The sequence below is a fragment of the Oncorhynchus masou genome, chromosome 29 (genome assembly GCF_036934945.1).
Source record: "Oncorhynchus masou masou isolate Uvic2021 chromosome 29, UVic_Omas_1.1, whole genome shotgun sequence".
In the NCBI taxonomy this organism is placed as follows: domain Eukaryota; kingdom Metazoa; phylum Chordata; class Actinopteri; order Salmoniformes; family Salmonidae; genus Oncorhynchus; species Oncorhynchus masou.
The window spans coordinates 75,338,275-75,410,363 of record NC_088240.1 but is presented as its reverse complement, the minus strand read 5'-3'; the positions used below and the strand labels follow the sequence as shown (position 1 = coordinate 75,410,363).

The 72,089-nt window shown below is 44.7% G+C and overlaps 1 protein-coding gene and 1 long non-coding RNA gene across 4 annotated transcripts; both read right to left on the bottom strand.

Moving 5' to 3' along the window:
• Window positions 1-34,263: 34,263 nt before the first annotated feature.
• LOC135520556 (carcinoembryonic antigen-related cell adhesion molecule 1-like) lies at window positions 34,264-43,908 on the bottom strand. Of its 3 annotated transcripts, none has more exons than XM_064946195.1 (10): window positions 43,601-43,908; window positions 42,773-43,096; window positions 38,267-38,347; window positions 37,322-37,591; window positions 36,269-36,523; window positions 35,777-35,897; window positions 35,499-35,527; window positions 35,097-35,242; window positions 34,722-34,754; window positions 34,264-34,573 (listed from the first exon to the last, which is right to left on the bottom strand). In XM_064946195.1, the coding sequence occupies exons 1-10, from the start codon at window positions 43,644-43,646 to the stop codon at window positions 34,571-34,573; spliced, it is 1,308 nt and encodes a 435-aa protein (XP_064802267.1). In that variant the 5' UTR covers window positions 43,647-43,908; the 3' UTR covers window positions 34,264-34,570. The 3 variants fall into 3 exon arrangements, with proteins under 3 accessions (XP_064802267.1, XP_064802265.1, XP_064802268.1); XM_064946193.1 differs by having other exon boundaries at window positions 34,264-34,576; window positions 43,601-43,906; XM_064946196.1 differs by lacking the exon at window positions 38,267-38,347 and having other exon boundaries at window positions 34,264-34,576; window positions 43,601-43,904.
• Window positions 43,909-53,721: 9,813 nt separating this feature from the next.
• LOC135521314 (uncharacterized) lies at window positions 53,722-58,258 on the bottom strand. Its single transcript, XR_010452525.1, has 2 exons — window positions 58,092-58,258; window positions 53,722-54,147 (listed from the first exon to the last, which is right to left on the bottom strand). It is a non-coding gene; the product is annotated as an uncharacterized LOC135521314 (long non-coding RNA).
• Window positions 58,259-72,089: the final 13,831 nt, after the last annotated feature.

Below are 72,089 nucleotides of genomic sequence, written 5' to 3'. Positions count from 1 at the left end.
TCCCTCAGGCCTACAACAGCACAGGCATACATACATAATGCAATTGAATGTCTCAATGCTAGTCACAGGACCAGGCAATGACTTCCCTCAGGCCTACAACAGCACAGGCATACATACATAATGCAATTGAATGTCTCAATGCTAGTCACAGGACCAGGTAATGACTTCCCTCAGGCCTACAACAGCACAGGCATACATACATAATGCAATTGAATGTCTCAATGCTAGTCACAGGACCAGGCAATGACTCCCCTCAGGCCTACAACAGCACAGGCATACATACATAATGCAATTGAATGTCTCAATGCTAGTCACAGGACCAGGTAATGACTCCCCTCAGGCCTACAACAGCACAGGCATACATACATAATGCAATTGAATGTCTCAATGCTAGTCACAGGACCAGGTAATGACTCCCCTCAGGCCTACAACAGCACAGGCATACATACATAATGCAATTGAATGTCTCAATGCTAGTCACAGGACCAGGCAATGACTTCCCTCAGGCCTACAACAGCACAGGCATACATACATAATGCAATTGAATGTCTCAATGCAAGTCACAGGACCAGGCAATGACTTCCCTCAGGCCTACAACAGCACAGGCATACATACATAATGCAATTGAATGTCTCAATGCTAGTCACAGGACCAGGCAATGACTTCCCTCAGGCCTACAACAGCACAGGCATACATACATAATGCAATTGAATGTCTCAATGCTAGTCACAGGACCAGGTAATGACTCCCTCAGGCCTACAACAGCACAGGCATACATACATAATGCAATTGAATGTCTCAATGCTAGTCACAGGACCAGGTAATGACTTCCCTCAGGCCTACAACAGCACAGGCATACATACATAATGCAATTGAATGTCTCAATGCTAGTCACAGGACCAGGTAATGACTCCCCTCAGGCCTACAACAGCACAGGCATACATACATAATGCAATTGAATGTCTCAATGCTAGTCACAGGACCAGGCAATGACTTCCCTCAGGCCTACAACAGCACAGGCATACATACATAATGCAATTGAATGTCTCAATGCTAGTCACAGGACCAGGCAATGACTTCCCTCAGGCCTACAACAGCACAGGCATACATACATAATGCAATTGAATGTCTCAATGCTAGTCACAGGACCAGGTAATGACTCCCCTCAGGCCTACAACAGCACAGGCATACATACATAATGCAATTGAATGTCTCAATGCTAGTCACAGGACCAGGTAATGACTCCCCTCAGGCCTACAACAGCACAGGCATACATACATAATGCAATTGAATGTCTCAATGCTAGTCACAGGACCAGGTAATGACTTCCCTCAGGCCTACAACAGCACAGGCATACATACATAATGCAATTGAATGTCTCAATGCTAGTCACAGGACCAGGTAATGACTTCCCTCAGGCCTACAACAGCACAGGCATACATACATAATGCAATTGAATGTCTCAATGCTAGTCACAGGACCAGGCAATGACTTCCCTCAGGCCTACAACAGCACAGGCATACATACATAATGCAATTGAATGTCTCAATGCTAGTCACAGGACCAGGTAATGACTTCCCTCAGGCCTACAACAGCACAGGCATACATACATAATGCAATTGAATGTCTCAATGCTAGTCACAGGACCAGGCAATGACTCCCCTCAGGCCTACAACAGCACAGGCATACATACATAATGCAATTGAATGTCTCAATGCTAGTCACAGGACCAGGTAATGACTCCCCTCAGGCCTACAACAGCACAGGCATACATACATAATGCAATTGAATGTCTCAATGCTAGTCACAGGACCAGGTAATGACTCCCCTCAGGCCTACAACAGCACAGGCATACATACATAATGCAATTGAATGTCTCAATGCTAGTCACAGGACCAGGCAATGACTTCCCTCAGGCCTACAACAGCACAGGCATACATACATAATGCAATTGAATGTCTCAATGCAAGTCACAGGACCAGGCAATGACTTCCCTCAGGCCTACAACAGCACAGGCATACATACATAATGCAATTGAATGTCTCAATGCTAGTCACAGGACCAGGCAATGACTTCCCTCAGGCCTACAACAGCACAGGCATACATACATAATGCAATTGAATGTCTCAATGCTAGTCACAGGACCAGGTAATGACTCCCCTCAGGCCTACAACAGCACAGGCATACATACATAATGCAATTGAATGTCTCAATGCTAGTCACAGGACCAGGTAATGACTTCCCTCAGGCCTACAACAGCACAGGCATACATACATAATGCAATTGAATGTCTCAATGCTAGTCACAGGACCAGGTAATGACTCCCCTCAGGCCTACAACAGCACAGGCATACATACATAATGCAATTGAATGTCTCAATGCTAGTCACAGGACCAGGCAATGACTTCCCTCAGGCCTACAACAGCACAGGCATACATACATAATGCAATTGAATGTCTCAATGCTAGTCACAGGACCAGGCAATGACTTCCCTCAGGCCTACAACAGCACAGGCATACATACATAATGCAATTGAATGTCTCAATGCTAGTCACAGGACCAGGTAATGACTCCCCTCAGGCCTACAACAGCACAGGCATACATACATAATGCAATTGAATGTCTCAATGCTAGTCACAGGACCAGGCAATGACTTCCCTCAGGCCTACAACAGCACAGGCATACATACATAATGCAATTGAATGTCTCAATGCTAGTCACAGGACCAGGTAATGACTCCCCTCAGGCCTACAACAGCACAGGCATACATACATAATGCAATTGAATGTCTCAATGCTAGTCACAGGACCAGGCAATGACTTCCCTCAGGCCTACAACAGCACAGGCATACATACATAATGCAATTGAATGTCTCAATGCTAGTCACAGGACCCGGCAATGACTTCCCTCAGGCCTACAACAGCACAGGCATACATACATAATGCAATTGAATGTCTCAATGCTAGTCACAGGACCAGGTAATGACTTCCCTCAGGCCTACAACAGCACAGGCATACATACATAATGCAATTGAATGTCTCAATGCTAGTCACAGGACCAGGCAATGACTTCCCTCAGGCCTACAACAGCACAGGCATACATACATAATGCAATTGAATGTCTCAATGCTAGTCACAGGACCAGGTAATGACTTCCCTCAGGCCTACAACAGCACAGGCATACATACATAATGCAATTGAATGTCTCAATGCTAGTCACAGGACCAGGCAATGACTTCCCTCAGGCCTACAACAGCACAGGCATACATACATAATGCAATTGAATGTCTCAATGCTAGTCACAGGACCAGGTAATGACTCCCCTCAGGCCTACAACAGCACAGGCATACATACATAATGCAATTGAATGTCTCAATGCTAGTCACAGTGTTATGTACTTGAGTGAAGACCCAAAAGCGGTTTTAACAGAAAACAGAGTTCTTTAATGAAAAACAGGAATGGCATAAATCCTCTTCCAACGTAGTCAATGGAACAAAAAGAACGTTAGTATAATGCAGGATGCACCTGCCAGGCGGACTCCGACAGGATAGGACAAGGTGGAAGCAAACGGGACGACAGCTTGCTTCTGGCATCAAAAACACAAACAAGAATCAGACACTGAAAGTAGCAGGAACAGAGAGAGAAATAGAGACCTAATCAGAGGGGAAGAGAGAACAGGTGGGAAGGAGTGAATGAGCTAGTTAGGGGAGATGTAGAACTGCTGAAGAATGAGAGACAGAGAAGGTAACCTAAAAAGACCAGCAGAGAGAGACAGAGTGAAGAGAAAGGACAGGAACAGACATAACAAGACATGACAGTACCCCCCCCCACTCACCGAGCGCCTCCTGGCGCACTCGAGGAGGAAACCTGGCGGCAACGGAGGAAATCATCGATCAGCGAACGGTCCAGCACGTCCCGAGAGGGAACCCAACTCCTCTCCTCAGGACCGTACCCCTCCCAATCCACTAGGTACTGATGACCACGACCCCGAGGGCGCATGTCCAAAATCTTACGAACCCTGTAGATGGGTGCGCCCTCGACAAGGATGGGGGTGGCACGAGCGGGGGCGCGAAGAACGGGCTTAACACAGGAGACATGGAAGACCGGGTGAACGCGACGAAGATAGCGCGGGAGAAGAAGTCGCACTGCGACAGGATTAATGACCTGAGAAATACGGAACGGACCAATGAACCGCGGGGCCAACTTGCGAGAAGCTGTCTTAAGGGGAAGGTTCTGAGTGGAGAGCCATACTCTCTGACCGCAACAATATCTAGGACTCTTGGTCCTACGCTTATTAGCGGCCCTCACAGTCTGCGCCCTATTACGGCAAAGTGCCGACCTGACCCCCTTCCAGGTGCGCTCGCAACGCTGGACAAAAGCCTGAGCGGAGGGGACGCAGGACTCGGCGAGCTGAGATGAGAACAGCGGAGGCTGGTACCCGAGGCTACTCTGAAAAGGGGATAGACCGGTAGCAGACGAGGGAAGCGAGTTGTGGGCGTACTCTGCCCAGGGGAGCTGTTCTGACCAAGACGCAGGGTTACGAAAAGAAAGACTGCGTAAAATGCGACCAACAGTCTGATTGGCCCGTTCGGCTTGACCGTTAGACTGGGGATGAAAGCCGGACGAGAGACTGACGGAAGCCCCAATCAAACGGCAAAACTCCCTCCAAAATTGAGACGTGAACTGCGGGCCTCTGTCGGAAACGACGTCAGACGGAAGGCCATGAATTCGGAAAACATTCTCGATAATGATCTGAGCCGTCTCCTTAGCAGAAGGGAGCTTATCGAGAGGAATGAAATGAGCCGCCTTAGAGAATCTATCGACAACCGTAAGAATAACTGTCTTCCCCGCTGATGAAGGCAGTCCGGTGATAAAATCTAAAGCGATGTGAGACCACGGTCGAGAGGGAATGGGAAGCGGTCTGAGACGGCCGGCAGGAGGAGAGTTCCCAGATTTAGTCTGCGCGCAGACCGAACAAGCGGCGACAAATCGACGCGCGTCACGTTCCCGAGTGGGCCACCAGAAACGCTGGCGAATGGAAGCGAGCGTACCCCGAACGCCGGGGTGGCCGGCTAACTTGGCAGAGTGGGCCCACTGAAGAACGGCCGGACGAGTAGGAACGGGAACGAACAGAAGGTTACTAGGACAAGCTCGCGGCGACGGAGTGTGAGCGAGTGCTTGCTTTACCTGCCTCTCAATTCCCCAGACAGTCAACCCGACAACACGCCCCTCAGGGAGAATCCCCTCGGGGTCGGTGGAGACCTCAGAAGAACTGAAGAGACGAGATAAAGCATCAGGCTTGGTGTTTTTGAGCCCGGACGATAAGAAATAACAAACTCGAAACGAGCGAAAAACAGAGCCCAACGAGCCTGACGCGCATTAAGTCGTTTGGCTGAACGGATGTACTCAAGGTTCCTATGGTCAGTCCAAACGACAAAAGGAACGGTCGCCCCTCCAACCACTGTCGCCATTCGCCTAGGGCTAAGCGGATGGCGAGCAGTTCGCGATTACCAACATCATAGTTACGTTCTGACGGCGATAAGCGATGAGAGAAAAACGCGCAAGGATGGACCTTGCCGTCAGAGAGAGAGCGCTGAGAAAGAATGGCTCCCACGCCCACCTCTGACGCGTCAACCTCAACAACAAACTGACTAGAGATGTCAGGTGTAACAAGAATAGGTGCGGATGTAAAACGATTCTTAAGAAGATCAAAAGCTCCCTGGGCGGAAACGGACCACTTAAAGCACGTCTTAACAGAAGTAAGGGCTGTGAGGGGAGCTGCCACCTGACCGAAATTACGGATGAAACGACGATAGAAATTAGCGAAGCCCAGAAAGCGCTGCAGCTCGACGCGTGACTTAGGAACGGGCCAATCAATGACAGCCTGGACCTTAGCGGGATCCATCTTAATGCCCTCAGCGGAAATAACGGAACCGAGAAAAGGGACAGAGGCGGCATGAAAAGTGCACTTCTCAGCCTTCACATAAAGACAGTTCTCCAAAAGGCGCTGGAGGACGCGTCGCACGTGCTGAACATGAATCGAGAGAGACGGTGAAAAAATCAGGATATCGTCCATGTAAACGAAAACAAAAATGTTCAGCATGTCTCTCAGGACGTCGTTAACTAGTGCCTGAAAGACAGCTGGAGCGTTAACGAGGCCAAAAGGAAGAACCCGGTATTCAAAGTGCCCTAACGGAGTGTTAAACGCCGTCTTCCACTCGTCCCCCTCCCTGATGCGCACGAGATGGTAGGCGTTACGAAGGTCCAATTTGGTGAAAAACCTGGCTCCCTGCAGGATCTCGAAGGCTGAAGACATAAGAGGAAGCGGATAACGATTCTTAACTGTTATGTCATTCAGCCCTCGATAATCCACGCATGGGCGCAGGGACCCGTCCTTCTTCTGAACAAAAAAAAACCCCGCTCCGGCGGGAGAGGAGGAGGAGACTATGGTACCGGCGTCGAGCGAAACCGACAAATAATCCTCGAGAGCCTTACGTTCGGGAGCCGACAGAGAGTATAATCTACCCCGGGGGAGTAGTTCCCGGAAGGAGATCAATACTACAGTCATACGACCGGTGTGGAGGGAGAGAAGTGGCCTTGGAACGACTGAACACCGTGCGCAGATCGTGATACTCCTCTGGCACCCCTGTCAAATCGCCAGGCTCCTCCTGTGAAGAAGAGACAGAGGAAACAGGAGGGATAGCAGACATTAAACAGGTCACATGACAAGAAACATTCCAGGATAGGATAGTATTACTAGACCAATTAATAGAAGGGTTATGGCGCACTAGCCAGGGATGACCCAAAACAACAGGTGTAAAAGGTGAACGAAAAATTAAAAAAGAAATGGTTTCGCTATGATTACCAGAGACAGTGAGGGTTAAAGGCAGCGTCTCACGCTGAACCTTGGGGAGAGAACTACCATCTAAAGCGAACAAGGCCGTGGGCTCCCCTAACTGTCTGAGAGGAATGTCATGTTCCCGAGCCCAGGTCTCGTCCATAAAACAGCCCTCCGCCCCAGAGTCTATCAAGGCACTGCAGGAAGCAGATGAACCGGGCCAGCGGAGATGGACCGGAAAGGTAGTGCGTGATCCAGAAGGAGAGGCCTGAGTAGTTGCGCTCACCAGTAGCCCTCCTCTTACTGATGAGCTCTGGCTTTTACTGGACATGAGGTGACAAAATGACCAGCGGAGCCGCAGTAGAGACAGAGGCGATTGGTGATTCTCCGTTCCTTCTCCTTGGCCGAGATGCGGATACCCCCAGCTGCATAGGCTCAGCATCCGAGCCGGCGGAGGAGGGTGGCAGTGATGCGGCAGGTGGCAGTGATGTGGAGAGGGGAGCAACGGAGAACGCGAGCTCCTTTCCACGAGCTCGGCGACGAAGATCAAACCGTCGCTCTATGCGAATAGCGAGAGCTATTAAGGAGTCCAGACTGGAAGGAACCTCCCGGGAGAGGATCTCATCCTTAACCTCGACGAGGAGACCCTCCAGAAAACGAGCGAGCAAAGCCGGCTCGTTCCAGTCACTAGAGGCAGCGAGAGTGCGAAACTCAATAGAATAATCCGTTATGGATCGATTCCCCTGACATAGGGAAGACAGGGCCCTGGAAGCCTCCTCCCCAAAAACAGAACGGTCAAAAACCCGTATCATCTCCTCCTTAAAGTCCTGATACTGGTTAATACACTCAGCCCTCGCCTCCCAGATTGCCGTGCCCCACTCACGCGCCCGTCCGGTAAGGAGAGAAATGACGTAGGCGATGCGGGCTGCGCTCCTGGAGTAAGTGTTGGGCTGGAGAGAGAACACCACATCACACTGAGTGAGGAATGAGCGGCACTCAGTGGGCTCCCCAGAGTAACACGGCGGGTTGTTGATCCTGGGCTCCGGAGACTCGGAAACCCTGGAAGTGGGCGGTGGATCGAGGTGGAGTTGGTGAACCTGTCTTGTGAGGTCGGAGACTTGGACGGCCAGGGTTTCAACGGCATGTCGAGCAGCAGACAATTCCTCCTCGTGTCTGCCTAGCATCGCTCCCTGGATCTCGACGGCGGAGTGAAAAGGGTCCGGAGCCGCTGGGTCCATTCCTGGTCTGATTCTTCTGTTATGTACTTGAGTGAAGACCCAAAAGCGGTTTTAACAGAAAACAGAGTTCTTTAATGAAAAACAGGAATGGCATAAATCCTCTTCCAACGTAGTCAATGGAACAAAAAGAACGTTAGTATAATGCAGGATGCACCTGCCAGGCGGACTCCGACAGGATAGGACAAGGTGGAAGCAAACGGGACGACAGCTTGCTTCTGGCATCAAAAACACAAACAAGAATCAGACACTGAAAGTAGCAGGAACAGAGAGAGAAATAGAGACCTAATCAGAGGGGGAAGAGAGAACAGGTGGGAAGGAGTGAATGAGCTAGTTAGGGGAGATGTAGAACAGCTGAAGAATGAGAGACAGAGAAGGTAACCTAAAAAGACCAGCAGAGAGAGACAGAGTGAAGAGAAAGGACAGGAACAGACATAACAAGACATGACACACAGGACCAGGTAATGACTCCCCTCAGGCCTACAACAGCACAGGCATACATACATAATGCAATTGAATGTCTCAATGCTAGTCACAGGACCAGGTAATGACTCCCCTCAGGCCTACAACAGCACAGGCATACATACATAATGCAATTGAATGTCTCAATGCTAGTCACAGGACCAGGTAATGACTCCCCTCAGGCCTACAACAGCACAGGCATACATACATAATGCAATTGAATGTCTCAATGCTAGTCACAGGACCAGGTAATGACTCCCCTCAGCACAGGCATACATTTTCTGCTTACGTTCTCTTTTTGCATGTCTAGTGATTAACTCCATGTGGACCCAGTCTGTACAATCACCTGAGCTCAGCCTTTATTCTGCTTACACATGTCTATTAATTAAACCAATGTTTTCTGTCTCAATACTTCTGGTAGAACAGTCTAGATACTGGAAAATCTCAGGCCCAGTTGCTAATATATGCATATTATTAGTAGATTTGGATAGAAACACTCCAAAGTTTCTAAAACTGTTTGAATGATGTCTGTGAGTATAACAGAACTCATATGGCAGACAAAAACCTGAGATGAAATCCAACCAGGAAGTGGGAAATCTGAGGTTTGTAGTTTTTCAAGTCATTGCCTATCGAATATACATTTTCTATGGGGTCATATTGCACTTCCTAAGGCTTCCTACTAGATGTCAACAATATTTAGAACCTTGTTTGATGCTTCTACTGTGAAGGAGGGGGGAATGGGAGCGGAATGAGTCAGAGGTCTGGCAGAGTGCCATGAGCTGATCACGCATGCTCATGTGAGAGTTAGCTTGCGTTCCATTGCATTTCTACAGACAAAGGAATTCTCCGGTTGGAACATTATTGAAGATTTATGATAAAAACATCCTAAAGATTGTTTCTATACTTCGTTTGACATGTTTCTGCGAACTGTAATATGACTTTTCGTCTGACATTTCGCCTGGACTTGCCCGCGCGTTGTGAGTTTGGATTGTATACTAAACGCACAAACAAAAAGGAGGTATGTGGACATAAATGATGGACGTTATCGAACAAATCAAACATTTATTGTGGAACTGGGCTTCCTGGGAGTGCATTCTGGTGACGATCATCAAAGGTAAGTGAATATTTATAATGCTACTTCTGGCTTTGTTGACTCCACAACATGGCAGCTATCTGTATGGCTTGTTTTGTTGTCTGAGTGCTGTACTCAGATTATTGCATGGTGTGCTTTTTCGGTAAAGATTTTTTTAAATCTGACACAGCAGTTGCATTAAAACCTCCCTGGGATATACATGGCCAAAAGCCAGAGAAAATGCAGAGCGCCAAATTAAAATAAATTCCTATAAAAATCCAACTTTCATGAAATCACACATGTAGGATACCAAATTAAAGCTACACGTCTTGTGAATCCAGCCAACATGTCAGATTTCAAAAGGGCTTTTCGGCGAAAGCAAACAACGCTATTATCTGGGTTTCGCCTGCTACATAAGTTATGTTATACTCACAGACATCATTCAAACAGTTTTAGAAACTTCAGAATATTTTCTATCCAAATCTACTAATACTATGCATATCTTATCTTCTGGGGATGAGTAGCAGGCAGTTGAAATTGTCCATGCTTTTCATCCAAAATTCCAAATGCTGCCCCCTATCCTAGAGAAGTTATTAAGAAGAAGTTTACCTTAAGTTCCATGCATAACAGTTTTATCTTTTATCAATGTTTATTATGAGTATTTTTGTAAATTGAAGTGGCTCTCTGCAAAATCACTGGATGTTTTGGAAGCAAAACATTACTGAATGTAACGCGCCAATGTAAACTGAGATTTTTGGATATAATAATGAACTTTATTCGAACAAAACATACATGTATTGTGTAACATGAAGTCCTATGAGTGTCATCTGATGAAGATCATCAAAGGTTAGTGATACATTTTTTCTCTATTTCTGCTTTTTGTGACTCCTCTCTTTGACTGGAAAAATGCTGTGTTTTTCTGTGACTAGGTGCAGACCTAACATAATTGTTTGGCATGCTTTCGTCATAAAGCCCGCCACACTGTGGTGGGATTAACAACAAGTTTATCTTTAAAAGGGTGTACAATACTTCTATGTTTGAGGAATTTTAATTATGAGATTTCTGTTGTTTTGGCGCCCTGCACTTTCACTGACTGTTGTCATATCGATCCCGTTATCGGGATCTAAGTCATAAGAAGTCTTAAGGGCTTGTAAGTAATAATTTCAAGAAAAGGTTGTATTTGTACCTGTTGTATATGTTGTATTTGGTGCATGTGACAAATAAAGTTTGATTTGATTTGTAATAATCATGCTGTTTAATCAGCTTCTTGATATGCCACAGCTGCCAGGTGGATGGATTATCTTGGCAACCGAGAAATGCTCACTAACAGGGATGTAAACAAATATGAGCAATTTTTTGGGGGAGAAATAAGCTTTTCCTGCATATGGTAAATTCCTGGGACGTTTTATTTCAGCTCATGTAACATGAGACCAACATGTTACATGTTGCATTTATAATTTTGCTCAGTGTACATGAATACTTTTTATTTATATATATATATAAAACATAGTATTTTAATAAAGCCCAGATAATATTACAGTTTGACAGGCTAAAGTACATCGCTACATATTAAAACTACAGACGGGTTTGATTGCTATTCAAACTTCCGCGACGCATAATAGGCCCTCCCCCGCTCTCCTTTCGGAAAAGCTGACCACGACTCCATTCTGTTGCTCCCTGCCTACAGACAGAAGCTAAAACAAGAAGCTCCCGCGCTGAGGTCTGTTCAACGCTGGTCCGACCAATCTGATTCCACACTCCAAGACTGCTTCCATCACGTGGACTGGGATATGTTTCGTATCGCGTCAAACAACAACATTGACGAATACGCTGATTCGGTGAGCGAGTTCATTAGAACGTGCGTTGAAGATGTTTTTCCCATAGCAACGATTAAAACATTCCCAAACCAGAAACCGTGGATTGATGGCAGCACTGAACTTTAATCAGGGCAAGGTGATCAGAGCATGCGCAGACCAGCTGGCTGGTGTGTTTACGGACATATTCAGTCAATCCCTATCCCAGTCTGCTGTTCCCACATGCTTCAAGGGGGCCACCATTGTTCCTGTTCCCAAGAAAGCTAAGGTAACTGAGCTAAAGGACTACTGCCCCGTAGCACTCACTTCCGTCATCATGAAGTGCTTTGAGAGACTAGTCAAGGACCATATCACCTCCACCCTACCTGACACTCTAGACCCACTCCAATTTGCTTACCGCCCAAATGGGCCACAGACGATGCAATCTCAACCACACTGCACACTGCCCTAACCCATCTGGACAAGAGGAATACCTATGTGAGAATGCTGTTCATCGACTACAGCTCAGCATTTAACACCATAGTACCCTCCAAACTCGTCATTAAGCTCGAGACCCTGGGTCTCGACCCCGCCCTGTGCAACTGGGTACTGGACTTCCTGACGGGCCGCCCCCAGGTGGTGAGGGTAGGTAACAACATCTCCACCCTCTGATCCTCAACACTGGGGCCCCACAAGGGTGCGTTCTGAGCCCTCTCCTGTACTCTCTGTTCACCCACGACTGCGTGGCCATGCACGCCTCCAACTCAATCATCCAGTTTGCGGACAACACAAGGCTTGATTACCAACAACGACGAGACGGCCTACAGGGAGGAGGTGAGGGCCCTCAGAGTGTGGTGTCAGGAAAATAACCTCACACTCAACGTCAACAAAACTAAGGAGATGATTGTGGACTTCAGGAAACAGCAGAGGGAACATTCCCCTATCCACATCGACGGAACAGTAGTGGAGAGGGAAGTAAGTTTTAAGTTCCTCGGCGTACACATCACAGACAAACTGAATTGGTCCACCCACACAGACAGCATCGTGAAGAAGGCGCAGCAGCGCCTCTTCAACCTCAGGAGGCTGAAGAAATTTGGCTTGTCACCAAAAGCACTCACAAACTTCTACAGATGCACAATCGAGACCATCCTGTTGTGCTGTATCACCGCCTGCTACGGCAACTGCTCCGCCCACAACCGTAAGGCTCTCCAGAGGGTTGTGAGGTCTGCACAACGCATCACCGGGGGCAAACTACCTGCCCTCCAGGACACCTACACCACCCGATGTCACAGGAAGGCCATAAAGATCATCAAGGACAACAACCACCCGAGCCACTGCCTGTTCACCCCGCTATCATCCAGAAGGCGAGGTCAGTACAGGTGCATCAAAGCTGGGACCGAGAGACTGAAAAACAGCTTCTATCTCAAGGCCATCAGACTGTTAAACAGCCACCACTAACATTGAGTGGCTGCTGCCAACACACTGACTCAACTCCAGCCACGTTAATAATGGGAATTGATGTAAAATATATCACTAGCCACTTTAAACAATGCTACTTAATATAATGTTTACATACCCTACATTATTTTTCTCATATGTATACGTATATACTGTACTCTATATCATCTACTGCATCTTTATGTAATACATGTATCACTAGCCACTTTAACTATGCCACTTTGTTTACATACTCATCTCATATGTATATACTGTACTCGATACCATCTACTGTATCTTGCCTGTGCCGCTCTGTACCATCACCCATTCATATATCTTTATGTACATATTCTTTATCCCCTTACACTTGTGTGTATAAGGTCGTAGTTTTGGAATTGTTAGTTAGATTACTCGTTGGTTATTACTGCATTGTCGGAACTAGAAGCACAAGCATTTCGCATTAACATCTGCTAACCATGTGTATGTGACAAATAAAATTTGATTTGATTCTGTACAACATCCTCAAGCCCAGAAGAGTCCATATCAAGATTGTCCTTCATCAGCAAGAAGGCTCTGGGGTTGACAAATCTACAGAAATATTTACAACGAAACATGTTTTACACAGAGTAACCAACAAAAAATCATGGCCATTATTATATCAACAACAACAAATATGTTATTATTGTAGAATTGTTTTTCATTATCAATAAATTCATGAAATAATTTTACATAATAATATCATACAATTCTGTATTCAATTGCATAAATGTAAAACTTATCTTATAATAAACAAATACATATTGAAAAATTAAAACATACTCCTCATATTTATGACAGCATACATCACATTCCTCCTCACCCTTCTTGTCCCCGTCTCTCCTTTCAGACATCTACAGTTGCAGCAGTCCCACTGCCAGGACACTGGTCACCATCAAAGCAAACAACCAAATGGGGGCAGCAGAAGAGCCTGTAGAGGGGACAGTGCAGTGATCTCAGGGATAAACCTTATCCAGAAATTCCAGTGAAATTCCAGATGAGTGTAAGGAACGAATAAACACTTTATATTTACACAAATTAGAGTGACTGAAATATCAGGTTTGTAACTTATTATCCAGGCTCAGATTATAGAATACAAAGTAAAGGTACAATGACAAGTCACAAAGTTCTAGCTGTGTTACTTTTCACAATAAATGTATTTTGTTAATTTATATGACTTATGATCTTAATCTTGGATACACTTCATTTTTTCATGAATCCTAACTGCAACATCGAGCTGTAACTAACCTCTCAGCTTGTAGACCACAGAGTCTTTCAGTCCGGTGATGTTATTGGTGGCAGTGCAGGTGTAGTTCCCAATGTGTAGCGCCTCCATCCTCTCTATGACGTACAGGGTGTTGTTAACACCTGTCTCTGTCCTGTTGAACATCCAGGTGAATGTAGCAGGAGGGATAGTCAGCCGAACAGCTCAGAGTTACCCTGTATCCTGTTGATGCAGCTGATGGTCCATATACTGAAATGTTCTGGGGTCCAACTGCAACATGGTCAAATAAAAATAATGATCAATGCTAAATCCACAAAATACTTATTCCGTGGGTCTATACACTATTGAAAAGCAAAGTCAAGACTTTGTTTCGTTTTTTTCAACGGCAACATCAGGTGACTTGGTAATTGACACAAGGTTGCCAATCACAATCACTCCTGGAATTAGGATCTAGTAAGCAGTACTCACAGTTGACGGTCAGGTTGTGGGATGCTGTCCAGTTGCTGACAGGGTTGCTGACTAAACACACATATTCTCCTTTGTCAATGTCCTGAACAGGACTGAGATAGACTGTCCTGTTGCCTGCAGAGAAGGTGATATTGTTGCTGGGAGACAGAGGGAGGCCATATTTGATCCACTGTATGGAGCTGATGTTGCCAGCAGCCTCACAAGTCGTTGGTGGAGCTTATGCCAGCTATCAGGGTGGCTGAGGGACTGGTGATGGTGGCAGCAGATAGCAACACTGTAAAGAAGTTAACAGTATGGGGAGAATAAGAAGTACAGTACATTTGAATAATCTGTCTTAATGTATACATAGCTGAAAAAAATGCCTTGGTGAGTCTAAGATACGGTGATGTGACTGCCAAGAATAGAACTGTGGCCCACCATAGACATCCAGAGTGGTAGCTCCTTGTAGCTCCAGAGCCCCGTCTGGTATGATGCTCACTCTGTATTCCCCTTGGTCCCTCGGGCCTAGGTTCCACAGCTCCAGAGAGCCAGTGGTTCTGTCCAGACTGATCCGGTCTTTGTAGTCAGCATTAGTAATGTTGACCGTAGTAGAGATGATGATGTTGACTCTGTTGAAGGTCCAGCTCATTGAGACAAAAAGGTTGGCTAGTGGACTGAGGGTTGTGGTGAACTTCACTCTCCCTCCTATGGCTCCAGTCAATGGTCCTGCTGGAAACACATTCTGACCTACACACAGACCTGGACGGGACAGAGGGAGGAGGAAGGAAATGTATACATAAGGCGTAGCAATACATGAAAAGAAAAACAATAAGTTTAAATATTTTTTTATTTTTATTTATTACTTTTTTATTTATTACTTCTATGTATTACCTTGCTTGTGAAATACAGCTATAGCTATACCTATTTGAATAACACACTTCAAAACCCATTATGTTCTGCTTGTTAATTGTAGCAATAGGCATACCTGATGTTAGAAACACAATGGCTGCTGTGAAAAGTGTATAGTCCATGGTGAAGTATGGCTCTGTCTAATGAAAGTACCTGTAGTGTTGACCAGACCATGTCCTTACTCATTTTATATTCCTATACCCCTCTGATTGTCCCCTCTGAAGACAAGGCCCGCCCCCCGCTCAGTGATACAGAACAGAAACTAGCTTCATGATATAGCTGTGTACACACATTTCCATTCTAAGAGGTTATTGGAGGTCACATTGGTGAGTGAAAAATAACAACCAATAGCTTTGTAGAGACTTCCTCTTTAGGTCTTTATCTGTACCATCTACCATTCAGACAATAGCATATGCCATTAATGATAAATTCTGCTTCCTATTGGCTATGGTGTGTCAGAGTGATCAATGGAGGCTTAAACAATTGAATTAACTCAATAAAGCCTAAAATGGAACTAGATGAAATTAACCCTTCTGTTTCTTAATCCAGTGCACTGTCTACTAACAATATATACAATGATCAAAGAGTAGAGGTGTTTAATATCAAGAAGATACTTAAAACCAGTTAAGTGTTAGGGGGCGCTATTCTAAATTTTGGATGAAAAATGTTCCCGTTTTAAACAAGATATTTTGTCACGAAAAGATGCTCGACTATGCATATAATTGATCAATTTAATGATAAATCAGACCTGTATAGGCTATTTGGGAATTAAACTTTAATTAACCTTAGAAGTTGCTTCATCTAGGTTAGTTTGGAGAAAGTTTACAATGTCTTATCTAGAAAACTCATCAATTTGGATATTATCTTCTTGCGACTAGGGTGCGATATTCTAATTTTTGGATGAAAAACGTTCCCGTTTTAAACAAGATATTGTGTCACGAAAAGATGCTCCGGGTTGGAGCGAGCGGTCGCATCTATACTTCGGTCCGCAGGTAGTATAACTTTTCATTACATTTCATTATAGTACAACGGTTTGATTTGTCTAATCTTAGCAATTTCTTCTTAGCTAGCTACATAGCCGTCTTTGTATCAAAGATAATTGCGTAATTATCGTATTTCGTCGTCCTAACGTAGTCTACACTGCTTTCTGTCCAGCAGCTAGCTAACGTCCACTAGCACAGCAGCTAGCTAACGTCCACTAGCACTGTAGAAACTATTACACTCAACGACTCGATTAGTGTAGTGTTAGCTAGCTACATAGTTGTCTTTGCTGTCTTCGTATCCAAGGTAATTGTGTAGTTTAGAGTGTGTAGACTTAGAGTGATTATCTTAATTTACCGAGGTTAGCTAGCCAACTATTTGTCATCCTTAACGTAGGAGTCACTGCTAGCTAGCTAGCCAACAGCTAGCCAACGTCTTCCGAATTGAACTTCAACAACCCGGTCAACATTCCGCCTCGCTCCACAGGTAGTATCACATTTTCATTTCACTTCATTTCAGTCCAACGGTTTGATTTGTTTGATCGTAGCTAGCTAGCTACATAGCCGTCTTTGTATCTAAGACAATTGTGTAGTCTGGAGCGATTTTCTAGGTTAGCTAGCCAGCTATTGTCGTTCTTTTAACGTAACGTTACGTAATCAACACTGCTAGCTAGCCAGCTAGCCCCCGAATAGCAGCACTGTAGAAACTATTACACTCGACGGAACGACTTGATTAGTGTAGTGTCAACAACGTAGCCACTGCCAGCTAGCCTACTCCAGCAGTACTGTATCATTTCAATCATTTTAGTCAATAAGATTCTTGCTACGTAAGCTTAACGTTCTGAACATTCGATAAGTGTAGTCCACTTGTCATTCCAATCTCCTTTGCATTAGCGTAGCCTCTTCTGTAGCCTGTCAACTATGTGTTTATCTATCCCTGTTCTCTCCTCTCTGCACAGACCATACAAACGCTCCACACCGCGTGGCCGCGGCCACCCTAATCTGGTGGTCCCAGCGCGCACGACCCACGTGGAGTTCCAGGTCTCCGGTAGCCTCTGGAACTGCCGATCTGCGGCCAACAAGGCAGAGTTCATCTCAGCCTATGCCTCCCTCCAGTCCCTCGACTTCTTGGCACTGACGGAAACATGGATCACCACAGACAACACTGCTACTCCTACTGCTCTCTCTTCGTCCGCCCACGTGTTCTCGCACACCCCGAGAGCTTCTGGTCAGCGGGGTGGTGGCACCGGGATCCTCATCTCTCCCAAGTGGTCATTCTCTCTCTCTCCCCTTACCCATCTGTCTATCGCCTCCTTTGAATTCCATGCTGTCACAGTTACCAGCCCTTTCAAGCTTAACATCCTTATCATTTATCGCCCTCCAGGTTCCCTCGGAGAGTTCATCAATGAGCTTGATGCCTTGATAAGCTCCTTTCCTGAGGACGGCTCACCTCTCACAGTCCTGGGCGACTTTAACCTCCCCACGTCTACCTTTGACTCATTCCTCTCTGCCTCCTTCTTTCCACTCCTCTCCTCTTTTGACCTCACCCTCTCACCTTCCCCCTACTCACAAGGCAGGCAATACGCTCGACCTCATCTTTACTAGATGCTGTTCTTCCACTAACCTCATTGCAACTCCCCTCCAAGTCTCCGACCACTACCTTGTATCCTTTTCCCTCTCGCTCTCATCCAACACTTCCCACACTGCCCCTACTCGGATGGTATCGCGCCGTCCCAACCTTCGCTCTCTCTCCCCCGCTACTCTCTCCTCTTCCATCCTATCATCTCTTCCCTCTGCTCATACCTTCTCCAACTTATCTCCTGATTCTGCCTCCTCAACCCTCCTCTCTTCCCTTTCTGCATCCTTTGACTCTCTATGTCCCCTATCCTCCAGGCCGGCTCGGTCCTCCCCTCCCGCTCCGTGGCTCGACGACTCATTGCGAGCTCACAGAACAGTGCTCCGGGCAGCCGAGCGGAAATGGAGGAAAACTCGCCTCCCTGCGGACCTGGCATCCTTTCACTCCCTCCTCTCTACATTTTCCTCCTCTGTCTCTGCTGCTAAAGCCACTTTCTTCCACTCTAAATTCCAAGCATCTGCCTCTAACCCTAGGAAGCTCTTTGCCACCTTCTCCTCCCTTCTGAATCCTCCTCCCCCTCCCCCCTCCTCCCTCTCTGCAGATGACTTCGTCAACCATTTTGAAAAGAAGGTCGACGACATCCGATCCTCGTTTGCTAAGTCAAACGACACCGCTGGTTCTGCTCACACTGCCCTACCCTGTGCTCTGACCTCTTTCTCCCCTCTCTCTCCAGATGAAATCTCGCTTCTTGTGACGGCCGGCCGCCCAACAACCTGCCCGCTTGACCCTATCCCCTCCTCTCTTCTCCAGACCATTTCCGGAGACCTTCTCCCTTACCTCACCTCGCTCATCAACTCATCCCTGACCGCTGGCTACGTCCCTTCCGTCTTCAAGAGAGCGAGAGTTGCACCCCTTCTGAAAAAACCTACACTCGATCCCTCCGATGTCAACAACTACAGACCAGTATCCCTTCTTTCTTTTCTCTCCAAAACTCTTGAACGTGCCGTCCTTGGCCAGCTCTCCCGCTATCTCTCTCAGAATGACCTTCTTGATCCAAATCAGTCAGGTTTCAAGACTAGTCATTCAACTGAGACTGCTCTTCTCTGTATCACGGAGGCGCTCCGCACTGCTAAAGCTAACTCTCTCTCCTCTGCTCTCATCCTTCTAGACCTATCGGCTGCCTTCGACACTGTGAACCATCAGATCCTCCTCTCCACCCTCTCCGAGTTGGGCATCTCCGGTGCGGCCCACGCTTGGATTGCGTCCTACCTGACAGGTCGCTCCTACCAGGTGGCGTGGCGAGAATCTGTCTCCTCGCCACGCGCTCTCACCACTGGTGTCCCCCAGGGCTCTGTTCTAGGCCCTCTCCTATTCTCGCTATACACCAAGTCACTTGGCTCTGTCATAACCTCACATGGTCTCTCCTATCATTGCTATGCAGACGACACACAATTAATCTTCTCCTTTCCCCCTTCTGATGACCAGGTGGCGAATCGCATCTCTGCATGTCTGGCAGACATATCAGTGTGGATGACGGATCACCACCTCAAGCTGAACCTCAGCAAGACGGAGCTGCTCTTCCTCCCGGGGAAGGACTGCCCGTTCCATGATCTCGCCATCACGGTTGACAACTCCATTGTTTCCTCCTCCCAGAGCGCTAAGAACCTTGGCGTGATCCTGGACAACACCCTGTCGTTCTCAACTAACATCAAGGCGGTGGCCCGTTCCTGTAGGTTCATGCTCTACAACATCCGCAGAGTACGCCCCTGCCTCACACAGGAAGCGGCGCAGGTCCTAATCCAGGCACTTGTCATCTCCCGTCTGGATTACTGCAACTCGCTGTTGGCTGGGCTCCCTGCCTGTGCCATTAAACCCCTACAACTCATCCAGAACGCCGCAGCCCGTCTGGTGTTCAACCTTCCCAAGTTCTCTCACGTCACCCCGCTCCTCCGCTCTCTCCACTGGCTTCCAGTTGAAGCTCGCATCCGCTACAAGACCATGGTGCTTGCCTACGGAGCTGTGAGGGGAACGGCACCGCAGTACCTCCAGGCTCTGATCAGGCCCTACACCCAAACAAGGGCACTGCGTTCATCCACCTCTGGCCTGCTCGCCTCCCTACCACTGAGGAAGTACAGTTCCCGCTCAGCCCAGTCAAAACTGTTTGCTGCTCTGGCCCCCCAATGGTGGAACAAACTCCCTCACGACGCCAGGACAGCGGAGTCAATCACCACCTTCCGGAGACACCTGAAACCCCACCTCTTCAAGGAATACCTAGGATAGGATAAAGCAATCCTTCTCACCCCCCCTTAAATGATTTAGATGCACTATTGTTAAGTGGCTGTTCCACTGATGTCAGAAGGTGAATTCACCAATTTGTAAGTCGCTCTGGATAAGAGCGTCTGCTAAATGACTTAAATGTAAATGTAAATAATTGACAGCTTTGGATAGAAAACACTCTGACGTTTCCAAAACTGCAAAGATATTGTCTGTGAGTGCAACAGAACTGATGTTGCAGGCGAAACCCAGATAAAAATCCAACCAGGAAGTGCCGCATTTTTTAAAACCGCCTCATGCCAATGATTCCTTATATGGCTGTGAATGAGCTACAAATGAGCTTACGTTTTCCACGTATTCCTCAAGGTGTCTACAGCATTGTTGTCATGTCTTGTTATGTCTGTTCCTGTCCTTTCTCTTCATTCTCTCTCTCTGCTGGTCTTTTTAGGTTACCTTCTCTGTCTCTCATTCCTCAGCTGTTCTACATTTCCCCTAACTAGCTCATTCTCTCTTTCCCCACCTGTTCTCTCTTCCCCCTCTGATTAGGTCTCTATTTCTTTCTCTGTTCCTGCTACTTTCAGTGTCTGATTCTTGTTTGTGTTTTTTGATGCCAGAAGCAAGCTGTCGTCTCGTTTGCTTCCACCTTGTCCTGTCCTGTCGGAGTCTGCCTGGCAGGAGTATCCTGCACTATACTAACGTTCTTTTTGTTGCTGACAACGTTGGAAGAGGATTTATGCCATTCCTGTATTTTCATTAAAGAACTCTGTTTTCTGTTAAAACCGCTTTTGGGTCTTCACTCAAGTTCATAACAGAAGAATCAGACCAAGAATGGACCCAGCGGCTCCGGACCCTTTTCACTCCGCCGTCGAGATCCAGGGAGCGATGCTAGGCAGACACGAGGAGGAATTGTCTGCTGCTCCACATGCCGTTGAGACCCTGGCCGTCCAAGTCTCCGACCTCACAAGACGGGTTCACCAACTCCACCTCGATCCACCGCCCACTTCCAGGGTTTCCGAGTCTCTGGAGCCCAGGATCAACAACCCGCCGTGTTACTCTGGGGAGCCCACTGAGTGCCGCTCATTCCTCACTCAGTGTGATGTGGTGTTCTCTCTCCAGCCCAACACTTACTCCAGGAGCGCAGCCCGCATCGCCTACGTCATTTCTCTCCTTACCGGACGGGCGCGTGAGTGGGGCACGGCAGTCTGGGAGGCGAGGGCTGAGTGTATTAACCAGTATCAGGACTTTAAGGAGGAGATGATACGGGTTTTTGACCGTTCTGTTTTTGGCGAGGAGGCTTCCAGGTCCCTGTCTTCCCTATGTCAGGGGAATAGATCCATAACGGATTATTCTATTGAGTTTCGCACTCTCGCTGCCTCTAGTGACTGGAACGAGCCGGCTTTGCTCGCTCGTTTTCTGGAGGGTCTCCACGTCGAGGTTAAGGATGAGATCCTCTCCCGGGAGGTTCCTTCCAGTCTGGACTCCTTAATAGCTCTCGCTATTCGCATAGAGCGACGGTTTGATCTTCGTCGCCGAGCTCGTGGTAAGGAGCTCACGTTCTCCGTTGCTCTCCTCTCCACATCACTGCCACCTGCCGCATCACTGCCACCCTCCTCCGCCGGCTCAGATGCTGAGCCTATGCAGCTGGGGGGTATTCGCATCTCGGCCAAGGAGAGGGAACGGAGAATCACCAATCGCCTCTGTCTCTACTGCGGCTCCGCTGGTCATTTTGTCACCTCATGTCCAGTAAAAGCCAGAGCTCATCAGTAAGAGGAGGGCTACTGGTGAGCGCAACTACTCAGGCCTCTCCTTCTGGATCACGCACTACCTTTCCGGTCCATCTCCGCTGGCCCGGTTCATCTGCTTCCTGCAGTGCCTTGATAGACTCTGGGGCGGAGGGCTGTTTTATGGACGAGACCTGGGCTCGGGAACATGACATTCCTCTCAGACAGTTAGGGGAGCCCAGGGCCTTGTTCGCTTTAGATGGTAGTTCTCTCCCCAAGATTCAGCGTGAGACGCTGCCTTTAACCCTCACTGTCTCTGGTAATCATAGCGAAACCATTTCTTTTTTAATTTTTCGTTCACCTTTTACACCTGTTGTTTTGGGTCATCCCTGGCTAGTGCGCCATAACCCTTCTATTAATTGGTCTAGTAATACTATCCTATCCTGGAATGTTTCTTGTCATGTAACCTGTTTAATGTCTGCTATCCCTCCTGTTTCCTCTGTCTCTTCTTCACAGGAGGAGCCTGGCGATTTGACAGGGGTGCCGGAGGAGTATCACGATCTGCGCACGGTGTTCAGTCGTTCCAAGGCCACTTCTCTCCCTCCACACCGGTCGTATGACTGTAGTATTGATCTCCTTCCGGGAACTACTCCCCCGGGGTAGATTATACTCTCTGTCGGCTCCCGAACGTAAGGCTCTCGAGGATTATTTGTCGGTTTCGCTCGACGCCGGTACCATAGTCTCCTCCTCCTCCCCCGCCGGAGCGGGGTTTTTTTTTGTTCAGAAGAAGGACGGGTCCCTGCGCCCATGCGTGGATTATCGAGGGCTGAATGACATAACAGTTAAGAATCGTTATCCGCTTCCTCTTATGTCTTCAGCCTTCGAGATCCTGCAGGGAGCCAGGTTTTTCACCAAGTTGGACCTTCGTAACGCCTACCATCTCGTGCGCATCAGGGAGGGGGACGAGTGGAAGACGGCGTTTAACACTCCGTTAGGGCACTTTGAATACCGGGTTCTTCCTTTCGGCCTCGTTAACGCTCCAGCTGTCTTTCAGGCACTAGTTAACGACATCCTGAGAGACATGCTGAACATTTTTGTTTTCGTTTACATGGACGATATCCTGATTTTTTCACCGTCTCTCTCGATTCATGTTCAGCACGTGCGACGCGTCCTCCAGCGCCTTTTGGAGAACTGTCTTTATGTGAAGGCTGAGAAGTGCACTTTTCATGCCGCCTCTGTCCCTTTTCTCGGTTCCGTTATTTCCGCTGAGGGCATTAAGATGGATCCCGCTAAGGTCCAGGCTGTCATTGATTGGCCCGTTCCTAAGTCACGCGTCGAGCTGCAGCGCTTTCTGGGCTTCGCTAATTTCTACCGTCGTTTCATCCGTAATTTCGGTCAGGTGGCAGCTCCTCTCACAGCCCTTACTTCTGTTAAGACGTGCTTTAAGTGGTCCGTTTCCGCCCAGGGAGCTTTTGATCTTCTTAAGAATCGTTTTACATCCGCACCTATTCTTGTTACACCTGACATCTCTAGACAGTTTGTTGTTGAGGTTGACGCGTCAGAGGTGGGCGTGGGAGCCATTCTTTCTCAGCGCTCTCTCTCTGACGGCAAGGTCCATCCTTGCGCGTTTTTCTCTCATCGCTTATCGCCGTCAGAACGTAACTATGATGTTGGTAATCGCGAACTGCTCGCCATCCGCTTAGCCCTAGGCGAATGGCGACAGTGGTTGGAGGGGGCGACCGTTCCTTTTGTCGTTTGGACTGACCATAGGAACCTTGAGTACATCCGTTCAGCCAAACGACTTAATGCGCGTCAGGCTCGTTGGGCTCTGTTTTTCGCTCGTTTCGAGTTTGTTATTTCTTATCGTCCGGGCTCAAAAAACACCAAACCTGATGCTTTATCTCGTCTCTTCAGTTCTTCTGAGGTCTCCACCGACCCCGATGGGATTCTCCCTGAGGGGCGTGTTGTCGGGTTGACTGTCTGGGGAATTGAGAGGCAGGTAAAGCAAGCACTCGCTCACACTCCGTCGCCGCGAGCTTGTCCTAGGAACCTTCTGTTCGTTCCCGTTCCTACTCGTCCGGCCGTTCTTCAGTGGGCCCACTCTGCCAAGTTAGCCGGCCACCCCGGCGTTCGGGGTACGCTCGCTTCCATTCGCCAGCGTTTCTGGTGGCCCACTCGGGAACGTGACGCGCGTCGATTTGTCGCCGCTTGTTCGGTCTGCGCACAGACTAAATCTGGGAACTCTCCTCCTGCCGGCCGTCTCAGACCGCTTCCCATTCCCTCTCGACCGTGGTCTCACATCGCTTTAGATTTTATCACCGGACTGCCTTCATCAGCGGGGAAGACAGTTATTCTTACGGTTGTCGATAGATTCTCTAAGGCGGCTCATTTCATTCCTCTCGATAAGCTCCCTTCTGCTAAGGAGACGGCTCAGATCATTATCGAGAATGTTTTCCGAATTCATGGCCTTCCGTCTGACGTCGTTTCCGACAGAGGTCCGCAGTTCACGTCTCAATTTTGGAGGGAGTTTTGCCGTTTGATTGGGGCTTCCGTCAGTCTCTCGTCCGGCTTTCATCCCCAGTCTAACGGTCAAGCCGAACGGGCCAATCAGACTGTTGGTCGCATTTTACGCAGTCTTTCTTTTCGTAACCCTGCGTCTTGGTCAGAACAGCTCCCCTGGGCAGAGTACGCCCACAACTCGCTTCCCTCGTCTGCTACCGGTCTATCCCCTTTTCAGTGTAGCCTCGGGTACCAGCCTCCGCTGTTCTCATCTCAGCTCGCCGAGTCCTGCGTCCCCTCCGCTCAGGCTTTTGTCCAGCGTTGCGAGCGCACCTGGAAGGGGGTCAGGTCGGCACTTTGCCGTAATAGGGCGCAGACTGTGAGGGCCGCTAATAAGCGTAGGACCAAGAGTCCTAGATATTGTTGCGGTCAGAGAGTATGGCTCTCCACTCAGAACCTTCCCCTTAAGACAGCTTCTCGCAAGTTGGCCCCGCGGTTCATTGGTCCGTTCCGTATTTCCCAGGTCATTAATCCTGTCGCAGTGCGACTTCTTCTCCCGCGCTATCTTCGTCGCGTTCACCCGGTCTTCCATGTCTCCTGTGTTAAGCCCGTTCTTCGCGCCCCGTTCGTCCCTCCCCCCCCATCCTTGTCGAGGGCGCACCCATCTACAGGGTTCGTAAGATTTTGGACATGCGCCCTCGGGGCCGTGGTCATCAGTACCTAGTGGATTGGGAGGGGTACGGTCCTGAGGAGAGGAGTTGGGTTCCCTCTCGGGACGTGCTGGACCGTTCGCTGATCGATGATTTCCTCCGTTGCCGCCAGGTTTCCTCCTCGAGTGCGCCGGGAGGCGCTCGGTGAGTGGGGGGTACTGTCATGTCTTGTTATGTCTGTTCCTGTCCTTTCTCTTCATTCTCTCTCTCTGCTGGTCTTTTTAGGTTACCTTCTCTGTCTCTCATTCCTCAGCTGTTCTACATTTCCCCTAACTAGCTCATTCTCTCTTTCCCCACCTGTTCTCTCTTCCCCCTCTGATTAGGTCTCTATTTCTTTCTCTGTTCCTGCTACTTTCAGTGTCTGATTCTTGTTTGTGTTTTTTGATGCCAGAAGCAAGCTGTCGTCTCGTTTGCTTCCACCTTGTCCTGTCCTGTCGGAGTCTGCCTGGCAGGAGTATCCTGCACTATACTAACGTTCTTTTTGTTGCTGACAACGTTGGAAGGGGATTTATGCCATTCCTGTATTTTCATTAAAGAACTCTGTTTTCTGTTAAAACCGCTTTTGGGTCTTCACTCAAGTTCATAACAATTGTGACGTCTTTTTACGCATTTCCATTGAAGAATAGCCGTAAGGGACCATATATAGCAAGTGGTCACATGGTGTCTCCCGCAGAAAATCTTGCGTAAAATACTGAGGTAGCCATTTTTCCAATCGCTTCTTATGAGAAACCAATTGCCTCGACGGATATATTATCGAATATATATGTTAAAAACACCTTGAGGATGGATCCTAAACAACGTTTGCCGTGTTTCTGTCGATATTATGGAGCTAATTTTGAAAAAGGTTCGGCGTTGTAGTGGTAGCATTTTCCGGACGATTTCTCAGCCAAGCATGATGAACAAACGGGAGCTATTTCGCCTACAAAAATAATATTTTTGGAAAAAAGGAACATTTGCTATCTAACTGGGAGTCTCCTGAGTGAAAGCATCCGAAGTTCTTCAAAGGTAAATTATTTAATTTGGTTGCTTTTCTTATTTTCGTGAAAATGTTGCCTGCTGCCAGCAGAGCCTAGCATAGCATTATGCCATGATAAACTTACACAAATGCTTGTCTAGCGTTGGCTGTAACACATATTTTGAAAATCTGAGATGACAGTGTGATTAACAAAAGGCTAAGCTTGTGTTTGAATATATTTCATTTGCGATTTTCATGAATAGGAAAAGTTTCTAGAGGTATTTATGTCCGCTGCGTTATGCTAATTCGTTTGAGGCTATGATTACGCTCCCGGATCCGGGATTGCTAGTCGCAAAATTAACAGAGTCCTAAAATGCGATATTTGGTAAATCATGGAGATAGTATACATTATTTAGATACAGGTTAAAGGTCCAATGCAGTCATTTTTATCTCAATATCAAATCATTTCTGGCTAACAATTAGGGACCTTACTCTAATGGTTTCAATTAAAATGGTCAAAAAGAAACAAAATAATTGCTTCTTAGCAAAGAGTACTGTCTCAAGCAAGAATTCTGTCAGGACTGTCTGGGAGTGGTCTTAGTGGGGAGGTGAACTGAACACTTGCTCTTATTGGCAAATATATTTGGAACTCCCCTTAGAATTGGTCTATTAACTTATTTACCGCCTAGTGATGTCACCAGGCAGGCCAAAACTCGATCCCACCAAAACAGGCTGAAATTTCAAGCGATCTTTTCAAACAGTTTTGACACTAAAAGGGCATTATCATAATTTTCACAATTTCACAGTATCAGAGGTGTGGACTCGAGTCACATGACTTGGACTCAAGTCACAAATATGATGACTTGCAACGCGACTTTGACTTTAACACTAATGACTCGTGACTTGACTTGGACTTGAGCCTTATGACTCGACCTGACTTGATACCCTCCCCAAGCCCAAATATTAAAAAACATGCCATTTTAAAAAATGTGCAGCGCATCAACTCTTCATTTAACGGATTACAGTTTGAATCGGACAGCAGCCAATCAAATTGTGCCAGCTGAGAAGAAGTTGTGCGTGCTAGTGCAGAGGAACGTCAGCGGGTGAATCCATATGGAGCCCTTGGAAAGACAATACCCAAAATTATTATTTTCAGATATAAAGACGACGCTGTATCAACAAAAAACGGATGAGCTATATATTTTATTACTTTACTGGTGTATCACGTAGGCTAACGTAACATTAAATCAATGAGTCTCCACACAGTCAGTCAGTACGGGAACATGATCATTGCACCCAAGATTGAGCTACAACTGGCTAGGCAGTTGGTAGCTTAAATCCTGCCTGATGTTACTGCTGTTCATAAAAACCATTGACATACGTTAGCCTACTATAACCACACAGAGAAAGAGTGTATGTGTGTTAAGGTTGGGCGATTGTGTACAAGCCTACATCGCCCGATTGCACCCCATAGTGATCCTTGATAGTCGATCACTATTGGGGAGGGGGTCTTTCTCATGGCTACCCATATTTCCATGGAAAAATAACGTTTATTTGGAAAGTAATAAGTATATAGATATTTTTAAAAGCATTCGTGATTTGCGTAAATGTAATATACTATTACTCTTGTTAAAAATATGAAATGGTATTACATTTGGTGAAGAGCACTTTTTTTTACCTTTATTTTAAAAGCGTTCCATGCTTGCCCATGTTGACTTCAATGCATCCCACAGTTGTGTCAAGTTGGCTGGGTGTCCTTTGGGTGATGGACCGTTCTTGAAACACACAGAAAACTGTTGAGCATGAAAAACCCAGCAGCATTGCAGTTCTTAACATCCTCTGACTGGTGAGTCTGGCACCTACTACCATACCCAGTTCAAAGGCACTGAAGTATTTTGTTTTGCCAAATCACCCTTTGAATGGCGCACACACACACAATCCATGTCTCAATTGTCTCAAGGCTTAAAAATCCTCCCCTTCATCTACCCTGATTGAAATGGATTTAGCAAGTGACATCACTAAGGTGTCATAGCTTTCACCTGGATTCACCTTGTCAGTCTATGTCATGTTTTGGACACTTTGTGTATGTAAAACACAGAAACATCACATTTTTGCCCTAGGCCTTTAAACACATTTCAGTCAAGATTTACCTACATCAGTGATTCATACAACAGAAGGGGTCAGTTTATCAGGTTTACAAGGTTTTGTTTGGGAGTTGTGTTTGAGCAGGGTCAGTCAGGTGATGCAATCCAACTCGAGGAGGATCAAAGACACTAGACTAGCGGTAATGCATGGGGTCAGAGGTCAGGTGACACAATACGGAACAAATGAAAGCCTTCATCAAACAACCAAGAAAAACTCCACTGATTTATTTAGGAGACACTTGTCTCTCTCTATTGGGCAACCATGAAAACAGGCCAGGTTTGGGCAAAATTTGTCAGTATGTCTGAAAACCAGGAAACAATGTTGATGGTAGGATCCCTTGAGAGAGTACTAAAACTGATTTTGAATTTTTTACACAATAAACAAAGCGTAGATACTGTATGACAAAGTTAACCTTCAATGCCTTAATGAAACTAGGGGGCACTATTTTCATTTTTGGAAAAATAACGTTCCCAAACTAAACAGGCTATTTTTCAGGACCAGATAATAGAATATGCATATAATTGACAGCTTAGGATAGAAAACACTCTAAAGTTTCCAAAACTGTAAAAATATTGTCTGTGAGTATAACAGAACTGATATTGCAGGCGAAAGCCTGAGAAAAATCCAATCAGGAAGTGACTCTTATTTAGAAACTTCTGCGTTCCTATGCGTCCCTATTGAGCAGTGAAGGGGATATCAACCAGATTCCTTTTTCTATGGCTTCCCTAATGTGTCTAGTGAGCGACAACATTGCGTCAGTGGTCAGCTGAGGACTCTGATGACAAATGCGGCCATTGTTTCTATCGCTCCTACTAAGAAACCAACTGACCTGGTTCAATAATTATCGAATAGATAATGAGGCAAAAAGATATTTGAAAAACACCTTGAGGATTGATTATAAAAAAACGTTTGCCATGTTTCTGTCAATATTTTGGATCTAATTTGGAATATTTTTCGGCATTGTCGTGACCGCAGTTTCCGGTGGATTTCTTAACCAAATGTGAAGAACAAATAGAGGTATTTCGGCTATAAAAATAATCTTTATGGAACAAAATGAACATTTGCTGTCTAACTGGGAGTCTCGTCAGTGAAAACATCCATTTTTACCATAAAGGCCTGATTGGTGGAGTGCTGCATAGATGGTTGTCCTTCTGGAAGATTCTCCCATCTCCACAGAGGAACTCTGGAGATCGGGTTCTTGGTCAACTCTAGGCCAGCTCCAGGAAGAGTCTTGGTGGTTCCAAACGTCTTCCATTTAAGAATGATGGAGGCCACTATCTTATTGGGGACCTTCAATACTGCAGACATTTTTTGGTTAGGGTATAAGATCTGTCTCTCGACACAATCCTGTCTTGGAGTTCTACAGACAATTCCTTCGACCTCATTGCTTGGTTTTTGCTCTGACATGCACTGTCAACTCTGGGACCTTAGACAGGTATGTTCCTTTCCAAATCATGTCCAATCAATTGAATTGACCACTGGATGATCAATGGAAACAGGATGCAACTGAGCACAATTTCAAGTTTCATAGCAAAGGGTCTGAATACTTATGTAAATGTTTTTAAAAAAATCTTTAATACATTTGCAAAATTTCTAAAAACCTGTTTCCAATTTGTCATTATGGGGTATTGTGTGTAGATTGAGGAGGACATTTTTTTTAGTTAATACATTTTAGAGAAAAGCTGTAATGCAACAAGATGTGGAAAAAGTCAAGGAAGGGGTCTGAATACTTTCCGAATGCAAACTAGGTACAAAATGTGTGATTGTATACACGAGGAATGCACAATTCCACATGGTCTAAATTGTCCAGGTAACCCATGCTAGCTGGTTCTCTAATTCCTGACATGGGTTTATGTGGGAGCTTGGCGCCACCCTGACGTCGCTAGACATACACACATCAGTGTGTACTGAAACTGGCAACTCCAAGTCAACACACACAGACAGGAGGTATAGGGCCAGAGAATCCTGTCGAATGGGATTGGCCAATAAAACCTTTCTTTAAGTACCCATACCTTAAACACACACACTGTCACGATCGTCGTATGAGTGAGACCAAGGTGCAGCGTGGTATGCGCACATTCTCTTTTAATGAATGAAACACTTTACAAAAACAACAAAAGCAACAAATGTGAAGCTATACAACTTAGTGCCGACAGGCAACTAGACATAGTCAAGATCGCACAACGCAAATGAGGAAAATGACCCCCAATCAGAGACAACGATAAACAGCTGTCTCTGATTGGGAACCATATCAGGCCAGCATAGACATACAAAACCCCCTAGACATGCAAAAAAGGTGCGGACTCCTGGCAGCAAACCTGAACCTATAGGGGAGGGTCCGGGTGGGCATCTACCCTCGGTGGTAGCTCCGGTTCTGGATTCAGCCCCCCCCTCCTTACGCTGATCCCTCCGCTTCTGTGGAACCGGACCGTGGATCATCGCCGGAGACTCTAGACTGCAGCTCGTCGCTTGAGGCCCCGGACTGGGGACCGTCGCTGGAGGCCCCGGACTGGGGACCGTCGCTGGAGGTTCCGGACTGGGGATCGTCTTTGGAGGTTCCGGACTGTGGACTGTCGCCGGAAGCTCTGGACTGGGAACTGTCGCCGGAAGCTCTGGGTTGGGAACTGTCACCAGAAGCTCTGGACTGTGGAGGCGCACTGGACGGCGATATTCCCCGGCATGCGTCCAGGGTCCTTTTTCATCCAGGATCTCCTGCCAAGTCCAGGATGTCCTCCACTCACTTTTCTCCCGGGCCCAGGATACCTGCTCCTCTGGAACACTCTGCTTGGTCCGTTGGTGGTGGGATCTTCTGTCACGATCGTCATATGAGTGAGAGCAAGGCGTAGCGTGGTATGCGTACATTCTCTTTTAATGAATGAAACACTTAACAAAAACAACAAAACCAACGAATGAACCGTGAAGCTATACAACTTAGGGCAGACAGGCAACTAAACATAGTCAAGATCCCACAACACAAATGAGGAAAATGGCTACCTAAATATGATCCCCAATCAGAGACAACGATAAACAGCTGTCTCTGAATGGGAACCATATCAGGCCAACATAGACATACAAAAACCCTAGACATACAAAAACTAGAGTACCCACCCTAGTCACACCCTGACCTAATCACAATATATAGAAAAACAGAGATATCTAAGGTCTTGACGTGACACACACACACAAACTTGCCAACTTCAGACAGAGTTCAATGTGGCTGAATCCTTTGTATGGACGTTTGTGTAAAGGCAATACTGGTGGCAGGTAGCCTAGCAGTTAAGAGCATTGGGCCAGTAACTGAAAGGTTGCTGGTTTGAATCCCCAAACAGACGAGATGAAAAGTCTGTCGATGTGCCCTTGAGCAAGTCACTTAAGCCTAATTTCTCCTGTAAGTCACTCTGTATAAGAGTGTCTGCAAAATGACTTAAATTAAATAAAAAATTAACTGTATCTGGCCAAGCTTGTGGAGCCGTGTTCCATTTACAGTCTATTCATTCTCATCATTATGATGGTTGAATTTAATATGGGGCTGTTTTTAAACCTCATTAATGGGATAACAGTGCAGATAATGGAACTGAATAAGATATAAAGCTTGAAACATCAATACAAGATTTACTAAACATCTTGGTACGTTCCACCAGGGCAGTTCCACCTCAAAATGCCTATTTCACCCCTCTCTGACCCCTGTCTTACTCCCTACTGGCCAGTGGAGGAGGCATTGTCTGCTGCCTGATTGAAGTGAATAATCTACAGGACAAGTGTATCTGGTTTACGAGGGTCAATGTCATAATGTTAGCATATCTATGCTGTTGCTTCAGTCTGTGTAGGACTGTTTTGTGTTGTGTTTTGGGTGGACCCCAGGGAGAGTAGCTGATTGGGATACGAGGTCGATACACATAGCTTATAAACCCTTTAAATAGTTTTAAAGTATGTCTGAATGTAAGATTTTAATGTCTATTTCTCTTCTTAAACCGTGAACCCAGTTAGTTACAGCCAACGGAGCCACAGACAAAGTAATGAGTGCAGAGGAGATGTGAAGCCACTAGAGGGTGATCTGCTCCTAGTCCATCATGGAGGGACCAAAGGTCCTCTATCTGTCTTCAAGTGCAGATCAGTGACGTGTGAAATACTAGACTGTTAGGAGGCCATAACACCTACATTAATGTTGAGAAAGGGGATTATATGCAGTGTCTGGGGAAAGGCTAAACACTTTGAGTTGTATACGTCTGATTACTAAAGTTTTTAAGACAGTCTGGTCATACTTCAATCTCTATGTTAGTTTTTCTATAAATTGGGATTTCTGTGTTCGGCCTAGTATGGTTCTCAATCAGAGGCAGCTGTCAATCGTTGTCCCTGATTGAGAATCATACTTAGGTAGCCTGGTTTCACTTTTGAGTTGTGGGTGTTTGTCTTCCGAGTCAGTGCTTGTTGCCACACGGGACTGTTTTTTTTTATTCACGTTTATTGTTTTGTTCCAGTGTTCTGTTGTGTTTTGATTAAACATTATGGACACTTACCATGCTGCGCATTGGTCCTCCGATCCTTCTCGCTACTCCTCCTCAGAAGAGGAGGAAGAGATCCATTACAGCCTCATGCATCTACATTGTCAGAATTGTAGGTATTCATGATTATAAAGTGTTGAGAATATATTTATGGTAATATGGAATCGTATAACTAAAGTACACTGAACAAAATAGAAATGCAACAATTTTAAAGATTTTACTGAGTTACAGTTCATATAAAGTAATCAGTCAATCAAAATACATTCATTAGGTACTAATCTAAGTATTTCACATGACTAGGAATACAGATTCATCTGTTGGTCACAGATACGATAAAAACAAAGGTAGGTGCTTGGATCAACAACAAAAAACATCAGTATCTGGTGTGATCACCATTTGCCTCATGCAGCACAACACATTTCCTTCACATAGAGTTGATCAGGCTGTTGATTGTGGCCTGTGGAATGTGGTCCCACTCAATGGCTAAGGAAAGTTTCTGGATATTGACTGGAACACGCTGTCGTACATCGATCCAGAGCATCCCAAACATGCTCAATGAGTGAAATGTCTGGTGAGTATGCAGGCCATGGAAGAACTAGGACATTTTCAGCTTCCAGAAATTGTGTACAGATCCTTGCGACATGGGGCCGTGCATTATCATGCTGAAACATGAGGTGATGATGGTGTGTGAATGGCACGAGGACGGGCCCCCAGGATCTCGTCATGCATTCAAATCGCCATTGATAAAATGTAATTGTGTTCATTGTCCGTAGCTTATGCCAGGCCATAACCATAACCCCACATCCACCACGGGGCACTCTGTTCCCAACGTTGACATCAGCAAACCGCTCGCCCACACAATGCCGTACAACCGGGATTCATCCGTGAAGAGCGCACTTCTCCAGCGTGCCAGTGGCCATTGAAGGTGAGCATTTGCCCTCTGAAGTCAGTTACGACACCTAGCTGCAGTCAGGTCAAGTCCCTGTTTAAGATGACAAGCACACTGATGAGCTTCCCTGAGACAGTATCTGACAGTTTGTGCTGAAATTCTTCTGTTGTGCAAACCCACAGTTCATCAACTGTCTGAGTGTCTGGCCTCAGATGATCCCGCAGGGGAAGAAGACAGATGTGGAGGTCCTGGAATGGTATTCTCCCCCAGCACAAGGTGCACCTGTGTAATTATCATTCTGTTTAATCAGCTTCTTGATATGCCACACCTGTCAGGTTGATTGGTTACCTTACAACAAAGAGAAATGCTCACTAAAGTAAACATATGTGCACAAAATTAGATTTTTTTTTTTGTGTGTGTGTACAGACAATTTCTGGGATCTTTTATTTAAGCTTATTAAACATTGTACCATCACTTTACATGTTGCTTTTATAGTTTTGTTCAGTATATATCTTATAAACTGGTAATCACTGGTCTGACACAAAGAACAACAGAGTAGTAGGAAAATAGCAGCCAATATTTATTAGTCATTCTGTTTTTTCATCATTTAAATATTCTTATTTATTTAACTGGCATTAATTATGCTCTAATTTATAAAATGACAGTACAGTAATGCGTTATCTACTTTCATTATTAACAAGGTTTTATTTTCAATGTTAAGAAATTACACAAAGCAGACAGACATAGCACAAATGTATTATGTACGTTACATTTCAGATCCACACTGGGTGTTATCATGCAGGTTTTCTTTGTGTTGATTGTGGAACTGGAGAATGGTGGTTGAATGGAGATCTCTTCCTGACCTCTTACTGCTAGTAGGAAAGTAAGGGAGAAATGAAAGGAACATTAACTTCCATGTATCAGCTATAATACTACATGAATAACATTTAACATATAAATCAGTTGTTGTTACAGTATTACAGTCACGTGGTGACATGTGGTCTAGAACAAACTTACCATTATCCTAGTATCATAGGTAGTCTTGAAGTCCTGCATTTCATAATTTGGGATAAAAGCAGAAGTAAACAACTGCAGTACACAGAAGGCAACAGCCACACCAACAGTTGCCATGACAAAATACATAACCTCAAGTCCTAAACAAACTTTTACAGCAATCATGTGTTAGTGCATAACATGAAAAGGCCAGAGACTGAATAGTTGTCATTAAGTCAATACTAAACTTATATAATATAATTTTCAAACAGTCTTTGCATACAGTATTTTCAACACTGTACATCCTGTTAAGCAAAGTAATCTTGTTAATTACAGTCAGACTGTAGTAGAATACAGATGTGCACAGACACATCCCAGGGGTGACCATGTTTTACTTACTGTCAGGGGTAGAGGTGGAGATTGATTTTGTTGTGTGTTATCACGCACAGGTGATGGATTCTCATACACAGGTGATGGGTTCTCATACACAGGTGATGGGTTCTCATACACAGGTGATGGGTTCTCATATACATGTTGTTGCGAGCCTTTAAGAGATACAAATAGAGGTGGTTGTATAGTTGCTGTTATCTTGTCTGCATAAGCATTTTACATTATTAAGCATCGTCATAGTGGTGCTGTATTATATCATGTAATTTGTCTGAATACATTTCCTTCTTCCATGGAAACTGTAAATCACACTGGATGAGAGCGACTGCTAAATGACGACTTTAATGTAAATGGTTAAAACAAATGTTTGAAAACATGATTCATTATAAGATTGGAGATAAAGCGTATGCTTACCTCCTCGATGCATTGGCTCAACATTGCTTCTATATGCAACAATACATAAACATTAAAAGGTATAAGAACATGATATTACAGTGCTTTTAACAGTTTACAGTGAAGTTTTAAGATAAGAACATAACATTACAATGTTTTTAAAAGTTTATTGTGCTTTTGAAATATACCCAGGCCCTTTTTCTGACCAGTTTAGATCAATGTGAAAACAGAGCCTATATTGTCTATTGCCGGCAGTGATAGAAAATACACTTGTTTGAATGAAACGTTTCCTATCTCACCCATTTTTCTTGATGAAATAGACTGCAACACTAACTGCCACTTCCACAACCAGCAACACTATAATCACAGTCCCAGTGATGACAACAACAGACAGCCCGTCTGGAGTTGGAGAGCCCTCCGCTGCAGAGACCAGAGAGAGAAACATACAGAGATGAGAGAAAGGGTACATCCAGTGAACAAGCAGTACTGCACATTACAGTGCATCTAGGTGACAATTACAACACAGCAAACACAACTAAAAGGCACTATTTTAAAACAAGTTTGGAATGCAAAACTTCATACGTATAACTTTTCTTCTACTAGCACTGACTTTTCTGATAATTACTTTGAGGAAAATAGTATTTACTATGACTGAGATATTTGGTTGTCCCACATAGCTAACTTAATGCACTAACTGTAAGGATCTCTGGATAAGAGGGTCTGCTAAATGACTAGATGTAACTGTTATCTACTTACTATGTTCATATTGTCTTTAAAACTTCTAACTTTACCTTTTACTGACAGTTTATGGACCACAGATGTTCTGTTTCCAGTGACATCATTTGTTGCTGAACAGGTATATTCCCCACTGTCAGAGTATTCACTCTTCTCTTTAGTGAACTCAGGGGAATGTCCAGGTATCTCTGTCTCATTGTGCATCCAGGTGTAACTAGCAGGGGGGTTTGAGTCAGCAGAGCAGGTCAATGTAAACTTCTGTCCTACTTCTATTTTAGTTGGACCCTTGATTTCCATACCATCAGGTCCATCTGTAACACAGAGATCACCAGTTAGTCATAGCTACAAGTTCATTAGTTTGTAAATCAGTGTGACGGTGGAGTCATAATGGCTGGTGTAAAGTGTGTGTTCAGTCATTGTTATATTCTTTTCACGTGCATGTGTTGATTGTACATTTGGTACATTTATCAAATCAAATCCAATTTTATTGGTCGCATACACATGGTTAGTGTAACAGTTTAACTTTCGTCCGTCCCCTCGCCCCTGCTCGAACCAGGGACCCTCTGCAGACATAGACAACAGTCACCCACGAAGCATTGTTACCCATCGCTCCACAAAAGCCACAGCCCTTGCAGAGCAAGGGGAACCATTACTTCAAGGTCTCAGAGCGAGTGACGTCACCGATCAAAACACTATTAGCGCACACCACCGCTAACTAGCTAGCCATTTCACATCGGTTACACTCACCCCCCTTTTGACCTCCTCCTTTTCTGCAGCAACCAGTGATCCGGGTCACGGCACCAATGTAACAGTTTAACTTTCGTCCGTCCCCTCACTGGGCTCGAACCAGGGACCCTCTGCACACATAGACAACAGTCACCCATGAAGCATCGTTACCCATCGCTCCACAAAAGCCATGGACCTTGCAGAGCAAGGGTAACCACTACTTCAAGGTCTCAGAGCGAGTGACGTCACATATCACAAATGCTATTAGCACGCACCACCGCTAACTAGCTAGCCATTTCACATCGGTTACATTAGCATGTGTATGCAACCAATAAAATTGGATTTGATTTGATTTATCCCCAGGCTTATAGGGAAGTACTTACAGATTACATGCACAGTGTCACTGGCATTTTCAGAGCTGACATGGTTGCTGACTCTACACAGGTATTCGCCACTGTCTGTTCTCTTCTTTATCGACAGCACTCTCTTATCCTCAGATAATATGATATTGTCACCAGAAGACACAGGATGACCATCCTTCATCCACTCTCTGGTGATGTTGAAGCCAGTTGCATCACAGGTTAAAGTGACAGAGCCCCCCTCGATGATTGGTGGGTTTGGGGTAATTGTGATAGTAGCACCAGATACTTCTTCTGTGAAATGAATACAAGATGAGATAATACTAATTATTGTGGTTTGTTAAAAAAGAAAAGGAGAAACAAGTTGGTTTTATGTTCATGTTACACAGTGGTAGAAAAAGTACCCAACTGTCAAACTTGAGTAAAAGTAAAATTACTCAAGTAAAAGTGAAAGTCACAGTAAAATACTACTTTAGTAAAAGTCTAAAAGTATTTGGTTTTAAATATACTTAAGTATCAAAAGTAGATGTAATTGCTGAAATATACTTAAGTATCAAAAGTAAAAGTACGTCATTTCACCGTCCTTATATTAAGCAAACCAGATGGCACAATTTTGTTGTCAATTTAATTTATGGATAGCCAGGGACACACTCCAATACACAAACATATTTGGAAACAAAGCATTTGTGTTTAGTGAGTCTGCCAGGTCAGAGGCAGTAGGGATGACTAGGGATGTTCTCTTGATAAGTGCTGCTAAGCATTGTAAATGTAACGCATACTTTTGGGTGTCAGGGAAAATGTAGGAAATAAAAAGTACATTATTTTCTTTAGGAATGTAGTGGAGTGGAATGTATTAAAAGTTCTCAAAATGTAAATAGTAAAGTAAAGTACAGATACACCCCAAAAACTTTAAAGTGGCACTTTAAAGTATTTGTACTTAAAAAATGTACACCACTGGTGTTACATTACCATGGACAGGCGTAGAGCTCATCAGCACAGACCGGGCAGTTGCGCTCTCGAAGGGTCTGTCATGCCAAATAGTGTCCCCCTCTACGTCACAATGGGATTCAATTAAACTATTAGCATCCGTTGCTATATCAACGGTGGAATGATTTTAATTTTTGTGATCATTACATTCTAAATTACGTTATTTTCATCATCGCTATGCAAACAAGGCATATTTTCGCGACAATTTCGCTGTTTAAACAAGTTTGGTTTAGCTAATACAATGAAACAATTATTTCAAACTACTTTTGGGTACCTTGTTAACATTACAACATGAAATCCATGTCTTAAATATTGCTATGTTTCAGATATGGCAAAGAAAACGTGTAATCTGCTTGACACATTAAAGGTACTTACCTTACAAATCACAAAGACAGCTCATTTCCACTCCATTCATATGGAAATCCATTTGATTCTTACACTGGCTTGTCTGGCTGTCATGTTTTTATTTAAACCTGCCCTTCCTTCCCTCATCCACACTGAAATAATATCATTTCAGTAGTCCTCTATTATGATTTTCTGTCGTAGCACATTAGTACACCCTTGTGGTTCAATATATATGTATCTATTGTAGGTCCTAGGCTACAACATTGAATAATGTGGAACAAATAAATACCATCAATGGTTACCTTACAATTTACAATAATGAACACCTTGCGAAACAGCTGTGAAAACCAACCTGACGTTCTAGCAACAGCCCTAGCAACAGAAGCTCGAACTCATCGAATCCCATCAATGAATTAGAGGGGGAAACTATTTGGTAAGGGGACAATATTTGGCATGACAGGTCCTTAGCAAATCTTTAAAAAAATAAATAATAGCTGATATGCCCCATCATAATAAAAGCAAATTAGTAAGTTATTTTGTCATCTAACTTATTTATAACTTGCATTAATGCGCACCGCCGCATTCAAAGCCTAGTTTGAGCAAAGCGAGAGCAAAGCGAGAGCTCGCAGCTCATTGATCATGTGTTCTTATAATCCCAGTCATTGTGCAACATTTCTACATACAATCGCGTGTGAAAACAGTTTTACTTTATAGCCTATTATGACACATGTTTTACCTTGCTTCAAAGTAGCCTGTAGCCAAAATGTGACCATAGAAACGTTAGAACAAGAGAGAAATGCTGGTTTCAATGATATGAGGAATATTTATAAAATTATTCCTCATATATCATTTAAACCAGCATTTCTCTCTTGTTCTATACATTTTAATATCAACTTTATTTAATTGTCTAGAAGCCAAAGTCACAATCCCCATAGGAGAACCATTTTTGGTTCAAGGTAGAACCCATTTTGATTCAAGGTAGAACCCTTTCGGGTTCCATGTAGAACCCTCTGTGGAAAGGTTTCTACATGGAACCCAAAAGGGTTCTAACTGGAAACAAAAATGGTTCTTCAAAGGGTTCTCCTTTGGGGACAGCCGAAGAACCCTATTAGGTTTTAGATAGCCACTTTTTTTTACAAGTCTAGTCATATTAGTAACCCATTCTAGTTGTTGCATCTTTCGATTTCCACTCATTCTCAGTTTGTAAAAGAGATTTGCACCTGCAACATGAAACCGCTAACATCAGCTACCCTTTAGAACAGTGTTTTCCCGCTAATTGCATGTCAGAATATGTTGGAAAATGATGTAGCCTAATACATTGCTTGCTTCATAACAGTAGCTGAACGTTCAAAAATGGCCTACAGTCTCTTGGTTGTGAAACAATGTAGTGGTGCTGTATGAAGTAGACTATTAGTAGTTTGTTAGTTTAACACTACTAATAATCTACTTCATACAGCACCAATACAACAATACAACATTAAAATAATTTTCCAGAAAATCACTAGACAATAATATTAAATGAAAACAGATTTTTAGCCAAGCCATTTCAATTTTTTCAATCATTATTTGTAGCTTTAAACTAAAAAACTTACTAAATAAATAAATAATCATTTTGAAGATATTTTTGAAGACCCTGGCCTGTCCTGGCAGCAGCCAGGGGGTAGAGTGACAGACAGCTGTACATTATTTATAAAATAAGCAACACCAGCTCAGACCAATTCCAGGATCTAATGAAAAGGTTTTACAGTTGGAAGTTTACATACACCTTAGACAAATGCATTTAAACTCAGTTTTTCACAATTCCTGACATTTAATCCTAGTAAAAATTCCCTCTCTTAGATCAATTATGATCAGCACTTTATTTTAAGAAGGTGAAATGTCAGAATAATAGTAGAGATAATGATTTATTTCAGCTTTTATTTCTTTCATCACATTCGCAATGGGTCAGAAGTTTACATACACTCAATTAGTATTTGGTAGCACTGCCTTTTAAATTGTTTAACTTGGGTCAAACGTTTTGGGTAGCCTTCCACAAGCTTCCCACGATAAGTTGGGTGAATTTTGGCCCATTCCTCCTGATAGAGCTGGTGTAACCGAGTCAGGTTGGTAGGCCTCTTTGCTCGCACCGGCTTTTTCAGTTCTGCCCACAAATTTTCCATAGGATTGAGGTCAGGGCTTTGTGATGGCCAATCCGTTACCTTGACTTTGTTGTCCTTAAGTCATTTTGCCACAACTTGGGAAGTATGCTTGGGGTCATTGTCCATTTGGAAGACCCATTTGCGACCAAGCTTTAACTTCCTGACTGATGTCTTGAGATGTTGCTTCAATATATCCACATAATTTTCCTTTCTCATGACACCATTTATTTTGTGAAGTGCACCAATCCCTCCTGCAGCAAAGCACCCCAACAACATGATGCTTCCACCCCTGTGCTTCACGGTTGGGATGGTGTTCTGTGGCTTGCAAGCCTCCCCCTTTTTCCTCTAAACATAACGATTGTCATTATGGCCAAACTGTTCTAATTTTGTTTCATCAGACCAGAAGACATTTCTCCAAAAAGTATGATCTAAGGCCCCATGTGCAGTTGCAAACCGTAGTCTATCTTTTTTTATGGCGGTTTTGGAGCAGTGGCTTCTTCCTTGCTGAGTGGCCTTTCAGGTTATGTTGATATAGGAATCGTTTAACTGTGGATATAGATACTTTTGTACCCGTTTCCTCTAGCATCTTCACAAAGTCCTTTGCTGTTGTTCTGGGATTGATTTGCACTTTTTGCACCAAAGTACGTTCATCTCTAGGAAACAGAACGTGTCTCCTTCCTGAGCGGTATGATGGCTGCGTCGACTTTTGACGTTTATACTTGCATGCTATTGTTTGTACAGATGAACGTGGTACATTCAGGCGTTTGGAAATTGTTCCCAAGGATGAACCGGACTTGTGGAGGTTTACAATCTTTTTTCTGACGTCTTGGCTGATTTATTTAGATTTTCCCATGATTTTACATTTAAGTCATTTTACATTTAAGTCATTTAGCAGACGCTCTTATCCAGAGCGACTTACAAATTGGTGAATTCACCTTTTGACATCCAGTGGAACAGCCACTTTACAATAGTGCATCTAAATCATTAAGGGGGGGGGGGGTGAGAAGGATTACTTATCCTATCCTAGGTATTCCTTGAAGAGGTGGGGTTTCAGGTGTCTCCGGAAGCTTGATGCCAAGCAAAGAGGCACTGAGTTTGAAGGTAGGCGTTGAAATACACCCACAGGTACACCTCCAATTGACTCAAATTATGTCAATTAGCCTATCAGAAGCTTCTAAAGCCATGACATAATTCTCTGGAATTTTCCAAGCTGTTTAAAGCCACAGTCAACTTAGTGTATGTAAACTTCTGACCCACTGGAATTGTGTTACAATTCCACTTCCAAAAAAGTAAGTGAAATAATCTGTCTGTAAACAATTGCTGGAAAAATGACTTGTGTCTTGCGCAAAGTAGATGCCAAAACTGTAGTTTGTTAATTAACAAGAAATTTGTGGAGTGGTTGAAAGACGAGTTTTAATGACATGTGTGCATGCAAACTTCCGACTTCAACTGTATATATTGGCATGTTTTACAGTGTCAAAAATGTTTTTTCCTTTGTTTTTGGCACATTGTTGAAAAGGTTTTTTGTTGTTTATTTTGTTTTTATTTTCTCCAGGATCAGGGTGCCCCTAGGTGTGTGGTCCCTGGGGTGATCACCAGGGTTGGGGTAAATTCAATTTAAATTCCAGTAAATTCAGGAAGTACACTTAATTTCCAATTCCAATTATCTTGTATGGTTTTCAGTTAGTAAAATTTGAAATTTGAATTGGAGTTTGGTTAAGCTTTTGAATTGACTGGAATTTAATTGGAATTTAAACCTACGCTGGTCGCTCCCATGGCCCTCACACTAGCTCTGCTTCTGACCATGGATCATGTATTTAGTAGAGTGTCAAGAGATATCCATAAATTGTAACTACACCATCAAAAGACTAGAGTAACTGCATTTCAACAAGCGCATTCTGTTTTTTGTTTTGTATTGTTTTTATGTATGGAAGTACATTGAAATCACATTAGTTGACAACTCAACTTTAACATTAAGTGACATATTTTGGAAGGGGGTACTCACCATAGACATTCAGTGATGTATTTGACAAATACATCAAATCAGACTCTCTTAGGATCACTCTGTATTCTCCATTGTCAGCAATGGTCAGTTTCAAGAGCTCCAAAGATCCAGTGCTATTGTCCAGCCTGATCCTGCCAACATATCCCTCTCCGGTCACAGGACCTTCAGAACTGTGAAAGTCAACAATGATGACAGGGGTATCACCAAAAGTCCAGATGATTGCACTAAGTGTCGTTGGATTGATGGTGGTTTTGAAAAACACATTTCCTCCCAATGTTCCATTCACAGGTCCAGGAGGAAGCACTTCTAGACCAGCACAATATCCTGAGGAAACAACAGGGCTTGATTATCATGTCTCCAAAACCAACAAAAAATACTGTAACCAGACAGTTTTATGAGTTCTTATGCACTTTTATTTAACTAGGCAAGTCAGTTAAGAACAAATTCTTATTAACAATGACAGCCTAGGAACAGTAGGTTAACTGCCTAGTTCAGGGGCAGAACAACAGATTTTTACCTTGTCAGCTCAGGGATTTGATCTAGCAACTTTTTGGATACTGGCCTAACGCTCTAACCACTAGGCGACCTGCCGCCCCCAAAATTAATTATAACATAATTATTTTGTCAAGACAATTTTGGAAGCCACTGTGGAAGCCATTGTGCCTTGTAGACACAGAAATCATGGTCCTACATTTTCAGAAGGATCAAAAAAGGGTTGATAAATTATGACATGTTTCACCCCTTGGGTTTAAAATTGTCCCTTGTCGGTGCATTTAGGGTTAACCTATGTGTGGCTGTATTTCATTGATGCAGCAGATAAGGTCTCACCTGAGAGTATTGCCATGGTAAGAAAGACGACTACAGATGCCACCATCTCTTCTGATGTAACACGTCTGTGATTCAGACTACTTCTGTACCTAGAAATAAGTACTGCATAAGAGACAGAGCTTCAATTAAAGTGGTCTACAGTAACATCAAAACCTGATATGAGGAAGGAATATTGAGATAAAAGGTTTTGATGAGTTATATCGCTGCATGAAGGAACAAATGACCAAGCTCCACTTTCAGAATAGTACAATCCAACTCCACTAAGACTAATAAGGAAGCTTTGTGGGGTTTTACATTCACTGAGCCTGTTGCCCTCAATTGTTTTGCAGGCTTTGACTGATAAAGATAGTAGACTTTGGTCTTTAGGTATTTTCTGACAATAGATGATATATTATATATAACAAAGGTTTGTGCTTCATACTCCTTCTCAAACACTGACATCACTGTAGGATCACTTAGAACCAACACCCAGATTTGTAGGAATGTTAGTTGAGGTAAAATGTACATCTAGGTAGAGTTATTAATTAAAGTGACTATGCATAGCTGATAACAACAGAGTAGCAGCGGTGTAAAAGAGGGGGAGTGGGGGGGGGGGAATGCAACTAGTCTGGGTAGCCATTTGATTAGGTGTTCAGGAGTCGTATGGCTTGGGGGAAGGAGCTATTTAGAAGCCTCTGGTCCTAGACTTGGTGTTCCGCTGCCGCTTGCCGTGCGGTAGCAGAGAGAACAGTCTATGACTAGGATGCCTGGAGTCTTTGACAATTTTTAGGGCCTTCCTCTGACACCGCCTGGTATAGAGGTCCTGGATGGCAGGAAGCTTGGCCCCAGTGATGTACTGGGCCGTTTGCACGACGCTCTGTAGTGCCTTGCGGTCGGAGACTGAGCAGTTGCCATACCAGGCAGTGATGCAACCAGTCTGACAGATTTGCAGCTATAGAACCTTTTGAAGATCTGAGGACCCATGCCAAATCTTTTCAGTCTCCTGGGGGGGAATAGGTTTTGTCGTGCCCTCTTCACGACTGTCACAGCTGTCTAGACTAACAGGGATGTAAACAAATTTGTACATAAAATTTGAAAGAAATAAACTTTTTATGCAACAATAACATTTCTGTGATCTTTTATTACAGCTCATGAAACATGGGACCAACACTTTACATGTTGCGTTTATATTTTTGTTGAGTATGCATGGTTTAGTTTAGTTTATTAGGATCCCCATTAGCTACTGCACATGCATAGCCATTAAAGCTTATTACTGCTTGTCATAAAAACAAAGCCAACCAAATTAATTTAGCTAAATTGACCTGGTATGCCCATCACCTGCATAAACATGCAATAACCTGATGCTAGCCTATTGTTAAACCTTTGCAGCAGAAGGTTAATTTAACTTCTTATGGATAGGGGGCAGCATTTTCACGTTTGGATGAAAAGCGTGCCCAGAGTAAACTGCCTCCTACTCAGTCCCAGATGCTATTAGTAGTATTGGATAGAAAACACTCTGTAGTTTCTAAAACTGTTTGAATGATGTCTGTGAATATAACAGAACTCATATGGCAGACAAAAACCAGGAAGTGGGAAATCTGAAGTTTGTAGGTTTTCAACTCAGCCACTATTGAATAATCAGTGGAATATGGGTCATCTTGCACTTCCTATGGCTTCCAATAGATGTCAAGTCTTTAGAACATTGTTTCAGGCTTCTACTGTGAGGGGGGCTGAATGAGACGGGAATGAGTCAGAGGTCTGCCAGCAGCCTAGGTCTAGTGATGCGCGGTCATGAGAAAGTTACCTCTCGTTCCATTGCTTTTCTACAGACAAATGAATTCTCCGGTTGGGACATTATTATAACATTTATGATAAAAACATCCTTAAGATTGATTCTATACATCGTTTTATTTGTTTCTATGACCAGTAATATAACTTTTTGGAATTTTTGTCCGACATTTCCGCTGGACTTGCCCGCGCCTCATGAGTTTCAATTTGTTTAATAAACGCACTAACAAAAGGAGGAATTTGGACATAAATGATGGACTTTATGGAACAAATCAAACATTTATTGTGGAACGGGGATTCCTGGGATTGCATTCTGACGAAGATCATCAAAGGTAAGTGAATATTTATAATGTTATTTCTGACTTATGTTGACTCCAACATGGCAGATATATTCTTAGGTTGTGTATGTTGTCTGAGCGCCGTACTCAGATTATTGCATGGTTTGCTTTTTCCGTAAAGTTTTTTTGAAATCTGACACAGTGGTTGCATTAAGGAGAAGTATATCTTTAAATCTGTGAATAACACTTGTATCTTTTATTAATGTTTTTATGAGTATTTCTGTGATTTGATGTGGCTCTGTGCAAATTCACGGGATGTTTTGGAGCCAAAGCCAAATGTAAACTGAGGTTTTTGGATATAAATATGAACTTGATCGAACAATACATACATGTATTGTGTAACATGTTGTCCTGCGAGTGTAATCTGATGAAGAATAGCAAAGGTTAGTGATTCATTTTATCAATATTTCTGCTTTTTGTGACTCCTCTCTTTGCGTCTGGCAATCTTGATTTACATAGTCTTTCTTGGGAAGACCATGGCTTTTGTCATTGCTAGGATGCTACACAGTAGCTGACCTGCAGAGCTCATGACTTTGCGCTCCAGATCAGACACTGGGGGCCTGGGTTGAACACATTACAGCTAAATGGCCCCTGGGCATACCGGGTCACTCTGACTATGGTGAGAGTGCTGTTGCCATCACCAAGCTGAACTCAATCAATGGCTGTGACCTCAGAGCTGCCATTCAGCCAGCAGTGAGGAGCCAGAGGAGGAGCAAGGCAGACTGCCAGAGCTGTTAAACTCCACAAAATGTGTTGCAGTGGCAATTATCATCACATTGGAGACGGGCTTTGTGTGTTAAAAACAGAATAACTACTTCCTATTTGCTTAGTTGACTGATCCAATGCCACACAGTATAGTGTTTAGCTGTATTTGCACACATCTTTCATCAACATAGCTGAAATGAGCACTTCAGGAGCAGTGCCATGCAGAAGAGCTCAGCTTTCTATGTTGGGGTCATATGAGTTTGCAGCCCAAACCGTTCGGACGCTACAGACAGAGGTTGGCACATCAGCGGGTCCCGACTTCAGACGAGTACCATGTTCTAGCCCGATCCATTCAGACTCTGCAGACGTTTTCATGAGAAGACCGATTTTCGGGATGTCTCATGGTCTAACAAACACCATTGTAGCTCTGCCACCGCAGATGCGGAAGACACAGCCCATGCAAAAAAACATAACTCTAACTTAATCAGACAGATTTTGATGTTGTTTTTTTGCTAATTGTTCATTTAGGAGCTAAGTACAGTAAGATATAACATGGTTACTGTGTTAACCCTGTGAGACCTAAGCATAGATCCAAATGCGGAAAATAATGTATTCCCCTTCAGAAATACTTGTAATGGGCCTCAGATTATGAAAATAATATTTTTGTGAATTTCAAGTTTGCAGAACAGATTCCTGGAAACGTTGCAAAAATACAACATTGGGCTTTAATGGTAATGACATTTTGTGGTAAGAAAACTGTAAAATTCTGTCAAAAATCAAAAGCCTTGACATGTGATGGAACATACAGTATTGCCTAATACTGTATATGTGACTCACCACCTGGATTTGGTCTTATGTAGCAAAATTTGAAATTGTGTTTTTTACATTGGATAAAAGTAGAGACTCAGAGCTACAAAATTGTATATCATTCACTGCATTTTTGATGAACAATAGGAAAGTAATTCTGCTTTGAAAGTTGATAAACTTGTAAACTCACTTTTGAGAAAATAGCCTTTGAATGTTTTGGTATCTAGTGAAGAGCTCTTCTTTGTTGTCACCCATTCAGCATCATTCACACACTCTTAAGCTTTAGCCCCACCCATCTCGTTTCACTCTCGGAGCGTTCAGAGCACACACTTGACGCTCTGGCCAATGATTTGTTTCCCTATGGATAACTGCTGGCAACGATTAGAATTTTTTGCAGATGTTTATTGACATTGGCAATATTCAACGGGTGTTTTACAATTTAGCGTAATACATGTAGCTAGCTGGCTAGATAAACAATGAACCTAGCTCGGGAAACAATGTGTATGATCACTCACATCACGTAACGTTAGCTAATGAGCCAGCCAGCTAGCGTTAACTCATTAAACAACAATGAACACAGTGCCAAATCATGTCTTTGCATAAATATGCTGGGAGCTAACCAACCAGGTTCAATGTTAGCTCGCTAACATTAAGCTCTAACTAGAAAAGCAAATGGCTCTAGGATACGAATAATAACATCAGCTAGGGAACCAGCCAACTAACGTTAGCTAGCTAGCTAACAGTACACTTTAGCTTAAGACTGTCACACCCTGATCTGATTCACCTGTCTTTGTGATTGTCTCCAACCCCCTCCAGGTGTCGCCCATCTTCCCCATTATCCCTTGTGTATTTATACCTGTGTTCTCTGTTTGTCTGATGCCAGTTCGTTTCATATTGTCAACCCTACCAGTGTTTTCCCCTCTGCTCCTCTCTCTCGATTGCTCTCAATCTTGTTTCCCAGTGTTGACCATTCTGCCTGCCCTGACCCCGAGCCTGCCTGCCGTCCTGCACATTTACCCCACCTATCTGGATTACTGACCTCTGCCTACCCTGACCATGAGCCTGCCTGCTGTCCTGCACCGGATTACTGACCCCTGCCTGCCCTTGACCTGTCTTTTGCCTGCCCCTGTTGGATTAATAAATTGTTGTAACTCCAACGTTGTCTGCATCTGGGTCTTACCTGAAACGTGATAAGGACATGTAGCTAGCTATATAGGTAAACAATGAACCTGGCTAGGTAAACAACGTAAAATTAAATTAATTAACTTTTAGTCTAATGACTCCAATTGATAAACAAAGGCCCAATATGCCTGTGTTCAAACAGAATAGTTTATTTTTTGCCTCAAGTATCCAATCCTTCCATTCACACCTTCTGTAGAGTTGTGGAACGGGATGTTTTAAACTTTATCAGTCCAAACCAATTAATTTTGCAAAGAATGTGAGCCGAGATGAAAGACTAGCCATTCAGGAACCTGCTAAAGATACTCAGATTGTCATTAAACCTGTCAATAAGGGAGGAGCTATAATCTTCGCGCTAGACTAGTCCGAGCCAGCCTCAACACAGATTCTAGACAAACCCTCCGTACTCCCCTGAGAGATGGAAACTACCCCTGTGGCAATGTTGCTCAATGCAACAACACCAACAACTACCTTGAGTTCTGACACCATAGGTCTCGAAAAAGACACAGCTTTAAAGGCGTGATCACATGCAACACAAAAAATATGGATTTACATCCTATGCTGAGTTTGTGAAAACATGTACGTGGGCAAATGATTCCAATATGGCGTAGCAGTGAAGACGTGTTTTTGTTCATCCTCTCGTGTACTTTTGTATTTTTCGTATTTTTTGTATATATTTCAATTTTATTTTCAATCTCTTTTCGATTTTTATTTTGATTATACCTTCCGGTAACCTGCCTCACCCAATGTGATACGGAATCGCTATTATTTTTTATTTTAGAACACATTCAAGAACCACCAGAAGCTAACCAGCTACTTAGCTACAAGCTATTTAGTCATTGTTAGCCACTGCTAGCGGCTTTTACCTTCTGCACAGATACCAGTCCTGTTTTTAGCCTGGATAATACTCGCCAGTCTACCAGTATCGGACTGTCTCTCCACCACAACGCCAGATTCCTGCCGTAATCCCTGGACCACTACTTCTGATCTTCACAGCTAGCTTGCACTCATCGTGGCACCCAGTACCGAAGCTATCCCTGAGGCCCACATCCCGGCCTACTCAGCTGTTCACCCGTACCCCACTCATACACGGATAGAGCCCAATACTCCACCGGATCCTTGCTGTAAACTCTGGACCTTGGCACCGGATCACCGCTGCTACCGATTGGCTATAGAGGCTAACGCCACTACCACGAAGCTAGCACCAGTTAGCCGTGAGCCAGGCGCATCTCCCGGCTAGCAAACAAAATTCTAGAAATACCTCTTTCGCCATCTGGCTTGGATTCTCTGTCGACACGGCGCCCCGCCGCACCACAGTGACTGGTCTGCCGACGAATACTCCATCCGCTGTGCCTTCAACCGGCCTCCGTCGGAGCAGACACTCCTACTAGCCCCGGGCTACTAACTTTAAACGCGGTGTCGCCCGCGTGCTAGCGTAGTGGCGGCTTCCCTGTTCCATCTACTGCTGCCACCTGGACACTTTTATTATTTGTCCCCAACGCTCTAGGCGACCAGTTTTGATAGCCTTCAGCCGCAACCTCATCCTACTCCTCCTCTGTTCCTTGGGTGATGTGGAGTTAAACCCAGGCCCTGCATGTCCCCAGGCACCCTCATTTGTTAAAATCTGTAAAAGAAAATGCCTTGGTTTCATGCATGTCAACATCAGAAGCCTCCTCCCTAAGTTTGTTTTATTCACTGCTTTAGCACACTCTGCCAACCCTGATGTCCTTGCCGTGTCTGAATCCTGGCTTAGGAAGGCCACCAAAAATTCTGAGATTTCCATACCCAACTATAACATTATCAGTCAAGATAGGACTGCCAAAGGGGGAGGATTTGCATTCTACTGCAGAGATAGCCTGCAAAGTAATGTCATACTTTCCAGGTCCATACCCAAACAGTTCGAACTTCTAATTTTAAAAATTAATCTCTCCAGAAATAAGTCTCTCACTGTTGCCGCCTGCTACTGACCCCCCTCAGCTCCCAGCTGTGCCCTGGACACCATTTGTGAATTGATTGCCCCCCATCTAGCTTCAGAGTTGGTTCTGTTAGGTGACCTAAACTGGGATATGCTTAACACCCCAGAAGTCCTACAATCTAAGCTAGATGCCTTCAATCTCACACAAATCATCAAGGAACCCACCAGGTACAACCCTAAATCTGTAAACATGGGCACCCTCATAGACATTATCCTGACCAACTTGCCCTCCAAATACACCTCCGCTGTCTTCAATCAGGATCGCAGCGATCACTGCCTCATTGCCTGTATCCGCTACGGGTCCGCGGTCAAACGACCACCCCTCATCACTGTCAAACGCTCCCTAAAAGAGCACCTCCTCCCAGCTGCCCACTGCACTGAGGCTAGGTATCACCGATAAATCCATGATAATCGAAAACTTCAAGAAGCATTTCTCAACGGTTGGCCATGCCTTCCTCCTGGCTACTCCAATCTCGGCCAACAGCCCCCACCCCCCACCCCCCCACAGCTACCCGCGCAAGCCTCCCAGCTTTTCCTTTTACCCAAATCCAGATAGCAGATGTTCTGAAAGAGCTGCAAGACCTGAACCCATACAAATCAGCTGGGCTTGACAATCTGGACCCTCTATTTCTGAAACTATCTGCCGCCATTGTCGCAACTCCTATTACCAGCCTGTTCAACCTCTCTCTCGGATCGTCTGAGATCCCCAAGGATTAGAAAGCTGCCGCGGTCATCCCCCTCTTCAAAGGGGGAGACACCCTGGACCCAAACTGTTACAGATATCTACCTATATCCATCCTGCCCTGCCTGTCTAAGGTCTTCAAAAGCCAAGTCAACAAACAGATCACTGACCATCTCAAATCCCACCGTACCTTCTCCGCTGTGCAATCTGGTTTCCGAGCCGGTTACGGGTGCACCTCAGCTACGCTCAAGGTACTAAAAGATATCATAATCGCCATCGATAAAAGACAATACTGTGCAGCCGTCTTCATCAACCAAGGCCAAGGCTTTCAACTCTGTCAACCACCCTATTCTTATCGGCAGACTCAGTAGCCTCGGTTTTTCTAATGACTGCCTTGCCTGGTTCACCAACTGCTTTGCAGACAGTTCAGTGTGTCAAATCGGAGGGTATGTTGTCCGGTCCTCTGGCAGTCTCTATGGGGTACCAGAGGGTTCAATTCTCAGGCTGACTTTTTTCTCTGTATATATCAATGATGTTGCTCTTGCTGCGGGCGATTCCCTGATCCACCTCTACGCAGACGACACCCTTCTGTATACTTCAGGCCCTTCCTTGGACACTGTGCTATCTAACCTCCAAACGAGCTTCAATGCCATACAACACTCCTTCCGTGGCCTCCAACTGCTCTTAACCGCTAGTAAAACCAAATGCATGCTTTTCAACCGTTCGCTGCCTGCACCCGCACACCCAACTAGCATCACCACCCTGGATGGTTCCGACCTAGAATATGTGGACATCTATAAGTACCTAGGTGTCTGGCTAGACTGTAAACTCTCCTTCCAGACTCACATCAAACATCCACAATCCAAAAACAAATCTAGAGTCGGCTTTCTATTTCGCAACAAAGCCTCCTTCACTTCATGCCAAACATACCCTAGTAAAACTGACTATCCTACCGATCCTCGACTTCGGCGATGTCATCTACAAAATAGCTTCCAATACTCTACTCAGCAAACTAGATGCAGTTTATCACAGTGCCATCCGTTTTGTTACTAAAGCACCTTATACTACCCACCACTGCGACTTGTATGCTCTAGTCGGCTGGCCCTCACTACATATTCGTTGCCAGACCCACTGGCTCCAGGTCATCTACAAGTCCATGCTAGGTAAAGGCCTTATCTTAGTTCACTGGTCACGATGGCAACAACCACCCGTAGCACGCGCTCCAGCAGGTGTATCTCACTGATCATCCCTAAAGCCAACACCTCATTTGGCCGCCTTTCCTTCCAGTTCTCTGCTGCCAATGACTGGAACGAATTGCAAAAATCGCTGAAGTTGGAGACTTTTATTTCCCTGACCAACTTTAAACATCTGCTATCTGAGCAGCTAACCGATCGCTGCAGCTGTACATAGTCCATCTGTAAATAGCCCACCCAATGTACATACCTCATCCCCATACTGTTTTAATTTATGTACTTTTCTTCTCTTTTGCACACCAGTATCTCTACTTGCACATGATCATCTGATCATATATCACTCCAGTGTTAATCTGCTAAATTGTAATTATTCGCTCCTATGGCCTATTTATTGCTTACCTCCTCATGCCTTTTGCACACAATGTATATAGACTATTTATTTTCACCTGTGTTATTGACTTGTTTATTGTTTACTCCATGTGTAACTCTGTGTTGTTGTCTGTTCACACTGCTATGCTTTATCTTGGCCAGGCTGCAGTTGTAAATGACAACTTGTTCTTAACTAGCCTACCTGGTTAAATAAATAAAGGTGAAATAAAAACATTTTAAAAATCCAGATGTTTGAAACAGAAAATAAGAGAACATATGAGTTCTTTTCAACTCAAGGATGAATATGACCCTGTTGCTTATCACTTTGTCCAGTTCTCTCACAGTGTGTCTGTTGCTTGTGTCCAGTGCTCTCACAGTGTGTCTGTTGCTTATCACTTTGTCCAGTTCTCTCACAGTGTGTCTGTTGCTTGTGTCCAGTGCTCTCACAGTGTGTCTGTTGCTTATCACTTTGTCCAGTTCTCTCACAGTGTGTCTGTTGCTTGTGTCCAGTGCTCTCACAGTGTGTCTGTTGCTTATCACTTTATCCAGTTCACTCACAGTGTGTCTGTTGCTTGTGTCCAGTGCTCTCACAGTGTGTATGTTGCTTGTCACTTTGTCCAGTGCTTTTACAGTGTCTTCTCTACAATTCCAGGGCATTGAGAAGGTGGAAGTGTCACCAAGAGGAGGAGACAACGACCGTAAACTATGCCAGGGAGAACACTTCTGGATTCGTACTTAGGCACCCTACAGCCGTTAGGACTTGATTAGGATTTTGATATAAGGGTCATGTTGTAATTCCTATTGTCATCATCATAGCTCCGCTCATCCCCTCCTTGGTATTAGGGTGTCCTGTATTCATAGCGGCCCTAGTGGCCTGATACTTCCCAGACAGGTTACCTTAACCTTTATGTGGTTGTTTTCTAGATTTCTCCTGGTTCTACTTAAGTAGTGTTGGATATGTTTTCCTTTTCTTTCTTTGCTTTTGATGTTTTTCAGCTTTATTGCTCTCTCTCTCTAGGAGTATGGGTGCCTTATAGTAACATCACATTTCCTGTGTGTTGTTCTAGTAGAAGTACACTACCGGTCAAAAGTTTTAGAACACCTACTCATTCAAGGGTTTTCCTTTATTTGTACTATTTTCGAAATTGTAGAATAATAGGGAAGACTTGAAAACTATTAAATAAAACATATGTAATCATGTTGTAACCAAAAAAGTGTTAAACCAATCAAAATACATTTAATATTTGAGATTCTTCAAATAGCCACCTTGATGACAGTTTTGTACACTCTTGGCATTCTCTCAACCAGGTTCAACTGGAATGCTTTTCCAACAGTCTTGAAGGAGTTCCCACATATGTTGGGCACTTGTTGGCTGCTTTTCCTTCACTCTGCGGTCCGACTCATCCCAGACCATCTCAATTTGGTTGAGGTCAGGGAATTGTGGAGGCCAGGTCATCTGATGCAGCACCCCATCACTCTCCTTCTTAGTCAAATAGCCCTTACACAGCCTGGAGGTGTGTTGGGTCATTGTCCTGTTGAAAAACAAATGTCAGTCCCACTAAGCCCAAACTAGATGGGATGGCATATCACTGCATAATGCTGTGGTAGCCATGCTGGTTAAGTGTGCCTTAAATTCTAAATAAATCACAGACAGTGTCACCAGCAAAGCAACCCACACCATACCATCTCCTCCTCCTCTATGCTTTACGGTGGGAAATACACATGCAGAGATCACCCGTTCACCCACACCAAGTCTCACAAAGTGTAATTTAATTGACTGATTTCCTTCTACAAACTGTAAATCTTTGAAATGGTTGCATTTATATATTTTTTCCATATATAATTTCCCTTTTTTTTAGCATACAATGTACGGTGCATTCAGAAAGTATTCACACCCCTTGAATTTTTCCACATTTTGTTATTTTACAGCCTTCATTTAAAATGGACAAAAAATGTATTTTGGGTCACTGGCCTACATATGATGCCCCAATATTGTCAAAGTGGAATTATGTTTTTTAAACTGTTTACAAATTAATAAAAAATGAAAAGCTGAAATGTCTTGTGTCAATAAGTATTCAACACCTTTGTTATGGTAAGCCTAGATAAGTTCAGGAGTAAAAATGTGCTTTACAAGACACATAATAAATTGTATGGTATGAGTACTTCATGTTTGTATCCCATAGACATGAGCAGTGCATTTCAAGAAAGGGCACCTATTGGTAGACGGGTAAAAATAAAAAAGCAGACATTGAATATCCCATTATTTACACTTTGGATGGTGTATCAATACACCCAGTCACTACAAAGACCCAGCTGTCCTTCCTAACTCAGTTGCCGGACAGGAAGGAATGTAACGGCTTTCTTGGTGTGAAGGAGAGTCGGACCAAAATGCGGCGTGGCTATTGAGATTCATGTTTTAATAAAACAACTAAAACACAAACACTACAAAACGTAACACGAAAACCGAAACAGCCTATACTGGTGCAAAGTAACACAGAGACCGAAACAAGGACAATCACCCACAAAACCCAACACCAAACAGGCTACCTAAATATGGTTCCCAATCAGAGACAATGACTCACACCTGCCTCTGATTGAGAACCATATCGGGCCAAACATAGAACTAGACAAACTAGACATGAAACATAGAATGCCCACTCAGCTCACACCCTGACCAACCAAAACATAGAAACATACAAAACAAATTATGGTCAGGGTGTGACAGGGAAAGTGCTCAGGGACTTCACCATGAGGCCAATGGTGACTTCAGTAGGTCCTATGATTGAGTGTAGTCTGGCCCAGGATTGTGAACGTGAACGGAAAGGCAGCGGAGCAACAAACCAACAAATCGGCCTTGTCTCAGGATGGTAAGTTGGTGGTTAAAGTTATCCCTCTAGTGGTGTGGGGGCTGTGCTTTGGCAAAGTGGGTGGGGTTATATCCTGCCTGTTTGGCCCTGTCCGGAGGTATCGTCGGACAGGGCCACAGTGTCTCCCGACCCCTCCTGTCTCAGCCTCCAGTATTTATATAGTTTATGTGTCAGGGGTTAGGGTCAGTCTGTTATATCTGGAGTATTTCTCCCTCCTGTCTTATCTGGTGTCCTGTGTGAATTTAAGTATGCTCTCTCTAATTCTCTCTCTCTTTCTCTCTTTTTTCTCTTTCTGTCTTTCTCTCTCTCGGAGGACCTGAGCACTAGGACCATGCATCAGGACTACCTGGCCTGATGACTCCTTGCTGTCCCCTGTCCACCTGGCCGTGCTGCTGCTCCAGTTTCAACTGTTCTGCATGCGGCTATGGAACCCTTGTTCACGGGATGTGCTACCTATGTCAGACCTGTTGTTTTCAACTCTCTAGAGACAGCAGGAGCGGTAGAGATACTCTGAATGATCGGCTATGAAAAGTCAACTGACATTTACTCCTGAGGTGCTGACCTGTTGCACCCTCGACAACCACTGTGTTTATTATTATTTGACCCTGCTGGTCATCTATGAACATTTGAACATCTTGGCCATGTTCTGTTATAATCTCCACCTGGCCCAGCCAGAAGAGGACTGGTCACACCTCATAGCCTGGTTCCTCTCTAGGTTTCTTCCTAAGTTCTGGCCTTTCTAGGGAGTTTTTCCTAGCCACCGTGCTTCTACACCTGCATTGCTTGCTGTTTGGGTTTTAGGCTGGGTTTCTGTACAGCACTTTGTGGCATCAGCAGATGTAAGAAGGGCTTTATAAATACATTTGATTGATTGATTGATTGATTTGAAACAGTTACAGAGTTTAATGGCTGTGATAGAGGAAAACTGAGGATGGATCAACAACATTGTAGTTCCTCCACAATGATAACATAATTGACAGAGTGAAAAGAAGGAAGCCTGTACAGAATAAACATATTCCAAAACATGCATCCTGTTTGCAACAAGGGCACTAAAGTAATACTGCAACAAATGTGGCAAAGCAATGAACTTTTTGTCCTGCATGCAAAGTGTTATGTTTGGGGCAAATACAAAACAACACATTGCTGAGTACCATTCTCCATGTTGTCAAGCATAGTGGTGGCTGCATCATGTTATGTGTTTGCTTGTAATGGTTAAGGACTGGGGAGTTTTTCAGGATAAAAAATAAACGAAATGAAGCTACGCACAGGCAAAATCCTAGAGGATAACCTGGTTCAGTCACCTTTGCACCAGATACTGGGAGATGATTTAATCTTTAGGATAATAACCCAAAAATAAGGGCAACATACACTGGAGTTGCTTACCAAGGCAACAGTAAATGCTGGTATAGTTTTCACTTAAATCTGCTTGAAAATCTATGGCAAGACCTGGAATTGCCTATCTAGCAATGATCAACAACCAATTTGACAGAGTTTTAAGAATTGTGTAAAGAATAACGGGCAAATGTTGAACAATCCAGATGTGGAACGATCTTAGAGACTTACCCCAAAAGACTTACCCCAAAAGACAACTGTAATCAGTGCCAAAGTTGCTTCTACAAAGTATTGACTAAAGGGTGTAAATACCTACTTAAAAAAGATATTTTTGTATTTAATTTTCAACATTTCTAAAACATGTTTTCACTTTTTCATTATGGGGTATTGTGTCTAGATGGGTGAGGAATATAAGGAAGAAATATTACATTTATTCATGAGTTACATCACTGCGTGGAGGAACAAATGACCAAATGTCCCTATTTGTAGCACAAACTCCACATCCACTAGCACTAATAAGGAATCTGTGTGGGGTTTTACATTCACTGAGCCTGTTAATGTTGTCCTCGATTGCTTTGCAGGTGTTGACTGATAAAGAGAGTGGACTTTGGTTTTGGGGTATTTCCCAATAGGGAATGAATGAATTTACATTCATTTGAGATGAAATTGTAATACACATCCGTGCTTTATAATCCTTCTTTAACACTGTAGGCTCTTTTAGAACCATCACCCAGCTTTGTGGGAATTAATGAACTGGATTTCATTAAGTCATATCAACATATTACTGGTCACACTTGACACAAAGAACAACAAAGTTGATGGAGAAATAGATGTCAGTCGTAATTATCCTGTTTTTACATAATTGAAGTATTTACGTATACAGCTTCTGTGCCTTTTTGCACCATAATTGACTATACAGTACACAATTTTTTTTTTTTTTTTTTACAGTACAGTCCCCACCCCTACCACCAGAGGACACCCTTGTCATCATGCTTTAATTTATTAAGTTACAGTACAGTGTTGTGTTATCTACTTCTTATTATCATGTTTTCTATTACTTAAAGTACACAATAAAGCACACAGTGGAGAATGGTGGTTGAAAGGAGGTATTTTCCATTGAATTCTCTTACTGCTAGTAGGAAAGTAAGGGAAAAATGAAAGGAACATTAACTTCCATGTATCAGCTATAATACTACATGAATACCATTTAACATATAAATCAGTTGTTGTTACAGTATTACAGTCACGTGGTGACATGTGGTCTAGAACAAACTTACCATTATCCTAGTATCATAGGTACTCTTGAAGTCCTGCATTTCATAATTTGGGATGAACTTTCCATTTAAAAAGGCATTACATAGAAGTCAACAGCCACACCAACAGTTGCCACAGTGGAGGCTGCTGAGGGCAGGACGGCTCATATTAATGGCTGGAATGGAGTCAATGGAATGGTATCAAACACATGGAAACCACGTCTTTGATACCATTCCATTGAATCCATTCCAGCCATTATTATGAGCTGCCCTCACCTCATCAACCTCCACTGAGTTGCCATGACAAAATATGAAACCTCAAAGTCCTAAACAAACTTTTACAGTGATTATATGTTAATGAGTAACCTAAATAGGCCGGAGACTGAATAGCTGACATTGAGTCAAAACTAAAACTTCCTGGATAACACTTTCACAGGCAAACAGTCTTTGTGCACATAACTTTTTCACATTGTACAACTTGTTAAGCAAGTTCATCTTGTTTATTACAGTATGACTGTAGTAGAATACAGATGTGTACAGACATCCAAGGTGACCAGGGCGTAATTACTGTCAGGGGCAGAGATGGAGATTGATTGTGTCTTGTGTTCTCATCATATACAGGTGATGGGTTCTCATATACAGGTTGTTGAGAGCCTATAAGAGATACATAAATAGTAGGGGTTGTATAGATGTTGCTACAGTATATTGTCTGCATTTGTTTGCATAAGCATTGTTACAGTAATTGGCATTAGTGGTTACATCATTAAGTCATAGAGGTGCTGTACTATATCATGTAATTTGTCTGAATCCATTTCATTTCTTTGTGGAAACTATAACTCACTCTGAATAATAGTATCTGATAATTGACTAAACATAAATGGAGTAAACAAACATTTAAGAAAAAATGAGTAACTAGATATACCATAACAACCTGTAAAACTGGAGATATGGTATGCTTATCTTCTTGATGCATTCGCTCAGCATTGGTTCCGTTTAGAAAATTATAAGAACAGAATATTGCAGTGCTTTTTACAGTTTACAGTGCATTTGAAATACAACCAGGTCCTCTTTGTGACCAGTTTTAATCAATATGAAATTGTCACGCCTGCTCCCCCTATCTGGTGCTGGAGGGCGCCAGACTGCCTATCATTACGCACATCTGTCACCATCGTTACGTGCAGCTGCGCTTCATTGGACCCACCTGAACTCCATCACTATTTGATTGACTCCCCTTTATCTGTCTGTTTTCTCTGTTTCATCACCGTGTCAGCATTGATGTTGTTATATTGTCCCCTGTCCAGATGCTGTTCCTGTCCTGTTTCATGTCCGTTGTCTATTAAATGTTATTCCTGTACCTGCTTCGTGTCTCCAGAGTCGATCCTCACAAAAACAGAGCCAACATTTTCTACCAGCTGCAGTGATAGAAAATACACTGGTTTGACTGAAAAGTTGTTTTACTCACCCATTTGTCCTGATGTAGAACACTGCAACACTAACTGCCCTTCCCTAACCAGTAATCATCAAATCACAGTACCAGTGATGGCATCAGCAGGTAGACCTGGTGATAAAGAGTCCTCTGCTGCAGAGACCAGAGATAAAACCATGCAGAGATGAAAGGCTATACAGTGAACAAGCAGTACGGCACAATGCAGTACAAAATGGGTAACAATTACAACACAACAAAGACAACTAAAGACTCTATTTGAAAACAAGTTAGGAATGCAAAAGTAATCTGAGTAAATCATCTTGCATTAAAAAATGTAATTACTATCTATTTACTATCTCCTATTGTCTTTAAAACCTCTGATAACTTGACCTTTTACTGACAGTTTATGGACCACAGATGTTCTGTTTCCAGTGACATCATTTGTTGCTGAACAGGTATATTCCCCACTGTCAGACTATTCACTCTTCTCTTTAGTGAACTCAGGGGAATGTCCAGGTATCTCTGTCTCATTGTGCATCCTGGCGTAACTAGCAGGGGGGTTTGAGTCAGCAGAGCAGGTCAATGTAAACTTCTGTCCTACTTCTATTTTAGTTGGACCCTTGATTTCCATACCATCAGGTCCATCAGCATTGTCATACTGTACAGTATGTGACATCACACAAGGAGACTGTGGATCAAACTGTATAGCAGTATGACATTTGTAAAACAGTTGGTGAAGTAGAATTTCCATGATAGACAGTGAATAATCTAGATATATACTGCATGTGATGTTGATCTCCCCTGAGGATATTACTGTCATTGTTTTTGCTTCAGATCTGCTTTCAGAAGGCCAAATTGCATCATGTGTTTCAGTAGAGTGTGTAACCATTTGCGAAACTATTTGTGGCTTTTCATGAGGAGACAAAAGCAACATTCTTGACCAAATATACACATTTCCTTTATTTCAGACCCATAGACTGCAGTTACTGAAAGTGTAGTTAAGAAATGATTAGCAGCAAATGCTAAGGAAATTCTAAGCTTTCGTTCTCTCAATAACTCATGTAGTATTCATGCTATCCTAAAAGAGAGAGAGAGAGCGAGAGGAATAGGGATTCAAAGCCCATAAAAGGTAGATGTTGTGTAAACAACAGTCACTGCCAGGAATAATGCAGCATTGCAGCCTTTTTACAATGTGCTGGTAAATTGCAACATGTATTGTGATGGGACCTAACCCCATTTCCATTCCTCCTGTTGCTTTACATGTCAACCTTTACTCTTCGGAGTCATATTTATGTGCTCCATAAAGACTAGAGTGGCATAGCAACCAGTTTAGTTATAGTCTATGGTGCAGTCAGGTGAGATGGCCATACCTGCAGAAACACCAGATCAGATCAAATCAGCTTGGGCTCCCAACTGGTGCAGTGGTGTAAGGCACTGCACCTTACTGCTTGAGGCTTCACTAGACACCCTGGTTTGAATCCAGGCTGTATCACAATCGGCTCTGATTGGGAGTCCCATTGGGCGGCACACAATTGGCCCAGTGTCGTCAGGGTAGACTGTCATTGTAAATAAGAATTTGGTCTTAATTGACTTGTCTAGTTAAATAAAAAGATCAGATGCACTTTATTTGCCTTCATAGTGATGCTGACCTTGACCCCAGGCTATTGCGTAGTGGACACAAGATTACAGTGACGTTAACTTCCAGTCAGTTTAGCACACAGCTGTGCTAAGAGATCAGGGAATTTGACTTTGACACAGTTAACCACAGGGATATCATACACAAACCACAGGGGTTGACTACAGGTTAGTGTGCAGGTTTTTGTTCCAGCCCAGCTCTAACACACATGATTCAATATAATCAAACAAATCAAAGTTTATTTGTCTTGTGTGCCGAATACAGCAGGTGTAGACCTTACAGTGAAATGCTTACTTACAAGCTTTAACCAACAGTGGAATTTCTTTTTTTTTTAAAGTATTAGGTGAACAATAGGTAAGTAAGGAAATAAATACAATTGTAAAAAGACAGTGAAAAATAACAGGAGTGAGGCTATATACAGTAGCTAGGCTATAACAGAAGCAAGGCTATATACAGGCGGGCTGATTGAAGTAGTATGTACATGTAGATATGGTTAAAGTGACTATGCATATATGATAAACAGAGAGCCATCAACTACTGATTAATCAACTGAAACATTCTGCTTTGTGGAAACAGGACATTTTGGAACCAGTAGCAGTCATGAAGGGATGAGGCAAGAGAGGAAGGCATTTTACTGAAATTTGAAATCACATACTAGTTTTGAAGTTATCATTTAAACCAGTCCACTCTCTGAGGTAACAAGGCATCATTTAAAGCAGCCCACTCTTTAAGGTAACAAGTAATAAACACATAATCGATGAACAACCTGGAATCTCTAGTCAATGTTTCTCAGCACAAGATGGCTTATAAAGCCCTTCTTACATCAGCTGATATCTCAAAGTGCTGTACAGAAACACAGCCCAACCCACAAAACCAAGCAATGCAGGTGTGGAAGCACAGTGGCTAGGAAAAACTCCCTAGAAAGGCCAGAACCTAGGAAGAAACCTAGAGAGGAACAAGGCTATGAGGGGTGACCAATCCTCTTCTGGCTGTGCCAGGTGGAGATTATAACAGAACATGGCCAAGATGTTCAAATGTTCATAGATGACCAGCAGGGTCAAATAATAATAAACACAGTGGTTGTCGAGGGTGTAACAGGTCAGCACCTCAGGAGTAAATGGCAGTTGGCTTTTCATAGCCAATCATTCAGAGTATCTCTATTGCTCCTGCTGTCTTTTTTTATTTTTTATTTTTTTTACCTTTATTTTACTAGGCAAGTCAGTTAAGAACAAATTCTTATTTTCAATGACGGCCTAGGAACAGTGGGTTAACTGCCTGTTCAGGGGCAGAACGACAGATTTTGTACCTTGTCAGCTCGGGGATTTGAACTTGCAACCTTTCGGTTACTAGTCCAATGCTCTAACCACTAGGCTACACTGCCGCCCCAGGCTACACTGTCTCTAGAGAGTTGAAAACAGCAGGTCTGGGACAGGTAGCACGTCCGGTGAACAGGTCAGGGTTCAATAGCCGCATGCAGAACAGTTGAAACTGGAGCAGCAGCAAGGCCAGGTGGACTGGGGTCAGCAAGGAGTCATCGGGCCAGGTAGTCCTGATGCATGGTCCTAGGGCTCAGGTCCTCCTCCGAGAGAAAGAAAGATAGAAAGAAAGAGAGAGAGAATTAGAGAGCGCATACTTAAATTCACACAGGACACCGGATAAGACAGGAGAAATACTCCAGATTTAACAGACTGACCCTAGCCCCCCGACACAAACTACTGCAGCATAAATACTGGAAGCTGAGACAAGAGGGGGTCGGGAGACACTGGCCCACTTTGCCAAAGCACAGCCCCCACACCAGTAGAGGGATATCTTCAAACACCAACTTACCATCCTGAGACAAGGCCGAAATATAGCCCACAAAGATCTCCGCCACGGCACAACCCAAGGGAGGGCACCAACCCAGACAGGAAGATCACGTCAGTGACTCAAGCCACTCAAGTGACGCACCCCTCCTAGTGACGGCATGGAAGAGCACCAGTAAGCCAGTGGCTTAGAATGACAGTGGAGAGAGGGGAACCGGCCAGGCAGAGACAGCAAGGGCGTTTCGTTGCGCCATTGCCTTTCCATTCACCTTCACACTCCTAGGCCAGACTACACTCAATCACAGGACCTACTGAAGAGATGAGTCTTCAATAAAGACTTAAAGTTTGAGACCGAGTCTGCGTCTCTTATATGGGTAGGCAGACCATTCCATAAAAATGGAGCTCTGTTGGAGAAAGCCCTGCCTCCAGCTGTTTTCTAAGAAATTCTAGGGACGGTTAGAAGGCCTGAGTCTCGTGACCGTATCGTACGTGTAGGTATGTAAGGCAGGACCAAATTGGAAAGATAGGTAGGAGCAAGCCCATGTAATGCTTTGTAGGTTAGCAGTAAAACCTTTAAATCAGCCCTTGCCTTAACAGGAAGCCAGTGTAGAGAGGCTAGCACTGGAGTAATATGATCACATTTTTTGGTTCTAGTCAAGATTCTAGGAGCTGTGTTTAGCACTAACTGAAGTTTATTTAGTGCTTTATCCAGGTAGCCGGAAAGTGAAGCATTGCAGTAGTCTAACCTAGAAGTGACAAAAGCATGGATACATTTTTTCTGCATCATTTTTGGACAGAAAATGTTCGATTTTTACAATGTTATGTAGATGTAAAAAAAACTGTCCTTGAAACAGTCTTGATATGTTCATCAAAAGAGAGATCAGGATCCAGAGTAACGCCGAGGTCCTTCACATTTTTATTTGAGACGACTGTACAACCGTCAAGATTAATTGTCAGATTCAACAGAAGATATCTTTGTTTCTTGGGACCTAGAACAAGCATCTCTGTTTTGTCCGAGTTTAAAAGTAGAACATTTGCAGCCATCCACTTCCTTATGTCTGAAACACAGGCTTCCAGTGGGGCTTCACCATGTTTCATTGAAATCTACAGCTGTGTATAGTCTGCATAGCAGTAAAAGTTAACATTATGTTTTCCGAATTACTTCACCAAGAGGTAAAATATATAGCGAAAACAATAGTGGTCCTGAAATGGAACCTTGAGGAACACTGAAATTTACAGTTGATTTGACAGAGGACAAACCATCCACAGAGACAAACTGATATCTTTCTGACAGATACGATCTAAACCAGGCCAGAACTTGTCCGTCTAGACCAATTTGGGTTTCCAGTCTCTCCAAAAGAATATGGTGATCTATGGTATCTAAAGCAGCACTAAGGTCTAGGAGCACGAGGACAGATGCAGAGTCTCGGTCTGATGCCATTAAAAGGTAATTTACCACCTTCACAAGTGCAGTCTCAGTGCTATGATGGGGTCTAAAACCAGACTGAAGCGTTTAGTATACATTGTTTGTCTTCAGGAAGGTGCAACAGCTTTTTCTAAAATGTTTGAGAGGAATGGGAGATTCTATATAGGCCGATCATTTTTAATATTTTCTGGGTCAAGGTTTGGCTTTATCAAGAGAGGCTTTATTACTGCCACTTTTAGTGATTTTGGTAGACATCCGGTGGATAGAGAGGCGTTTATTATGTTGAACATAGGAGGGCAAAGCACAGGAAGCAGCTCTTTCAGTAGCTTAGTTGGAATAGGGTCCAGCTTGAAGGATTAGAGGCCATGATTATTTTCATCATTGTGTCAAGAGATATAGTACTAAACCACTTGAGTGTCTCCCTTGATCCTAGGTCCTGGCAGAGTGGTGCAGGCTCAGGACAACTGAGCTTTGGAGGAATATGCAAATTTAAAGAGGTGTCCGTAATTTGCTTTCTAATGATCGTGATCTTTTCTTCAAAGAAGTTCATGAATTTATCACTAATGAAGTGAAAGCCATCCTCTCTTGGGGAATGCTGCTTTTTAGTTAGCTTTGTGACAGTATCAAAAATACATTTTGGATTGTTCTTATTTTCCTCAATTAAGTTGGAAAAATAGGATGATCGAGCAGCAGTGAGGGCTTTTCTTCGATACTGCATGGTACTGTCTTTCCAAGCTAGTCGGAAGACTTCCAGTTTGGTGTGGCGCCATTTCCGTTCCAATTTTCTGGAAGCTTACTTCAGAGCTCGGCTGTTTTCTGTATACCAGGGAGCTAGTCTCAGACATTTTTTTTTCTTTTTAGGGGTGCGACTGCATCTAGGGTATTGCGCAAGGTTAAATTGAGTTCCTCAGTTAGGTGGTTAACTTATTTTTGTACTCTGATGTCCTTGGGTAGGCGGTGGGAGTCTAGAAGGGCATCTAAGAATCTTTGGGTTGTCCGAGAATTTATAGCACGACATTTGATGATCCTTGGTTGGGGACTGAGCAGATTATTTGTTGTGATTGCAAACGTAATGAAATGGTGGTCCGAAAGTCCAGGATTATGAGGAAAAACATTCAGATCCACAACAGTTATTCAACGGGACAAAACTAGGTCCAGAGTTTGACTGTGGCAGTGAGTAGGTCTGGAGACATGTTGGACAAAGCCCACTGAGTCGATGATGGCTCCGAAAGCCTTTTGGAGTGAGTCTGTGGACTTTTCCATGTGAATATTAAAGTCACCAAAAATGATATAATCTGCCATGACTACAAGGTCCGATAGGAATTCAGGGATCTCTGTGAGGAACGCTGTATATGGCCCAGTAGGCCGGTAAACAGTAGCTATAAAAAGTTATTGAGTAGGTTGCATAGATTTCATGACTAGAAGCTCAAAAGACGAAAGCGTCAGGGGTTTTTTGTAAATTGAAATATGCTATCATAAATGTTAGCAACACCTCCGCCTTTGAGGGATGCGCGGGGATATGGTCACTCATGTAACCAGGAGGTGAGGCTTCATTTAACACAGTAAATTCATCAGGCTTAAGCCATGTTTCAGTCAGGCCAATCACATCAAGATTACGATCAGTGATTTGTCCATTGGCTATAACTGCCTTGGAAGTGAGGGATCTAACATTAAGGAGCCCTATTTTGAGATGTGGGGTATCACAATCTCTTTCAATAATGGCAGGAATGGAGGAGATCTTTATTCCAGTGAGATTGCTGATGTGAACACCACCATGTTTAGTTTTGCCCAACCTAGGTCAATGCACAGACACGGTCTCAATGGGGATAGCTGAATGTGCTAGTGGCAGACTCCACTAAGCTGGCAGGCTGGCTAATAGCCTGCTCTACACCCTATCTCATTGTGGAGCTAGGGAAGTCATTGTGGAGCTAGGGAAGTCAAGAATGTATGAATAAATATAACTTTGTGAGTCAGATGTAGAAATCCAGGACGATACAGTATGTCAATATAACAACCCCTGTACTAATGAAGCTATAAAGGTGTCCACATATTTTTGGTGGCCACAGAAAGAGTCGTACAATACCGAATATAAGTTTTGTAATGGTTAGGTTGTTAAGACTGCACTGATAAAAGTGGACACACGTGGCATTTTGGCAATTTAATAAAAAATCTTTGGTGCAGTCCGTGGTCAGGTGAAACAGTAGGTCTTATAACAAACCGAGGCCTGATAGCCCCCTGGTGCCTCCTGGTAACACCACCCGCAAACACATCAGCTTAGACACACTTTACATTGACAGTAACCTCATCCCCGGGCTACTGCACACAGCAGGGGAACTAGATTACAGTGACGGTAACCTCGTCCCCGGGCTACTGGGCACAGCAGAGGAACTAGATTACAGTGATGGTAACCTTGTCCCCGGGCTACTGGGCACAGCAGGGAACTAGATTACAGTGACGGTAACCTCGTCCCCGGGCTACGAGGCACAGCAGGGGAACTAGATTACAGTGACGGTAACCTCATCCCCATGCTACTGCACACAGCAGGGGAACTAGATTACAGTGACGGTAACCTCATCCCCGGGCTACTGGGCACAGCAGGGTAACTAGATTACAGTGAAGGTAACCTCCTCCCCGGGCTACTGGGCACAGCAGGGTAACTAGATTACAGTGACGGTAACCTCATCCCCGGGCTACTGCACACAGCAGGGGAACTAGATTACAGTGACGGTAACCTCATCCCCGGGCTACTGGGCACAGCAGGGGAACAAGATTACAGTGACGGTAACCTCGTCCCCGGACTACTGGGCACAGCAGGGGAACTAGATTACAGTGACGGTAACCTCGTCCCTGGACTACTGGGCACAGCAGGGTAACTAGATTACAGTGACGGTAACCTCGTTCCCATGCTACTGCACACAGCAGGGGAACTAGATTACAGTGACGGTAACCTCATCCCCGGGCTACTGGGCACAGCAGGGTAACTAGATTACAGTGACGGTAACCTCGTCCCCGGGCTACTGGGCACAGCAGGGTAACTATATTACAGTGACGGTAACCTCGTTCCCGGGCTACTGGGCACAGCAGGGGAACTAGATTACAGTGACGGTAACCTCGTTCCCGGACTACTGGGCACAGCAGGGGAACTAGATTACAGTGACGGTAACCTCGACCCCGGGCTACTGGGCACAGCAGGGGAACTAGATTACAGTGACGGTAACCTCGTCCCCGGGCTACTGCACACAGCAGGGGAACTAGATTACAGTGACGGTAACCTCGTCCCCGGGCTACTGCACACAGCAGGGGAACTAGATTACAGTGACAGTAACCTCGTTCCCGGACTACTGGGCACAGCAGGGGAACTAGATTACAATGACGGTAACCTCGACCCCGGGCTACTGGGCACAGCAGGGGAACTAGATTACAGTAACGGTAACCTCGTCCCCGGGCTACTGCACACAGCAGGGGAACTAGATTACAGTGACGGTAACCTCGTTCCCGGGCTACTGGGCACAGCAGGGGAACTAGATTACAGTGACAGTAACCTCGTTCCCGGACTACTGGGCACGGCAGGGGAACTAGATTACAGTGACGGTAACCTCGACCCCGGGCTACTGGGCACAGCAGGGGAACTAGATTACAGTGACGGTAACCTCGTCCCCAGGCTACTAGGCACAGCAGGGGAACGAGATTACAGTGACGGTAACCTCATCCCCGGGCTACTGGGCACAGCAGGGAACTAGATTAGAGTGACGGTAACCTCGTCCCTGGGCTACTGGGCACAGCAGGGGAACTAGATTACAGTGACGGTAACCTCATCCCCGGGCTACTGGGCACAGCAGGGGACCTAGATTACAGTGACGGTAACCTCGTCCCCGGGCTACTGCACACAGCAGGGGAACTAGATTACAGTGACGGTAACCTCATCCCCATGCTACTGCACACAGCAGGGGAACAAGATTACAGTGACTTTAATCTCGTCCAAGGGCTACTGCACACAGCAGGGGAACTAGATTACAGTGACAGTAACCTCGTTCCCGGACTACTGGGCACAGCAGGGGAACTAGATTACAGTGACGGTAACCTCGTCCCCGGGCTACTTCACACAGCAGGGGAACTAGATTACAGTGAAGGTAACCTCGTCCCCGGGCTACTGCACACAGCAGGGGAACTAGATTACAGTGACGGTAACCTCATCCCCATGCTACTACACACAGCCTGAGTGGAACGAGATTACAGTGACGGCAACCTCGTCCCCGGGCTACTGGGCACAGCAGGGTAACTAGTTTACAGTGACGGTAACCTCATCCCCGGACTACTGGGCACAGCAGTGGAACTCGATTACAGTGACAGTAACCTCGTCCCCATGCTACTGCACACAGCAGGGGAACTAGATTACAGTGACGGTAACCTCATCCCCGGACTACTGGGCACAGCAGGGTAACTAGATTACAGTGACGGTAACCTCATCCCCGGGCTACTGCACACAGCAGGGGAACTAGATTACAGTGACGGTAACCTCATCTCGGGCTACTGGGCACAGCAGGGGAACGAGATTACAGTGACGGTAACCTCATCCCCGGGCTACTGGGCACAGCAGGGGAACTAGATTACAGTGACGGTAACCTCGTCCCCGGGCTACTGCACACAGCAGTGGAACTAGATTACAGTGACGGTAACCTTGTCCCCGGGCTACTGGGCACAGCAGGGTAACTAGATTACAGTGACGGTAACCTCGTCCCCGGGCTACTGCACACAGCAGGGGAACTAGATTACAGTGACGGTAACCTCATCCCCGGTCTACTGGGCACAGCAGGATAACTAGATTACAGTGACGGTAACCTCATCCCCGGGCTTCTGGGCACAGCAGGGTAACTATATTACAGTGACGGTAACCTCATCCCTGGGCTACTGGGCACAGCAGGGTAACTAGATTACAGTGACGGTAACCTCGACCCCGGGCTACTGGGCACAGCAGGGTAACTAGATTACAGTGACGGTAACCTCGTCCTCGGGCTACTGGGCACAGCAGGGGAACTTTATTACAGTGAAGGTAACCTCATCCCCGGGCTACTGCACACAGCAAGGGAACTAGATTACATTGACGGTAACCTCGTCCCCATGCTACTGTACACAGCAGTGGAACTAGATTACAGTGACGGTAACCTCATCCCCGGGCTACTGTACACAACAGGGAACTAGATTACAGTGACGGTAACCTCGTCCCCAGGCTACTGGGCACAGCAGGGGAACTAGATTACAGTGACGGTAACCTCATCCCCGGACTACTGGGCACAGCAGGGGAACTCGATTACAGTGACAGTAACCTCGTCCCCATGCTACTGCACACAGTAGGGGAACGAGATTACAGTGACGGTAACCTCATCCCCGGGCTACTGCACACAGCAGGGGAACTAGATTACAGTGACGGTAACCTCATCCCGGGCTACTGGGCACAGCAGGGGAACGAGATTACAGTGACGGTAACCTCTTCCCCGGGCTACTGGGCACAGCAGGGGAACTAGATTACAGTGACGGTAACCTCATCCCCGGTCTACTGGGCACAGCAGGATAACTAGATTACAGTGACGGTAACCTCGTCCCCGGGCTACTGGGCACAGCAGGGTAACTAGTTTACAGTGACGGTAACCTCGTCCTCGGGCTACTGGGCACAGCAGGGGAACTATATTACAGTGAAGGTAACCTCATCCCCGGGCTACTGCACACAGCAAGGGAACTAGATTACATTGACGGTAACCTCGTCCCCATGCTACTGCACACAGCAGGGGAACGAGATTACAGTGACGGTAACCTCATCCCCGGACTACTGGGCACAGCAGGGTAACTAGATTACAGTGACGGTAACCTCATCCCCGGGCTACTGGGCACAGCAGGGGAACGAGATTACAGTGACGGTAACCTCATCCCCGGGCTACTGCACACAGCAGGGGAACTAGATTACAGTGACGGTAACCTTGTCCCCGGGCTACTGGGCACAGCAGGGTAACTAGATTACAGTGACGGTAACCTCGTCCCCGGGCTATTGCACACAGCAGGGGAACTAGATTACAGTGACGGTAACCTCATCCCCGGGCTACTGGGCACAGCAGGGTAACTAGATTACAGTGACGGTAACCTCGTCCCCGGGCTACTGGGCACAGCAGGGTAACTATGTTACAGTGACGGTAACCTCATCCCCGGTCTACTGGGCACAGCAGGATAACTAGATTACAGTGACGGTAACCTCATCCCCGGGCTACTGGGCACAGCAGGGTAACTATATTACAGTGACTGTAACCTCATCCCTGGGCTACTGGGCACAGCAGGGTAACTAGATTACAGTGACGGTAACCTCGACCCGGGCTACTGGGCACAGCAGGGTAACTAGATTACAGTGACGGTAACCTCGTCCTCGGGCTACTGGGCACAGCAGGGGAACTATATTACAGTGAAGGTAACCTCATCCCCGGGCTACTGCACACAGCAAGGGAACTAGATTACATTGACGGTAACCTCATCCCCATGCTACTGTACACAGCAGTGGAACTAGATTACAGTGACGGTAACCTCATCCCCGGGCTACTGTACACAATAGGGAACTAGATTACAGTGACGGTAACCTCGTCCCCAGGCTACTGGGCACAGCAGGGGAACTAGATTACAGTGACGGTAACCTCATCCCCGGACTACTGGGCACAGCAGGGGAACTCGATTACAGTGACAGTAACCTCGTCCCCTTGCTACTGCACACAGCAGGGGAACTAGATTACAGTGACGGTAACCTCATCCCCGGACTACTGGGCACAGCAGGGTAACTAGATTACAGTGACGGTAACCTCATCCCTGGGCTACTGGGCACAGCAGGGGAACGAGATTACAGTGACGGTAACCTCATCCCCGGGCTACTGCACACAGCAGGGGAACTAGATTACAGTGACGGTAACCTCATCCCGGGCTACTGGGCACAGCAGGGGAACGAGATTACAGTGACGGTAACTTCATCCCCGGGCTACTGGGCACAGCAGGGGAACTAGATTACAGTGACGGTAACCTCGTCCCCGGGCTACTGCACACAGCAGTGGAACTAGATTACAGTGACGGTAACCTTGTCCCCGGGCTACTGGGCACAGCAGGGTAACTAGATTACAGTGACGGTAACCTCGTCCCCGGGCTACTGCACACAGCAGGGGAACTAGATTACAGTGACGGTAACCTCGTCCCCGGGCTACTGCACACAGCAGGGGAACTAGATTACAGTGATGGTAACCTCGTCCCCAGGCTACTGGGCACAGCAGGAGAACTAGATTAGAGTGACGGTAACCTCGTCCCTGGGCTACTGGGCACAGCAGGGGAACTAGATTACAGTGACGGTAACCTCATCCCCGGGCTACTGGGCACAGCAGGGGACCTAGATTACAGTGACGGTAACCTCGTCCCCGGGCTACTGCACACAGCAGGGGAACTAGATTACAGTGACGGTAACCTCATCCCCATGCTACTGCACACAGCAGGGGAACAAGATTACAGTGACTTTAATCTCGTCCAAGGGCTACTGCACACAGCAGGGGAACTAGATTACAGTGACAGTAACCTCGTTCCCGGACTACTGGGCACAGCAGGGGAACTAGATTACAGTGACGGTAACCTCGTCCCGGGCTACTTCACACAGCAGGGGAACTAGATTACAGTGAAGGTAACCTCGTCCCGGGCTACTGCACACAGCAGGGGAACTAGA

Coding starts and splice junctions, on each gene's coding strand:
- LOC135520556 (XM_064946193.1), bottom strand. CDS start 43,646: ATGGTGGCATCTGTAGTCGTCTTTCTTACCATGGCAATACTCTCAG. Junction 43,097..43,600: donor TACCATGGCAATACTCTCAG/GTGAGACCTTAT, acceptor TTGTTTCCTCAG/GATATTGTGCTGGTCTAGAA. Junction 34,755..35,096: donor CTCCACCTCTACCCCTGACA/GTAAGTAAAACA, acceptor TATGAAATGCAG/GACTTCAAGACTACCTATGA.